Source organism: Vitis vinifera, chromosome 5 (genome assembly GCF_030704535.1).
Source record: "Vitis vinifera cultivar Pinot Noir 40024 chromosome 5, ASM3070453v1".
Classification (NCBI taxonomy): Eukaryota; Viridiplantae; Streptophyta; class Magnoliopsida; order Vitales; family Vitaceae; genus Vitis; species Vitis vinifera.
Genome location: NC_081809.1, coordinates 4,565,833 through 4,617,225, shown reverse-complemented (window position 1 = coordinate 4,617,225; position 51,393 = coordinate 4,565,833). Strand labels below are relative to the sequence as shown.

Here is a 51,393-nt window from a genome sequence, read left to right as displayed (position 1 = left end):
TCATTTAATTTAAGCTTATAATGTTAATACTCCACATCTGAATCCAATGAAAATACAAATTTAATTCTAAGTAAATCAAAATTTGAATTTTCAATTTTAATTATAAATTAACTATTTTTTTCTTTGAAAAAAAAATCATTTAAAAAATAGATTTTTTATCTAATTTGTTGTCATATAATTGCTAAACATATTTTTTATTTTTAAAACTAAAATAATAAATTATAATTATCAAACATATTTAATATTCAAAAAAATTAAAAACATAGTTAACAAATACTTAATTTTTTTACCTTAAAAGAATGATAAAATCCCAACCAAATGACATCCTTAGGTTTTTCATTTGGATTTCTACTATCTTTCTCGTTTCATTTCTAACCTTTGGATTTCCACTATCTTTCTCGTTTCATTTCTAACCTTATTGTTGATTCTAATTAAAAAAACTCAAAGAACGTTTTGAAACCATTTACCAAACAAACTTAATAACATAATTTAAGTCATTAAACATATATCTTATTCCATCTAATATGGTTGTTTTTAAAAATAAAATAAAATAAAATAATCAATTAATAAAAAAGGACAACTTAAGCTCGAATAAAATTATAAAATCCAAAGTGTTGTTCGAAATGACACTACATCTTTAGTAAATGTAATGATAATTTTCCAAATCCACATAAAACACACTAGACCAAAAAACAAAAAAAAAAAAAAAAACAAAAATTCCAGCTAAAGCTGCCTAGCAGGAGACTGATTTAGAAGGCCTAGGTCCACTTTGATATATGAAATTAAATGAACAAAATGAAAGAAAATTCAACCATCTATGAGAACCGTACACCCTTTCAGTAATTTTTCAAAAGAAAAGGCAGCAATTTCTAATTTGGCTAAAAGCTTGCTTAATTGAAAAAGATCATGTTAGTTAGCTTAGAAACTATGACATCCAACAAAAGCTTCTCATTAGAAAATCAAATTGCAAAAGTTTTCTCATTTTCTTTTCTTTCTTCTTGGTACTCATATTTCAATTCTTTTGAGAGATCCTTTTCAAAGAAAATGACATAAACAAAGGCTTCCTCTTAGAAAATTAGGTTATAAATATCTTCTCCTTTTCTTTTTATATGGTTAGATTTCAAATAGTCATCATTTATATATATTTAATTAATTAATTTTAACTTTTTGAATTTTTAATTTATTGACACATGATAGAAAGGGTGTTGGTAGGAGGTGTTCACCCAAGAGAAGGACAAGAAAAAAAAAAATAATTGAGTTTGATCTTGAAAAAAAAAATGGAAGTAGAAATTATTTAATAAGATTTCCCTTTTAGTAGGAATTTAATTGACTACTTTTAACTTTCTGAATTTTAGATTAACAATTGACAAATGACAAAGAGCCTTGTTTGGTTGTACCATGCCAGCCTGATCACATGGTACACTAGAGGTATTGGATACCTTCTCAACTATATTAAAAGCCCATTGGGTCCAATCAAGTGTTGATTTACTAGAAATTAGGGGGAGAAAGGTAGCCAAAACTAACCCTCAAATGAAGATAAATCAAGGTTTGCAATGGCCATTGGGCTCTTCTTTTACAAGCAAAATATTGATGTCTTCCTTAAAAGTCTAACCAGTGATGAAACCCTCATGGCTTTGTCCTTCTATCTTTTTTATTTCCCAGTCCCCACTTTGCTTGTAAAAGGAATGTGAATGTGACAAAGGGCCCAAACATAATGGCTTTCCTACCCTGGTTTAGGCAAAAGAGAGCATGGTCTACTTTAAGCAGAGGCTTGGATCAGAAGGGTGGTTGCTGGATCAGATGACCATTCAGCCCCCATTTATTGTTACTAATCTGCCTCATAGGTTAATTGGTAATCAGTGTTTCATTGGCTTAGCTACATTCCCAGCCAGCTCTGGCCAGCTAATATGTTTCTCAAACCTAGAATATAAATGGAAATGAAAAGTTAATTCAGGAAATATGCATTGATTTTGTATCAAAGTTGTTTCAAAAAGGGGTTTTTTTAAATAAATAAAAAAATCAAATAGGGTATAAATAGATTTGGGGTAGATGGTAGATGCCTTTTTGTGTGAATGGGACTCAAGAGGAAATGTGGGCAATTATGCAGTGGGTTTACCATGTATGTGCAAGGAATCACATGTGCAGAACATGGGTCCATGGGCAGTGATGGGTATATATGAGATTGAGGAGATCTTTCATTTATAACCATCTAACCCTCATTTATACTTACATGCATCTTCACATGGCCCCTGCACTTTGCCTTCCTCCCAACTCTAGATTTCTGCATTTATAGGCAAATTTTTGGTAAAGGATGAGGCAGAAAGTTTTGTTTACTTGGGAAACCTTTCCATTGGTTTTCTTTCTCTTTACTTTTATTTTCTTTCTCCTGCTGTATCCCATAATCACAAGAGTTATTTTCAATTTTATACACCCTTCAAACTTAGACCAAAAAATAGAAAAAATCTACCTTTGAAGAAAAACCTCCAAACTTTTTTATTTTCTTTTCTGTTGAAGAGGATTAGTAGTGGGTCTGTAACTTACAGACCTCAAATTCAAGAAAACCAATTATGCAGTAAATGCAAGAATTTTCAATTTTTCAAGTCTGGGATTGGATTTTACTACCAATTCTCCGCAAGCAAATGAAGCCAAAGCCTAAACCGGAAAGGAGTAGATGAAACTCCTTCCATATTTACTAAGTAGTGATTCCTTCCACCAAATCTTATTATTCATTCCAAGAATTCGACAGCCCCACACGCACCTAAACCAAATGCAACCAGACAAGCTAGATGAACCCAAATGAATAAATCTTTCTACTAATGATACCCACATCTTTCATCACCACTTGCTTAGCTTCTTCGCCAGTTTTCACGTAAGAGGCTAGAGTGCTTCAAGAGGCAAAACAGGGAGGCAAATGACCCGGTCACTTTAACAACCATACTAATATAAGAGCTATTAAGAATATAACTTTTAATGTAAGGGTGTGTACACTCAAGCATACATTTAAGAAGCTGTCACATCCTCAAGAATTGAATGGGGTGGTCCCAGGATTTGGCCATCCATTCAAGAAGCTGGGTTTATGTTGAAGCCCTGGTCAGAGCCATTAGTCTTCATCAGAACTGGGTTTTCTACTATAACTTCAACATTCAGCTTTTCTCCTAGAATTTTCAAAAATATGCAAGGAACAGAGTAATATGAAAATACCCTACATTTCAAATGGCAGCTCAATACCCTTTTTGCCTTCCATATGATCATGATACAACCACAATACACTAATTGATAGTGCAAATGAAGCTACAAAAAGATGCTGGAAATACCCAAAAATGACTTAGTCATCAACAGATCTCAAGAAACAATTTGCATACCCCAATTTGCAGAGGCCATGACTTTTTACAAGAGTCTGCATTAGTAAAAGTGGAGAGCAGTCCCACTCTTCCTTGAGAAGCTAGCTGCACAAAACTCCCAAATCTGATGTGGCATTATCTCTTCCATTTCACATCAACAAAGCTATATGTGGGTGGAAGTTCAAGAGATACGAAGAATGATTAGTATTATTGCAGTGCCTAGTATCCTTTTCTGTCAAGCAAAAAACCTCTCAAGGCCCCACTTACGCTTTCGAGATTCTTAATCTGTAAATCATAATGCTAACTTCTATAGCAAATATTCCCTTGCTTTTTTTTCTTTTTTCTGGATAGCAAATATTCTCTCTCAGCCACACTTTTTGGCTGCTAGCAGAACAAAGGAAAAAGGGCAATTCCTTAGAATGTTCATCCAGTCTACTAGCCTTCAAAGTTCTCTTTATTGCTTTTTGAATCTCCATACTCACTACTGGTTCTTCGTCCCCCTTTTAATAAATAAATATATACCCATTCTTCCTTCCCCAGGATGAAAAACTAGCTGAAATTTCAACCATGGACCCAGTCATACAAGAAAAGGCAGTGGAATGAAGAAAACTCAAACGCATTTCAGCATTTGCATAGATATCATGTCATCAATCAGTATTGACAGGTAGAGTTGTTTATAATAAAAGAAAGATTATTCAAAGAAACATGCAACCTCAACAACAAAGGGCTTCTTCAACCAATGATGCGTACACTTCAAACTTAATTTAAAAAGCCAGTCACTTTGCAGGAGCACTAAAAAATGAACCCAATCAAAGATTGTAGAAGACAATATACAGATTTGTACATAGGTGGGAATTATAAAGCTTTTGCCTTTTTTTGAACAAATAAAAAATAAAAATTCAAGTTCTTTCCTGGAAGAATGGATTTAACACAATCATCTTTACAGGGCACATCTTTGGGATTCAAAAGCTGAAAAGACGATTAACAATATACAAAGATTAGAATACATATATAAAACAGGCATAACAGGCCAACTCACATACGCAGAAAGAATACAGCTATCCTATCATATAAGAAAAGAATCTCTTACTGATCATTATCAATCTTAATCTCTATAAGTTCCTCTATGGGCTGACGGCATATGGGGCACTTATTCGACTGGAGCCTCAATTCTTTTGCACACTCGCTGCACATACACTGAAAATTGCAACATGTTCAACTTGAGAAAAAAGTAACCGACATTTAGCAGTGGAAAATAGAGCAGGTGAGGTATAGAAAGGACATTTCAGTTTGTTATTTGCATTCATTGTCACAAGTTTCTCCAATATGGTTAAAACATCTCAGTTATTGCCCTCCAGTATTCCAAACAATTCCCCCCTAAACACCCCACTAGAAGTCCACTATTTTCTGAGAATTGAAACAATTGCTAATAAATGACACTCTCAAAAAATAGTGGAAATCTTGTATATTAGCCTTTCTAGGGACAATAAATATCACATAAAAGCATTGCAAAAGGTTGATGCATGTAGGTAAGTCTGTGTGTATATGTATTTGTGTGTGTACGCGTGTGCGCATGAGCGTGTGTCCTCCAAATGCTAAATCTACATCATTTATAATGATTGAAAGAAAATCATACAGAAGGAAGATCCAAAATTCCAAGTCTAAAGTCAGAATGCCATCTAAATAACCTGACTTTCTTCACCAACCAGAAAACAACAATAGTATGACTGACTAGATGAAATCCTAGGTAGCGTCTAAGTAATAGCAAACAGATGAACAGATGAGACAAGCTCATGTGCGATCGACAACATGTCAAGAATACTGACGTAAAATCTACTCTTTCCTCTCTGATTTTCCTTTATGTAAATCATCAATATCAGACATGTGCTCCAGCATATTGGGCTTGAGCCCATCTCATATCACTTTTAACCATACAGCTCCTTATCCTATGAGTGCATAGGCAGTATATAGTTGCTAACCTAAAATTAAGTCTGAATTTCTTTCAATATAATATAGTGGAGACTTACCATATGTCGGCAAGGTAAAACAGCAGTATCCTTTGGTTCAGTCATGCAAATCACACATTCCTTCCCAGAGTCATTGTCATTAAAGCCTTCTGATGCTGAGCTTGCAATTCCATATATCTCACGCAGCTCATAGCGAACCTCATTGACCCACAATATCTGTCTGATTACTCTCACTTGGAAAGGGTCCCCATTGTGCTTCTCTAGGACAGCTTGAGTAATCTGCATGTGAGGGGATGTACGTGGCGTAGGATCACCACTATGTTCATCAGTTGGATGAAGGGGGAGAGATGTTTCAGCAGAGATGACAAGAGGAAATACATCTTCTCCAGGTGATGGTTTCGAGAGATCATCCAACTCAAAGAAGCCTAAGTCAATACCAGTTCCAGAAGGCTGACGAAATTTCTGGCCAGGTCCTTTCTGAAAAGGGATTCTCACTGGCATATAGGCTTCAGGAAATAGTGGAGAAAACCTACAGTTGGACTCTTCCTTGGCAAAGTAGTAAATGGTGATGCTGTCAATTAGAAAACACAATTAAGAACAACATTACATGTACAATTGAAACTCCTTTAAGATTCTAATTGCTCGGTAATAGTCAAAGCCAAAAGATTTATTTTAAATTATAAAGCATTTGATTCATCATAATTTTTCCAAATAACATTTAGAGTGCAATAAGATATGTTTCTGCAGTACTTCAAATATTTTAGTGCATTCTCCAACTCTAGCCCATAAATGTATAGGCTTGAATAAACAGTGAATAACATGGTCCAACAGGGAACAAAAAAGTAAAAATGTAATGAAAAAAGGCCACTTAAGCCCATGTATCAGAAGGACACTTTATCCTTCCACAGAAGCAAAGAAGGCTTCTTGTACTCCCACAGTGATACCTTGCTACAACCATAAGAAGCCTCTAGTAAGGAATTATCACACTTGGGCTAGATAAATTTGGGCCAATCAGCTTAAAATATTTTAGTGTAGGCTTATATCCACATAAAGTTAAAACTTCAAAGCCAGTTAAAAATAAATGCTGACAACTTGGGATTTGTAATCATTACCCCTTTCTCAGAATGTTCTTCATTTTCACTAAACCAACTCAAACAAGACAGGAAACAAGAAACTAGTGTTGGAATACATTGGGACATGATAAATGGTCTCATGTTCTATAATATTGAAGGCCAAAAGATTTATTTAAAATTAGAAAGCATTTGATTCATCATAATCTTTCCAAATAGCACAAAAGAATGCATTACACTCAGATTTGAGTCTGCAGTACTTCAAATATTTTTAGTGCATTCTCCAACCCTAGCCCTCAAAATTATAGCCATGAAAACAATGAACAACATATTCCAATGGGGAACAAAAATGAAAAAAAAAAAAGGCCACTCAAGCCCATGTAACAAAAGAGAACATCATATCCCTCTGCACAAACAAAAAGACCTCATGTCCCCACAATGGTAGGCTTGCATACTTTTTTATAACTGAAATAAGGTCACGAAAGCCATGATCAAACTTAAGCCACAATTTTTTTTTTTTGATAGACAACAAAAGCATGTATTAAGAAGGGCCAAAAAGAAGGGTGCACCTTATGTATATAGGCAGTATGCACAAAACATCACAAAACAAGCACCAAACATATACAAGGTTAGCCTACAAAAGCAAGCCAAGCTAACCACAAAGAAGAACATCTAAGAAATCCAAAATAGAGGGGTTCTCCATCTCCAATGAAGCATGAGACTACTCTAATAGCGATTTAATGAAGAACTCCTTCAATCTTTGGTATGAAAGCTCTCCATCATTGAAAGTCCTTCAGTTGCGCTCTTTCTAAATGCACCAAAATAGACAAATCAGAGCCATGCATCAAACTATTTCTTCTCTTCTTATCTAGCCCCTTAAATTTCCATTCAAGTAGGAGATTTCTCAATAAATAGGAAACACCCAATTCAAGTCACAAACTACTAACAGAAAAGTCCATAGCACTCTTGTCATATCACATGAATCAAGATGTGATTAGTTGATTATTCATTGCCTTTACGAAGGCTGCATTTGTTGACCATGGGTCATCCCCTCTTCATTAACTTATCTGCAGTTAATATCTTCCCGCAAACAGCTTCCCATGCATTTTTTTTTTTTAAAAAAAAAAAAAACACAGGGGAGTTAGGGATCCCCAAATCTCTTTGGCTGGGAATACTAAATTATTCTCATCACTTAGGATTTGTGGTACAGCCTAACACTGAAATTTCCCCTCCTATCATCTTTCTAAAGTAAAGTGTCCGCTCCTTTCTGCATATTCAAAGGGTAAATAAGCTCTAGAAATTGGGTCACCTCCTCTATTTCCCAATCTTGGAAAGATCTTCTAAATTGAACTTCCCAATTGTCATCTTCAACTCCTCCTCCACCTCATAAATCTGCAACCAGGGCATTTTTGGTGCAGGTTATTTTGAAAAGCATAAGGATTGTGTCTTTTAACTTAACCTCCCTCACCCATCTATCCTACCAAAATCTTGTATATTTATCATTTATGATTCAAATAATTAATTTAAGATTGAAATTTTCCTAACCATTTCTAATGTCTTTCCATAGGCTCATCCTAAAAGAATCCCTCACCCCTTTGGTAATCCATCCCCCTTCAATCTCCCTAAATTTTCTATGTATAATCTTCCTCCACAAGTTTTGCCTCTCAAAAGGAAACCTCCACAAGCATTTGCCTAGCAAGACTTGATTAAGGCCCTCCAATCTTCTTAAACCCAACCCTCCGTACTTCTTATCCTTACAAACATCTAATCAATTTATCAAATGGATCTTTCTTCTTTCTTTCGTATCTCCCCACAAAAAGTCCCTTTGAGTTCTCTCTAATCCAATTCTTGCTTTTCTAAGAATTGCAAAGAGGGACATAAAATAGATAGGGAGATTTGATAGAGTGCTCTTAGTAAGGACTAGTCTTCCTCCTTTGGACAGGTACTACTTTTTCCAAGCAATCAATTTCCTGTTAAACATCTTCTTTCGATTGAATCCCACCCACCACAAGACTTACTTTGCAACCAAGATAAGAAGTAGGAAGTCTCCCTACTTTGCAACCAAAAAAAGTACTCTATCCACATCCTCCACCTCCCTCACTAGAATAATTTCACTTTTTTTCATATTTATTTTCAAACCTGACACTATTTCAAAGCAAGTGACTATTAACATCCAATATTTCAATTGATCTACATTATCCCCACATAAAAGAAGAATATTGTCTACAAAAAATAGGTGTGAGACTTGAATCCCTTCTTCAAAAGCTTCGATCTATCTCTTAGTCAACTGAGTTATTTTGCAATTCAACAAAATATTGGACTTGGTTCTTGGTATCGTAATGATATTAGCTGAGGTAGATGACTTGGCAAAGTCATACCAGCCCCTGCTAAGATTTTGAACCCTATTTAAGTTGGCTACTTATGTGGTTTGAAACTATCTCGGGGTTAAAAATTAACCTTGAGAAAAGTGAATTGATCCCAATAGGGGGAGTGTTAATGTGGAGAAATTGACTTTAAAATTGGGATGCATGGTTAGGGAGCTTCCAAAGTAGCTTGGGGCTTCCTCTTAGAGCTCCATTCATAGTAAAGTCAATTTAGGATAACATGAAAGAAAGATTTCACATAAGACTATCATTATGGAAAAAACAATATATTTCAAAAAGGGAGAGGGTTACTCTAATTCAAAATACTTTGTCCAGTTTGCCTATTTATTTTGTCCTTACTGAGCATGCCCCCCAAAAAGTCAAATTGAGGCTTAAGAAAATTCCAAAAGCATTCCTTTGGGAAGCATGGCTTCAGAGAACAAAATGCATTTAGTGAAATGGTCAATTGATAGTAGGGAGATAAGCAAAGGGGACCTAGGAATCAGATCTCTTTCCTCGCTTAATAAGGCTCTCTTAGGAAAATGGTGTTGGAAATATTCTTTGGAAGGAGAAACCTTTTGGAAAAGGTCATTCGAGGAAAGTATGGAGAAGATGAGGGGGTTAGTATTCTTGCAAAGTGAGTGAAGGGTATGAGGTTTGGGTATGGAAAAATTACAGAAAAATATAGAATTTGATTGGCAAGAAACATCCTTTGAGGTGAGAAATGGGAAGAGGGTGAAGTTATATGTCGTGCGGTGATGAACCCTTATGTGGCTCTTTTCTACCCTTGTATACCTTAGCATTATCAAAAGAAGTTTGGAAGGTGGATCTTTCGGATGATCTAGGTGAGGGGGGCCACTTAGAATCCTCATGTTGTTAGACACTGGGATGATTGGAAGTTAGATAATGTAGAGGCTTTTTTCTCAAGGCTACAAGGAAGGTCCATGAATAGAGAAGAAAAAGATAAAAGTGGTATAAATGGATTCTAGGAATGGGGTATTCTTTGTCAAATCTTTATATTCCATTTTGGAGCTAGGGCATGCAACCCCTTTTCTCGATGGCCATTATTTCCATCAAAAGTGAGGTTTTTTTTTTTTTTTCATGGGAAGTTAGTTGGGGTAAGGTGTTAACTTTAGATCAACTTCAAAAGAAAGGGTGGTCATTGGCAAACAAATGTCTCATTTGTGCAAAAATAAAGGCATTATGACAATTTTTGTTTACCTTGATTGACATTATGTGGGTCCTTCCTTCTATAAGTCAAGGAGACTCTTTTAAGTTAGTGTGACTCCTTTGTGGGAAGAAAACGTAAGAAGGTTAAAAGAGCCACTCTCCTATACATTTTAGAAGAAAATGTAAGAGTGTTCAACAGTGAGAAACAATCAATTCAAGAACTAAAGTGTTTTTTCCTTAAGAATCTAGTGTTATGGGTTAGCATGTAAAGGCCTAATTTGTAGATTGGGCGGGATCTAGCTAAGGGAAGGAGTAGTTATTTTAATGTTCTCTCTCTTTTTGGTAATGTCTTTTAGTACCCATTGTATACATTCTATGTACCTTATATATATAATATTTTCTTGCTTACTGATAAAATAAAAAGAGAGAACTTTACCAAAGTTACTAGACATGTAAGGTATGGCTCCCTACAAGTGGGATATGATTGGGTATTGATTTTCCATTTTTTTTTTGGTAGGTAAAACAAAAAATGTATAAAAGCACCTAAAAGAAGGTGTCCTAACATATAAAAGACACCTTGTCTAGACAAGGACAAGATAAACAAAAAAACCTTCCCCTTACTTAAGCTCAACCAATCTACAAAGTCCATCATTGTCATTGAGTAATCCTCTATTTACATCCTAATCCAATTTACAAAAGCATACAGAAAGTTATATTTGATTGCTTGATCTGACTTCTCAATGTCATTAAAAGTCCTCTTGTTTCTTTCCCTTCAAAAGAGTCCAAAACAAGCACAAGGTGCAATCCTCCACGCTTTTTTTGTTTCTTCTCCATAAAAGAGTCATGTCATCCTAAAAGGTTCCTTCTATTGAAAAGTGTATCACCTAAAACAATTCAAAGAGAGAAAATAACAATTGTCATAACATACTTGCTTCAAAGCAATGGAAAAGCAAGTGATTCGTCAATTCCTCCTTACCTTTGCACAACTAACACCTATTCAGCAAAGTCCACCCTCTCCTTTTGAGTTGTTTCAGTGTTAAAATTCTGCCGTAAGTTACTTCCCAAGCAAAGAAGCCAGCCTTTGTTGGTGGTCATGTACTCCACACTACACTTGCTAGGAAGGGCTCTCTATTTTATTTTTTTTTATAACTGAGTAACCTTCCATAGCCAAGCCCTTAGAACTCTATGGAAACCCAAACCTCGAGGTGCTAACCGCCCCAGAACAACCAGCATCGGGTAAATTTAGGGTATCATCAATGGCAAGATTTGAACTCAAGATCATATGCCACTTTCTAGGACCACACTTCCTAGTGTTTGCCCATACCAACAAGGCTACACTTGCTAGAAAGGGCTCTTTATTTCCCCTAACCAAGGATGAATAAAAGGTTCTAGCTGAAAATTTGCCACTTTTGGCCTCATTCTATCTCAATTTTTCCTCCATTTTCCTTTTAATTGACAATGTTTTCAATTTCCATAGAAAACTCCAATTCCTTAAGCTCCCAATCATTGATATGCCTTGAAATGCAGGGGCTTCAACCTCCCGCTTCACCAACCTGCCCCCACGCCTTTACTACCCACCCATCTTTGTTAGATGCAATATAGAATAAGTTTAGGAAGACATTTTTTAAGGGTAAATCATTACACCAGAGATCTTTCTAGAATTCAACCCTTCTCTCATTCTCAATTGTAAAGCAAGATCTACTTTTTATTCCTTTCCACTCATTTCTTATGGCTTTGCACATCCCTACACTCCATATCCTTCTCTCACCCTTCTCAAACACCATCCCCTTCCTCCTCTTCGGACTTCCTTATAATGATATGTTTTCAAAAGGACTTCCATGTAGTAGCAAATCTTCAAATCTGCTTACCAAGCAAAGCCTTGTTTAAGGTTCAAAGATTACAGACACCAAGACCCCTAACTTTCTTTTCTAAGCAGACTATGGTCCAATTTATCGGATGAGGTTTTTTTCTCCAGCACACAACCTCCCCATAAAAAGTCTCTTTGGGTCTTCTAAAGTCTTGAACTAACCTTCTTTTTTTTTTTTTTGATAGATAAACAACAATATATATAGAAAGGGCCAAAAAGCCACAAGGACATGAAATATATTGAACTAACCTTCTTGGAATGATGAACAAGGACATGAAATAGATTGGAAGGCTCAATAAAGTGCCTTTGATTAGAGTGATTCTCCCTCCCTTAGAAAAGGGAGTAATGATTTTAAACAGTCATCCAATGTACTGAAACCTGATCAGCTCATAACAAGTATCAACAATGTTGCAGTAATTACCATATCGGAGATTTTCTAGCTTGACAATCAAGGCCACAGTTTATTGACAAGCAGTGAAACAAGATGGCATCGCATGGTTAGCTGCTATATCTCCTAATCCTACACAATTAGAGGTTTGTGGGGTTTCTTCATAAAAAAAAAACATCTTATGTGGTTGGTGTTACTGGACAATTCATGCATCCTTGTCAAGTAAACTATGAAGTACTAGCAACACAAATCCTTTTTCACCATTAAACTCCATCTAGAAAAGTATAAGATAATCAAATCCTCCTGGTGCCTTCAACTTGCACATCACTTCTTCATGCTAGTGTTGTCATGGATCTTTGTTTTCATAGTCAACCCATCTTAAAGAACTTTCCCTCATCCTTTCCTCATTTGTAGGGATGGCAACGGGGCAGGTTCGGGACGGTTCGCCCCCATCCAAACCCCGTCCCATTTATTCAAAACAATTCTCATCTCCGTCCCATTTAAAAATTTAAACAGGGCGGAGCGGGTATGATATATTCTCAAACCCACCCCGCCCCGCCCCGCCCCGTTTAACTTTTTTTTTTAATTTTAATTTTTTTTAAAAAATTACTTTTAAAAATTTTAATTACATTAAGATAAATATATTTTATAAATAATTAAATTATTATATTTTTTATAACTTATTTTATTAAAAATATTTTTTATTATCTATATATTAAAAATAGTAAAATAAAAATTAAATTAAATTATTTTTAAATTTTAAATTAAATTAATTTTATATATAATCGGGTTGGGGCAGGGCGGGGCAATACCCGAACCCGCCCTGGGTTTTAAAAAAAAATCCCAAACCCGTTTATTAAAATTCAACCCTATCCCATTAAAGGCAGGGCAAGTACCCGAAAAAACCCGCCCCATTGTCATCCCTACTCATTTGAGGTCACTACTACCATCATATTAGTATTGTCTTGGACTACAAGTGTTCATTTATCAAATGACATTCAAGAGACGCTTCTACCCCAAACACATCCTATGGTATGGGTGACATCCTCCTCAATCTTTCTCTCCATATGGACAATTGATCCAAGATAAGAACAACAGTAACTTTTAGTTATTCCATAACCACCAATCTTCACTATATTCCCACTCCACTTCTAGTGCATACATTGTTTTATTTCTACTTACCCACAACCTCTACATCCTAAAGTTTTTCACCATAATTAATAACACCTACTTTGGTTTGTAACCAAACCATATGAAGAACACACGGATGATAGAAAATCTTCATGAATATGCATACTAAATTCAACCATGAGTGAAAAAGAATTAATGATGATCCTAGATGTAAGCCTATTATGATTGAAACCTCAACACTCTTCATGCTTGTTACTACTCTATCCTACATATCATCAATGATATTAATAAATTTGATTAATATTCTATCGTCTTCAAAGCCCAAATATCCTTGTAATCCTATTATTTTATTACCAGTCAATGAGTATCATTCGGGCAAAGTTCTTTTTAAAATGTATATCAACCATTTAAGGAAGAAAATAACTTCCAAATACATTCATTGTTGAATACATCATAGACTCGAGATTGAGGAGTCATAGAGGAGTTGTTTGTAAGTTAGATAGAGAAAAAGCCTATGCTATGTAAATTGGAGCTTCCTTTTAGGGGTGATGCCAAAAATAGGCTTTAGGAAAAAATGGATTAAGCGGATTCAATTTAATATCCCAACAGCAATGTTTTCAGTTTTGGTAAATGGTGTGCCTCAGGGTTTTTTTAAAGTACATAGTTGAGAAAGGGGACCACCTTTCTCCTTATCTTTTTATATGGCTCTTAGCATTCTCTTGAGAAACGCATGGGAGGGTGGCTTCATTATGGGTTTCAAGGGGAGGTGGAGCAATGGAGATTTCTCACCTTCTATTCACTTATGACACCATTTTTCTTTGTGAACCTTATCTACCGCAATTGACCTATATGGCTTGGGTTCTATCTTGGTTTGAAGCTTTTTCAAAGCTAAAAATTAACTTAAATAAAAGAGAACTAATTCTGCTGGGAGAGTTCCCAATTGTGGAGGAGCAAGCATCAATATTGGGATACGGAGTGGGAAAGTTGTCTACCACTTAGGCTTACCCTTGGGTGCTCCCCTCAAGGCTTCAGCTAAATGAGATGTGGTATAAGAGAGGTTCTCCAAAAGACTAGCTCTATGGAAAAGGCACTTACCTCATAGTTGATGGCCGAGCTGGTCCCTTTTCCTTAACTAATTTTATCAAGTGGTTAAGCTCTAATTATTAGATCAGGGTTGTGGGTGCTCCCTTCAAGGCTTCAACTACTTGAGATGTGACAGAGAAGGGGCTCTCCAAAAGACTAGCTCTATGGAAAAGGCACTACCTCATAGTTGATGATCAAGTTAGTCCCCTTTCCTTGATTGATTTTATCAAATGGTTGAGCTTTGAGTATTAGATCGGGGTTGTAGCTTGCTTTTTTTGTTTTGTCACTTGTATACTTCCAAGATACTATGCTTGCTTTTTCTTCATTAGTGCCTTTAATATATTTCTATTCCTATTTGCCTATCAAAAAAAAAAAAAAAAAAGGAAAAGAAAAGGCAATACCTCTCAAAAGGGGAAAGACTCACTTTTTTAAAAGTACTCTTGGTAGCTTACTGATATTATTCATTGCCCTTTTTGTTATTCCCAAGTTAGTGACTATGAGACTAGGAAAAGTTCAAAAAGATTTCCTATGGGGAGGGACTCTCAAGAAAAAGCCTCATGTAGTGAAATAGTAAACAATTTGCAAAGATAAAAGGAAAAGGTTTAGGCAATAAGGAGTTGTCCATTCTCAATAAAACTTTATTAGGTAAATGATATTGGAGATTCACTTTGGAGAAGAATATGCTTTGGAGAAAGGTCATAGTGGGAAAGTTTAGGGGGGAAGAGCCAAGAAGATGGTGCCTTTGGCTAGGGAAAAAAAGGCTATAATGTTAGCTTATGGAAGTCGATAAGAAAACAATGGGAATTTTTTTAAATTAAAACAAGATTTGAGGTGGGTCATGAGAGAGAAGAATAAAAGTCCAGCATGATATATGGTTCAGCAATGTTCCATTAAAGGACTCTTTTTCCATCTTTATTCTATTTTGCAACTTCCAAGGAAGTTTAGGTGGATGATGTTTGAAAGGTAGAAAGTGAGATGGTCATGTGGAAGCTAGAGGGCTACAACACTTTTTGTTCTCCTTATTTGGCACTTCATGGGTTCTCCCATATTTGGTGAAGAACTTGCTAATGGATTGGAATGGGAACTTTGTACACAAAAAGAAAAGAAAGGCATGGAGACGGCTCTCAAGAAATGAAATCAAAGAACCTTCAAAGGGGTGCAATGCACTAATCAATCTCTCAAGAATTCCCTTATATCTAATCTATACATGTGGTGTCAAGGGTATCTTATAATTGATGGTCCAACTTGTCCACTATTCTTGATAGATTTTACTGAGTGGTTGAACTATAAGTACTAGATTGTGGTTGTGGTTGTAGTCTGCTTCTTTTTGTTTTCTCACAAGTATACTTTCAATATAATATGCTCGCCTCTTTTTTATTGGCACCTTTAATATATATTTATATTTATTTTTATTTGTTGATGTTGGTTATGGCGACCTAGTTAGTACTTTGGGATAAGTGGGCTCAAAGGACCTTGCCATGGTGAGGTTCCCTAGTTAACAAAGATATATATAAAAAAAAAATTAAAAAAATAGAGGTGCTCATCATCACCTTTTATCTCATCTTCCTTTGTTCAAAAATGGGTTAATAGACCAAAGATAATTAACATTTTATGCAAATTCTACATTTATGAAGTTTGAGATTCTTTAAATGAATGATTGGCAGGAGATCAAATGAATTATGAATTTCAAAACCAATCACCAATGTGTTTGTTGCCTAAACCTAGGAACAAATACCAACCATCCGTACCACTTATGACAAAATTCCAAGACATCAAAATCTCCCACCGATTATAGCATGATATGTTCTTTTTTTTTTCTTTTTTTTTAATAGGTAAGAGAGTATATATATATATAAAGGAAACACCAAAATATTGTCCTAAAGTATACAAGAAGTATACACCAACCACCCAAAGTGGGAGAGAAAGAAACAAAAAACACCATCTGCCCTCACTTAGAACCTAGCCAATCAATAAAGCTAACAAGAGAACTAGGGTCCATATCTACAAACACCTTAGACCAAGACCACAAATTATAAACAAAATTTTTTTTCATCCTTTGGACCAACAACTCCGCATTACCAAACACTAACATGTTCATTTCCTTCCACACCATTCAAAAGATACATAAAGGGGTCATCATCCAAGAGTTTTTACGAGTTTTACCCACAAAAAATCATGCCACCTAAGGAGCGCCTCCTTAACTGAAGAGGAAAGGACCCAAGATACACTAAAAAGAGAAAAAAGTAACTATCATAGAATCCACGTATTTGCACAGTGAAAAAGAATGTGATCAACAGCTTTTTCTTCAGAATAGCAAAGAAAACATTTGTTTGCCAAAGAAACCCCCCTCCTTTGAACCTAATCCAAAGTTAGTGATTTCCCTCGTGTTGCTTCCCATGTGAAAAAAGCCACCTTTGGTGGCGCACAAGATCTCCAAATGATACTCCACAAGAACAATAAAGGGTCACCGAGGTCGAAAATAAAATAAAAGGATTTTAACTAAAAAGTTTTCACACCTCGAAGCCGTCTAAATCATCCTATCTTCCTCATCCCTATACACCCTTTTTGCTTGAATCTTCAACCAAAAAGTGCTCCACTCTTTCCACTCCTTTTGCCTTCGAAGTTCCAAACATTCGCCCAACCATCCCTTCAATGATACTCCAATCATTAAACAACCTAAAGAAGCAAGGAGTCCAACCACCCCTTTTGCCTTTGAAGTTCCAAACATCCACCACCCATGCATCCTTAGAAATGATTAGGGCAAAAAAGGAAGGGAAGAAAACACAAAGTGGCTCATCTCCACACCACTTGTCCTTTCAGAATCTTACTCTCTAACCATCTCCCACAAAGAAAGAAATTATGCTGTTTAAAAAATCTGATTCCTTTCTTATGATTTTCCAAAGACCAACGCCATACCTACCTCCCACCTCATGGGATCGCCACCCCTCTTCATCCTCACCATACTTCTAACTAATGACTTGCTTCCAAAGTGCCCCTTTTTTATTAGCAAAGTGTCAACTCCACTTACAGAGGAAAGCTTCGTTCATCACTAAAAAACACCTCACACTTAAGCCCCTCCTTCCTTCTCTCTGAACAAATCATTTTCTATCTTACTAAATGGGGTTTCTGAACAAAAGCCCCACCACCCCAAAGAAAATTTCTTTAAATCTTCTCCAACTACAATCTAGCTTGCCTTGGCATGCAAAAAAGAGACATGAAATGGATAGGCATGCTAAAGAGAGTACTTCGAATTAGAGTAAGTCTCTCTCCTTCAAGATGTACTATCTTTTCAACATGGCTAACCTTTTGCGAAACCTTTCTTCCACCCCATCCCAAACTGTCACAAATTTGAAAAAGGCTCCCGAAGAAAGACCCAAGTAAGAAAAGGGAAGATCGCCGATTTTGCAACCCAAATCCAAAGCCAAATCATCTATGTTGTCCATCCTCCCCACAAGAATTAACTCACTTTTATCCAAGTTAATTCTCAACCCATAAATTGCCTCGAACCACATAAGTAACGAACTCAAATAAGTCATCTAATCTTGTGATGCCTCACAAAACACAAAAGTGTCATTAACAAATAATAAATGGGAAATCTGAATCTCATCCCCTCCTCTACCCCTCACCCACCACCTAGAAAGATAGCCACCATTCTCCACCTTCTTCAGAAGACAACTAAACGCCTCTCTAGCAATCACAAATAAATAAGGAGAGAGGGGTCCCTTTGTCTCAAACTCCTTGTGCTTTGAAACAAACCAGTTGGGATTCCATTGATAAGAATAGAAAATTTTGTTGTTGAGATGCGCCAATTTATCCATTCAATCCACTTCTCCCAAAGCCCATCTTTCTTAACACCAACAACAAGAAATTCCAATTTACATGATCATATACCTTCTCAATGTCAAGCTTACAAAGAACACCACATTCACTACATTTCAGCCTTGAATCTACAGCCTCATTAATGATCAAAGTTGCATCCAAAATCTGTCTACCCTTAACAAAAGCGATCACTTTACCCATTACCTTCTTAAGTTTATTGGCTAAAACCTTAGCTAATAGCTTATAAAGGCTGCCCACAAGGCTAATTAGCCTAAAATTTCTCAAGTCTTCGGCACCACCTTTCTTCGGAATTAGAACCAAAAGAGTAGCGTTCAAGGATTTGACAAATCTGCCCCCCTCATGGAAATTGCTAAAAAAGCTCATCACCTCTTCCTTCCCAAACTCCCAACTAAAAAGCCAAAAATGTCATAGTGTACCCATCCAAACATGGCACTTTCTCCTTGCCTAGGTCTGAAAGAGTAGTGAAAACTTCTTCTTCCGAGAATGGGAGCTCCAACTATGTAGCCTCACAGCCTCCTAGTCTCTCAAAAGTCAAGCCACCAATGTTAGGTCTCCACTCCCCTTCCTCAGTTAAAAGGTTTTGAAAAGACCCAGCCACACTATCTCTTATTTCATTCTCCTCAATGAGCCAGCAACCATTCACTTTAACCTTGGCCAACCAGTTTCTCCTTCTATGGGCATGCACCATCTTATGGAAAAAATTGGTGTCACTGTCGCCCTCCTTCTACCACACTTCCTTTGATTTCTGCTGCCATAAAATTTCCTCCCTAAGGACCCATTTTTTATACTCTTCCCTTGCCTCATTTATTGCTTCAACCTCTTCCAAAGATAGGGTTGTAACCCTCTCTTTATCATCCCAAAATGCCACTTGGTTGAGGGCCACTTCCTTTTTGGCTTCAATAAAGTCGAACACATCTTTATTCCAGGATTTCAAAACTACTTTTAAAGCTCTCAGTTTAGCAACCAAAACAAAACTATAGGAACCATTAACATTAAGACCCACGCACAAATTTTTCAACAAATCATTAAAACCCTCCTCCAACCACGTATTCTTGAATCTAGATCCTCTCCTCATGCCTCCCTCGTCTAGAAGAGTGGGAAAGTGGTCAAAAACTGATCTAGGTAAAACACATTGCAAGGCCCCTTTGAAGAGGTTATCCCAATCTTCAGACACCAAAAATCAATCAAGTCTAGACTAGGGCTGATTATTCAACCCAACAGTCCAAGTGAAAAGGCCTCCCTGCAAAGGGATATCTCTAAGCTCTAGATCCTCTGTAACCTCTAAAATCTACTCGGCTAAGGAAAGACCGTCTCCCTTACAACACTCCCCAAGAAACCTTATCATGTTGAAGTTGCCTCCGATACACCAAGGATCACTCCATAACCTCCTAATTGCCCCAAACTCATCCTAGAAACACTCTTAGTTCCTCCTACACATCAGGCCATATACCCCGGTAAAAATTCACAATCCACCATCCTCACAATTTTTAAACTGCATGAAATCAAGTAACTCCTCATTTCCACTCCAACTAACTCAAGCACCTTGTTATCTCAAAACACCAAAATTCCACCTACTACACCCCTAGAATTGACAACACTTCGCTGTAAATATCTGCCCACCCCAAGGCTATGTACAAGCCCACTAGACATCTCTTGAATTTTAGTTTCCTGCAAACAAACCACATCCATCCTTTGCGACTTGATCAAGGACTTTATAATCTTCCTTTTGTCACTATCCTTAGCCCCTTTCACATTCCAGGACAGGATTCTTATCTTTATTTGCATCCCGAAACAAAGGCCCCACCAGATTTGCCCAACCCACTACCAGTGCTTGAACCCTTATAATTCACTATCCATTCAAGTTTCTTGAGTTCCCTTTCAAACCTAGAAGACAAGGAATTCGCCCTCCTATTAGCCCCTACATGACCCTTTTGATCGATTCTCTCTTTCATCCTCTTGAGTAGGTATAGAATCTCCCCTTCAAACCTCCATCGACATGCCTAAGCATCAGCTAAACTTAGCAAGGCAACTGGAGGACCACCCTTCTGACAGCTCCCCCTCTTTCCCTCGAGAACCAACATTTACCTCCAACACCTTCATGGAATCCACCCTCATTGGGACAAGCACAAGCTCCTTTGAAAATGTGTTGTCTGCCAACCCAAGGGTTTGCTCCTCCATGCATTCATTACCCAAGGCACTATCATCAACAAGATTACTCTCAAGGGATCACAGTCGGCATCCCCTAGCAAACCCTCCAACCCACAAATAGCGTTGGACCACATTCCCCCACACATGCCCAAGATCCGATCGGACATCAAGAAAGGAGTAGAAGCAGAGAGATCCCATAGGCCCAAAGAAAGGAGAAGAAGAGAGTGAGGAACGGTGGAGAGTTTCCCTCCACTCCTCTCCAGAATAACCCCTCTTAGTTTCCTCCAACTAATTCGGTGGAGTGTTCAAAAGTCTTGGTCTCCACCGCAAACCAGCACCTTCCTCTCAAACCTCCTCTCAACTCAGCAGTCATCTTGTAAGCAAGGAAGATATATTGAGAACAAAAGTTGCAAGTACTTTTTTTTTATAGGCAATATAAAAATGTATTAAATGAAAAAAAAGGCACACACAATGTATACAAAGTAACCCAACTACGGAAAAACAGCACAAGGACACAGAAAACTGCAAGTGCGCTTTACACAGAGCCTAAGTCAACTAACGACATAGCCAGCCCCACTGTACAAGTTAACCCAATCCCAAAGAAGGTACAAAAAAGAATTTCTGATCAATTGATCCATAGTTTCACAATTATGAAAGGCTCTCCTATTTCTCTATATGCTCATCAAAATTCTATCACAAACAAGTTCCCTAATGATTCCTGATTTCGGAGTTGAATAATTACAAAAACCTAGCATTTAATCTTTACAAAAGGTTATTTCTTCGTCCCAAATTGAATCAACCCGTGAAGAAATTCATCTTAAAATCAAAACCCAACTCAATAGCTTACCCAAACGATCAAATCATTCATACCCACAAAACTATTCCACAGAATAGGGAACATAAACATTAATTAAAAGAAGTCATTGAAAACATTACCTTCCATCAAATAAGGCATCGAAAATAAAAGAAACCAAATAATGATCAGGGTTCTGCTCATCGACCTCGAGTCGCAACGTATCCTTATGCACATTCACATCATTCCTGACCTTCTTAGCATTCTGATGTTCAACATAGGGCGGCGGCTGCTGGGGCGGCGGTGCCGCCACTGGAGGCCGAATTGGAGGCCAGTAATTGCCGTGATTAGCGTAGTAAGGCTGGTAATTGGATCGAGCCATCATGGGGTTGGCATAATTGCAGGAATTGTAGGGACCAGAGCAGTAGTAGGAGGAAGAGTAGATTGGAGGGGGATGCGCAGGATAAAGGTTGTGGGGTGGGTATGGGGGTGGAGGATAAGGTGGATTGGAAGTAAAAGCATAGTTGTGCGGCTGAGGAAGCGAAGGATTTGAAGGAGGAGGAGGTGGAGGGAGAGAGGGTGGTTCCGAAGGGTAATAGTAAGAAGAAGAGAGGAGTTGAGGCGGCGGCGGTGGCGGTGGCGGCGGCGGCCGATTTTGTAGATAGTTGTTTCTCCTTCTGTTGCTCCATGAAATCCCCATGTTTTGGTGTTTGGACAACAGGAAAGCAGAGGCAAAGAAAACCAAGAAAGATATCGGAAGTTCAAGACGGGAAAATGTACAGCTGAAGAATAAGTTAACGGATCATTTTTCAACCCGAAAGCCGAAATTAAAAATTAGAAAGATTTGACTCACAAAGAGAAAATTGGTTTAGTCTCACTATTTCTATTCTATAGAATCTCGGTCATAACTCATAAGTGTGCGGAAATACCCATTATACCCCTCAAATTTTTAATTAGTAAAAGTATATGAATATTGTTAATAATTTTTTTTATAATATGTTTAAATATATTTTTACTTGTGATGTTCTTGTCATGTACACTTTTTACACAACTTCTTGTAAAGGATGTATTTTGTATTTAAAATACACAATCTTTTTCAAAGGTTGTATTTAGCGTCTTAAAACACAACCCTTTAAATAATGTGTCTAGTATTTTAAAAACATATATCTTCTAATGAGTTACCTTCAAATATAAAAATGGGACCCTCATGATATATTCATTCATTCATTCATTCATCCATCCTTCTACTTTTTCTTTTTTCTTGTCATTCAAGTTCTCCTTAACTTTTAGTCATTTTTTTTTCTATCAAATATTTAATATACAATAGAGTACAAATCATCAAGCAATTCATTGTGTTTTGTGATTTGATGAAGTATTACTATTACAATAAAGTGATAGTTGTATTATAAAAGACAATTGTCAATAAACTGTAAGCACATGAGCGAAACAAATTTGACTTAAGAACAAAGCCAAACACTAACCTCAATAAATTTTATTTGCGAGTTTCAGTTTTCTACTTATTTCATTTTATTTGTATATTTATCATACACACTTGTTATTTGTATATTTTCAATAATTTAGATGACAGTTAACAAGATAAAACGTATCATGAAAATAGATCCTTACAAAAGGGAATTGTGATATCTTACACGTGCTAAAAGAATAAGTATTATTATCATAAGAAAGTGATAGTTGTATTCTAAGAGACAATTTTCAATAAACCGTAAGCACCTGAGCGAAACAAATTTGGTTTAAGGACAAAGTCAAATACTAACCTTAATCAACCTTATTTGCGAGTTTCAATTTTCTACTTATTTCATTTTATTTGTATATTTATCATACACACTTGTTATCCGTATATTTTCAATGATTTAGATGGCAGTTAACAAGATAAAGCATATCATGAAAAATAGATCCTTATAAAAGGAAATTGTGATATCTTACACGTGTTAAAAGAAATAAGTTTTTATCATTATATATTAGTAGGTTTCTTTAACTATGAAAATAATATAATTAGGTTTGGTACAACCAAGTTATCATTTAACCTAATTAAGTTGTTTTAATCAAATCGACACGTTATTATTTTATATAGGAAGTATTTAATGTTACTAGAGCAAACTCCTCTTACCCTTTTTTTTTAATGTCTTGAAAAAATTAAATATCTTCATTTTACCTATTATCATTATATTATTAAAATATATATTCTCATTGAAACCTATTTAAGTAGAAGGATGGCAAATTTCCAAACTTACCCTCCAAAAGAGGGGAGAAAAATAATTAGTCTTTTAGGTAGGATAAAGAAAGAGTTGTTTGTATGGTGGGATGTGACCGAGTGATCCTCTGGTTGTTGCACACTAGCAACCAACCACACCAAGACATTGTTGGCATCAACTCCTTGAAAAAGCCTTCACCTTTCTAATAATTCAAATTGCCAACAAAATTATTTGGAGCAATAAATCACCTTCACACCCATCCTTTTCATCGTTTCCCATTCAGTGGGAAAAAAAATGTTGGGCACAATTTGCGGAGATGAAAGTAACGTGGGGATTATATTAAGAGTAGTTTGATGGTTTTTGTAAGAAGGGTTTTCATACTAAAAGTGTTTTTGAAAAAAAAATTAAATATTTGATCAAATTTAATAAACGCATTCAAAGATTTGAAAAATTACTTATCCTTATAATATTTTATCGAAAAATACTTGTAAGTTGTGATATTTCACATTGGATAGGAGAGTTCTTCTAACTTTATAAACGCATTTTAAAGCTGTGAGAGCTCCTTTAGATTTAATTTAGAGCATCGATCTTAATATGAGATTTTGTTTGTCCCCGTGAGAAGTGTCTATATATTTGACCCCATGATTTCATATACACAATAAAAATGATGTGTTAGCATAAATTCTTTTTAACCTTATAAACACGTTTTAAAGTTGTAAAACTCTTTTGAATACAAAATCAACAATATCTACACCATTGAGTGTTTTTGAATGCGAATTGTTATATAAATAATTCTCTTAAAAACGCTTTAAAAGAAAACATTCCCATTAAAAATATTTATGAGGAAAAACACTATAAAACATATTCTAAAATGTTTCTTCTAAAAATATTTCCACTAAAAAGAGGAAAAACAGTGCAAAACATAATCTAACAATGTTTTCCTAATGATTTTTAGGAAGATTATCAATCAAATATATCTACAGTGCTATTGCCATTGATTTTTCAACTTTCTAAAATTGATTTACAATCAGTAACTCAATATGATGTATTGGTGACGTATCAAATGGGGTTACAACCCATCTTCCACTGACTAAATTAACCGTGTTGAATTCATGGAGACTCCTATGGCAGCATCCCGTGTTGAATACGTCAAGCTTCTAAAGCGCTTGCTTGTTGCCTAAGCCTTGAATTGATTTGGAGGATCTTTCTTGGAACTTTCTTTCACTTCTTGTTCGATTCTCTCAACAAATATTACTTCTCCAGATTTTGGGAATAAATTCTATGGAAAACAGATAAAAACTGGATCCAACAACTGCACCAATTTGATTCTGTAAAATCCCTTGGTACATAGAGATTAACACTTACACCTCAAGCCTTGAATCACACAGTTTCCAAAAAAAAAAAAAAAAAGAAAGCATATGGATTACAAAGCAACATTATCCTGATCAATGCTTCTTCATATCATGTGGTCTAAACTTACAACGAAAGGGAGCAAAGAGAGATTCAGCAAAAGTCAGGCCTTGGTTTCTTGCGAACCGATATGCAGCCCCTCTGATGGTCTCTGAAAATTCTGATCTCGGAGCAATCTCTCAGGTCCTCCAGACTGATGTACTGCTGCTTGACCATCCGTGTGAAATCGCCCACGCTGTCGTGTATCCAAACGTAAGGGTGGCAAGTCTCGTCGTAGTAGTAAAGCAGGCTGTTCATTCCGCCATTGCTGCCACCCCTACCGGGCATGTGAGCCTTGTAAATGCTCTTGCATTTCAGTCTCTTTGAGGCACCTGGCTTCAGTATGTGACCCTTCTTCAATATTGATCCCACCCTTATCTGCAGCTCCAAGGGCCTGTCACTGAGGTTCCAGATCCTGGTGCCAAGTCCCGAGGCATGCGTATGGTCACGACATCCATAAAAGCAACTCCCAAGCGGAAATATCCCCAACCCCCCTGGCATTTCTTCTATGGTCTTGGAATGCCTCTGGTCACCTTAGGCGTGGGAATTCTCACGCCCATTGTGTTATAAAAAGATGGTTAATCCATGAATAGATATGCATGATCTTTTCCCCAGATATTGGTAGGGTCCTCAAGACCCAATTTTGAGAACAAGGCAGCGGGAAAGCTACTATATAGTACATGGAAAATGAATGGAATGGCAGGGACTGGTTTTTCTTTTGTGTGTTGAGCAAGGAAAAAGAAGAAAAAGAAGCCAAAGCACCCACCATGAATTCAAAGATTCATGATGAGGCCGCATATGATGTTGCTTCACCTTTCATCATTAGAATTTCATGCTTTTCATATACTCCTGTTCGGAGTCTCTGGAAGTTGGAACAAACTTTTTTACCCAGCAGGAATTTTAATATCCAGCATCTTGTATCCACAACTTTTGGTAAATCTCAACACCACCATCTTGTTGATGACTGTAACTGCAATATTCAATTGTGACAGGAGCCTGATTAGAAACATCCAAATAGCCAGGCGGGGAAGAGTGTTGGTTGGGGTTGGTGACGGTGGTTAAGCCACCCTTGAGGAAGCTGGGAAAAAGCCAAATGAATGGGACTGATCCACTCAGAAGCACCATCTGATCTGGCTATTTGGTCGTCTTAGAAGGGAATTTTCTCATAGATATCAAATGGCAAATGGATTAAGGATGGGGACTCACATTAATTCTCTTAGAATTTTCTCAGATGATCCAGAAAAATATCAACTTGAGTGCTCCTCATGGGGACTCACATTAATTTGCTACCATGAATCACCAATGATGTTACAAGTACTTCCCCACATTTCAATGTATGCATTTTAAAGTTAAGCAATTTACTTTACCTTAGTTTTCAGGCGGGCATACCCAATAAGACACTTTATTTTAATTAACACCATACAATTTTTAGGTGAGTATCCAAGGAGATGGTTTAACAACATACAGATTACAGGCTTAGGATAACAATTCCACACTTCTTTTCTAGTTTCCCAAGCAACAATACAAAAATTGATTAACAAAGGGAGGACCGGAGGAATGCAGCCAAGGAAGGGTAAAGACTTCTTAGAAGAGAAAAACAACGGTAAAAGAAAGCTCCCTGAAAGAACCAAAACACAATCATATCTGAAGCAAGATGGTTTCAAAAAACAACAATTTCATTAATTTTTTCAAATATTTTACTGATTTCCAATGGAACAAATACAATTAAAACACATTCTTACCCATATAATCTTACATTTCTGTCCAAAACAATTCGTAATGAGAGAAGATGAGACTAAATGGATAAAAATGGAAAGCACCAAGTGCTGCAGACAGTTGCTAAAGTAAAAAAAGAAAAAAGGGACAAGGAGTCTTTTGAAGAAGGTAGGGGAAGAATTTACAGGACGTGTATTTCATTTTTCTTGATTGTCTTGAGTGGGGTCTATCTTGACAACTAGAGGCTGCTGGAGATCCAATGATGGATTAGATACAATGGGTAACTGCGGGGCAGCTACAATGCCATCTATATCCTCGTTTTCAGCCAAAGCTTTTTCCAAAGCAGCCTTGGCAACTTTAGTAACACAAACCATTAGAATCACTGCAAACAAAGCCAAGAAAAGAAAACAAATTAGAAATCTGAATTACATCACTCAAATGCATGAACTACACAACTTTGGATCATTCTAATCTATTCCTTGCCTTCAAGTTTTGTGGTAGAGTCTATCAAACTTTATTCTGGTTAATATTCTGACTCATATTCCTCCATTACATCCATTATCTTCTTTGGTGATACTGGGATGTTACAAGGAGGTGATCATAAATTCCTTGAACCTGTGATACCCAGACTCTTTAACTTCACTCAAAATACCAGGTGTCTACACATGGGTGTGGGCGAGGTTTGCTTCCAATTTCCCTATTTTTAATTTTATTATTTTCTAAAGAATAAGGACAAAAGAGAAAAGAGAGAATTTTCTTAACAGGGATATGTTGATTTTTTGCTTCTCATAGACTTTTGAAGTTATTTTTCCCTTTTCTTATGTCATATCTAATTTTCATTCATGATCATTTTCAGCCAAAATTTGAAATGTGAAGAATTAGACACTTGGACACGCACCCACACTTGACACTCGTACCCAAACCCATGTAACATAGTTGAGAAGCATTATTTTCCCAAACCAAATTGCTCTAGAAGCAAATGTTGTGACCAATATTGAATTGATTCTTTTCTCTTTAAAATGTGAAATTAAGAGCCTATTTGGCAGAGTTTCAAAAAATGGTTTTTGAGAACAACTCTTAAAAACAGGTCTCACTTGTTTTCAGAAACAAATTTTTAACTCAATTCTGAAATGAAGGTATTGTGTATTTATATACAATGTAAACATTCCCAAAAATATTCCCCATATTTTCAATTGTTTCTCAACATACTCCACCAAAAAAACCTTGAAAACACAACAAATTTGTTCTAAAAAAACATGTTTTAAAAACAAATTCTCAAAAAATTATTTTCATTAAAAAATTTATCAAATCTATTTTTGAAGTTAGAAAACCGTTTTCAAGAACATTTCCCAAACAGAACCTAAGCTTCTGTAAACATAGGTATGATGTGATTATTAAGCCGATGAAGGTATATTCCTAAGCTTTTACCAAGCAGCCTTCCTAAGTTTTCATCTCTACTTGTCCGTGCATGTGCATGCGAATCATGCATACTAAATTGCAACTTACCAGATATCACAAGGCCCAACCCTATAAATATCTGCATCCACAATAAAGGACAAAGCAAATATCAGAATAGAAGATGAGAAGAAGATAAATGTGAGCATCCATAAATCCCTAGCTTAAATCAGCCAAAAAAACAACATATTCCTTCCTGAGGCCTTACACCCATCATGGAAAAATAAAACCATGATTCCAAGTTCATGCACCTTTAGAATAGAGGTGCTCAGAAACTGGGCCAAGGCAAGTGTCAAGCAACTTGCTGACATCAATAACAGAAAGATGAAACTGTTCAAATGTACCTTTAGAACAATGTAACAAGTTCAATTTTATCATATCAGGTCTTTGGGATTAGTTCAATAATTTAAAAAGATTTAGAAAATCTAAACAGGAAAAAAGAATTAGATTCTCTTACCCAACGAGAAGTTGAAAACTCATGCCATCCATGTGTCACATCAGAAAGATCCTTGAGAGTGGTTCCAATGTATACTAGAGCAAGTGTTATTGGCTGCAACGGTAACAGAGTGGGCACATCAACATACCATCAAAATTGGATCATTTAAACAACTCTTGGAGGATATGCATGCATAGCCTGGGAATTCAATTCAATAGGCACTCCAATAATAAAGACAACTAAACCAAACAAAGACAGATGATACTTGTAATACATTCCATTTTTGAAACCATACAAGGGCAGAAACTAATGTGCAATTGTGATGTTTGGTCCAGATATTTTCTTCTTTTTTCGTTTTTCTTTTTTTAAATATCAAGATATCAAGAGGAATTGCACTGGTCTGAAAGGGACAAACCCACAAAAGTACCTTCATGTTTACTGCCTGGTGCAAGCAGACATTTTCTAGATTTACTATTATAAGTGGAAGTGGTGGTATATGCTAAATTAATATGAAGCCTTGCAGCATATTTGCTGATCTATGCACACAGCTCTGGCCTTTTTTTTTTCTTTTGAGGCACTGTTGATGCCAAATTCAAGTAATAAAGCTAAAAAATGCCAACATTTTTGTGGCAAAATTATTCTAACCATGGAAAGTTTACTTTACTAGAGTAATTTACACCTAAAAGACTCAGATCAGTGGTTACATTGCAGGGTTCAGGGTGGGTTTTAGCAAAGAGCTCAATGGAAGGGAAGACCACCTTGCCACATGAGGTAAGTAAACTTGCATTGAAGCATGCACGTGAATTGAGTGTGTATTACCATGTGTTTCTGTGTGTCCATTGAAGTCTGTGAATGCGTGCATGCATTAACATGTGTTTATAGTGTCAACTTCTTATTCTTACAACCCTCGAAAACTTCTTCTTGGGTTCACACCACAAAGCATACCTTTGTATAAGATGTCCCCTTCATATTTGACAACGATCAAGTTGAATGGAGAATGGGAGCTATCTCATCCATATGGTACTGTTTCATTTATTATATAATGAAAAGAAAACTGGATTCGGGTGCTGCTAATATATAATAAAGGTGACATTCATTCATGAGATAAAAGTGTGAGGAATGATATCCAACAATAGGCAAAATAAGAAATCCAATTTCGGATGTAGTTCAAATCCAGGCTACTAATATCCTATTAATGTGGCATCATGTGCGCATGACATGCGAGGGAGTCTAATCCAACGATGGGTTTAAAAAAATAGGGTTATCAGCAAGGTCAATAAGTAATGTAAGAATACTAAGTTCAATTCCAAGTGTGAGTTGATCCACACACACACACACATTGAAAAAAAAATTAAGGAATAATGATAATCAAATCTATGTAACACCTAAGATTTATGATAATATGAAAAAGGATTAAATCATTGGCACAACATCACTAAGAATCTTCAGTTCAAGGGTGGAGAAGATACCATCATTCCCAACCAGGAAGCCAGCATGTACTCCCATACTGGAACTGGAGTCACAGACAGGAGGTAATTCAGCATGTTAAAAGGAAGTAAGGGAACAAGCCGAAGCAGCAAAACAATCTGTTGAATGAGACACAGATTTCTTAGAAGAGGGTGAGATAAAGCATAAATGTAGATAGCAACTAAAATAGCATGCCACTATAAGCTAGAGGTTCTTACATTAACAGCCCTTTCAAGCAAAAAGCATAATATTAATTGGTCTTTCAGCCAGTGTATAAGAATCTAAGGACAACAATTTATTGTCTTATTAGCCTTTTAACCAGAGAGTACAATGTTAATCCAGACCACCTGTGTGTGGATATATGGGTACCACTGGGTGAAAACAATCAGTTAGATATGATTCAGGCAGAGATGGTCAGGCACTCTATTGACTAGAGATCACTACAGAAAGTGACCACCGAGCTAAATAATAAATGGCCTAGCACATAGACAGCCTACCTGCAACCTAGGAAGGTACCCAGAAGAGAACATGAGAAACTCCTAAGCAGCTATGGATCATTTTGATACAAACTAAGATCTTCATAAAAATGCTCGATAGACAACACTACCTGATAGCAATTTGTCAGCTTGATCTTGCAAAATGGCTGATACTTCTACAGTCTCTTACATTTAAATGAGGTGAATTTTTCAAATATATATTGGTGCACAAAGTAAAGGATAATTTATGCATATACACACAACATTAGAGGAGTCTTCAGATGTGGATCCTATGTATTTGTTAGGCTCCGTAGATTGTTTGAATCCTCACTGAGTTTTTTGTGGGGTTGTGTTCAGCCCTGATAGGCCTTGTTTATGCCTCCAGTGTACCTAGGCTGTGCCCCCTTCTCTTCAGCCCCTTTTCAATTAAATTCCTTTGTGTGTGTATATATATTTATGTAGGTATACCTATCAAAATATATATAAATGTATGTAGGTATGGGTGTGTGTGTATATATATACCCCATGGAACTTGCAAATTTCAATAGATCGAGTGACACTCAATCCATAGTGCTACCTAACTTCGGTACACTATTAATATTAAATAGATTTGCGGTTGAACCAATAATTTCATTGTAATGAATCCCCATACTTGTTACCCAATTGGCCACTATGTTCTCAAAGGACTTAAAGCTGCATACTTTTCCATCTATGCAACATTTTGTTGCTCTTAGAAATAGTTCTATAATATAAGTAATCCACTGCCCACCCTCTTTAGGAAGTACACTCAGAGAGTCAGAATCCTCAAGCTTTTTATCAGTTTTGACACTATGAACCAGGACAAACTTTATCCTCTTTTGGATAAGATACAAAATGAAAATTGGAACAATCAGATCAAGTAGATGCACTGGTCAAGAACATAACTCAGTTTCTGCAGATCAGATATAAGTTATACAAACCTTAAAGCCAGATCTCTGAATTGCAATGGCAACTGCCCGGAATTGAGGATAATCCTTTAACTTGGAGATAACATATGACCTCCCAATCTACATAGAAATACCAGAATAAGACACATATACAGATATATACAAGATAGAAAAATTTAATAAAAGAACATTATAAAGGGTTTATAAGAAGAAAAATATCATCAAAGAAGTAATGATAAGAATATTAGAGAAACAATGAGCAGCAACAGAAGCTATGAATACTAGTGATTGGTCATGAAGGCATATACCGTATGATGCTGTATACAATTTGGCAAGATCCTATTTCTCAATCACTTCTCAAGTAGTGAAGACTGGAGGAGTGTTAACAGATAATAAGATATTAATAATATTGGGTTCTCTAGGGTTTAAGGATTTGTTAAAAGGCTGGTGGCAAGGATTCAATTATAATGGGTCCTACAGTTTTATCCTGACAGAAAAATTAAAGGCTTTAAAAATTAAGCTGAAGGAGTGGAATTCGGAAGTTTTCGACAGAATTGAAGTGAACAAGAGGCTGGCATTGGACAAGGTGTCTCATTGGGATATTCAGGAGCAGCTAAGAGTTTTAAATGACTGGGAGTTAGAAGCGAGAAAGGAGGCTAAGGAGGATTTCAAGAAATGGGTGCTTATGGAGGAGATTTCGTGGAGACAAAAGTCAAGACAGACTTGGCTGAAGGAAGGTGACAAGAACACGGGACTTTTTCACAAGATGGCAAATTCCAACAGAAGGAAGAATTGCCTGAAGAAAATTAAAGTCAATGGCAACTGGCTGTCTGAAGAGCAGGAGATTCAAAGGGGTGTGGTGAGGGCCTTTCAGTCTCTTTTATCGGATCCAGGTGGCTGGCGCCCTAGTGTGAACAATCTGGAGTTTGACAGCATTGGGGTAGAGGAGGCAGCTAGGCTGGAGCTAATGTTCACTGCGGAGGAGGTATTCCTGGCTCTTTCAGAGTTGAATGGGGACAAAGCCCCTGGCCCGGATGGGTTTACCCTAGCCTTCTGGCATTTCTGCTGGGACTTCGTCAAAGACGAAATTATGGGATTTTTCAAAGATTTTTTTGAAAGGGGAAAGTTTGTTCGAAGTCTGAACACCACCTTCCTTGTCTTAATCCCAAAAAAGGGCGGGGCTGAAGACTTGACCGATTTTAGACCCATCAGTTTGGTGGGAAGCCTCTACAAGCTGCTTGCAAAGGTCCTAGCCAATAGATTGAAAAAGGTTGTGGGAAAAGTGGTGTCTACTACCCAAAATGCATTTGTTGAAGGTAGGCAGATCCTAGATGCAGCGTTAATAGCCAATGAGGTTATAGACTCACTGATGAAAAGGAAGGAAAGTGGGGTTTTATGCAAATTGGATTTAGAGAAGGCCTACGATCGTATCAATTGGGATTTTTTGCTGTCAGTGATGAAAAAAATGGGCTTTGGGGAGAAATGGGCTGGGTGGATCAAATGGTGTTTATCCACTGCGTCGTTCTCTGTTCTGATCAACGGTTCTCCAACCGGTTTTTTCCGCAGCACTAGGGGGTTAAGGCAAGGGGACCCCCTTTCCCCTTACCTTTTTGTTTTAGGAATGGAGGCTTTGACTAGCCTCATTAATAGGGCTGTGAGAGGGGGTTACCTTTCAGGTTGCAGCATAAGGGGAAGGGAAGGAGCAGAAATTCGAGTCTCACACCTGCTGTTCGCTGATGACACGCTGGTCTTCTGCGAGGATTCCCAAGAGCAATTGGCCTTTTTAAGTTGACTGCTCTTGTGGTTTGAAGCCATCTCTGGATTGCGCATTAATCTGAACAAAAGTGAAATTTTGCCGGTGGGAAGAGTGGAGAACGCTGAACTTCTAGCGGCTGAACTGGGCTGCAAAGTGGGCTCTCTTCCTTCTACCTATTTGGGGCTCCCTTTGGGTGCTTCGCATAAGTCGGTGATGGTTTGGGACGGAATGGAAGAGAGGATGCGCAAGAGGCTAGCCTTATGGAAGAGGCAATTCATTTCCAAGGGTGGAAGAATCACCCTTATTCGGAGCACTTTGGCAAGCATACCAACCTACCTCATGTCCTTAATGCGTATGCCAAAAGTGGTTAAATTAAGCCTTGAGAAAATTCAAAGGGATTTCCTTTGGGGAGGGGGTGCGTTGGAGAAGAAGCCCCACCTAATAAAATGGGGTATTGTTTGTTCTCATAAAAAGAAGGGTGGGTTGGGGATTAGAGACCTCACTATTCTCAATAGGGCCCTTTTGTGCAAATGGAGTTGGCGGTTTGCGGTCGAAAGGGATTCCTATTGGAAGCTTATAATTGGAACGAAGTTTGGGGTTGGTAGTGGAGGTTGGTGCACTTGCGGGGGTAGGGAGGGCTATGGGGTGGGGCTTTGGAAAGAAATCAGCAAGGAAGGGTTGTTGTTGCTCAACAATGTTTCTTTTTCGGTGGGGGATGGTAAGAGGGTGAGGTTTTGGAAAGATAAATGGTGCGGGAACACCCCTCTTTGTGAGGCCTACCCCTCCTTGTTTGATTTAGCGGTTTCTAAAGACGCGAAGGTTGCGGACTGTTGGGACTCTATGGGGGAAGTGGGTGGGTGGAATCCCCGCTTCCTTAGACCTTTCAATGATTGGGAGGTGGAGGAGGTGGAGAGTTTCCTTCTGATCATTCAAGGAAAAAGGCTGAATGCTGATTTGGAGGATAGGATGGCGTGGAAGGAGACGAAGGATGGGAACTTCTCTGTAAAATCCTGTTTCAACTCTCTTGACCACAGCAGTGCAGTCCCGTTTCCTTGGAGAATTATTTGGAGTTCGTTTGTTCCTTCCAAGGTGGGCTTTTTTGCTTGGGAAGCCTCTTGGGGGAAGGTGCTCACCCAAGACCAACTAAAGAGGAGGGGCTGGAAATTAGCTAACAGGTGCCCCTTGTGTTGTGATGAAGAAGAGACGATAAATCACATCCTTATTCACTGTCCTAAGGCGAAGGTCTTGTGGGATCTCTTGTTCTCCTTATTTGGTGTTAATTGGGTTACCCCTTTTTCGGTTAGAGACACTCTTTTAGGTTGGCTTGCTCCTTTAAAGGATAAGAAGCGTAGCAAGGTTTGGAGGGCAGCTCCTCTTTGCTTATTTTGGACGGTTTGGAAGGAAAGAAATAGGATAGTTTTTGAAAATGAAGTCCTATCAATTCAAAGATTGAAAAATTCCTTCATGTGTAATCTCTTATCTTGGGCTAATTCTTCCATAGTTGAAGGCCCCTTTTCCTTGTTTAATTTTGTGGACTGGGTGGGTTCTTGTTGAGGGCTGGTAAGGGTTTGTCCTTTTTGTTTCTGGTTCTTTTTGTAGGTGATGCTTGTATACTCCCTGTATACTCTGGGTCGCCTTTATGCCCCTTTTTAATATATTTCCGTGTGTTTATCTATCAAAAAAAAATAATATTGGGTTCTCTATACTGTTGCATACACATTGCACAGAACAACAGAAAATACACTCCATCATACATTGTCAGAAACTTACCGTTCTGCCAAGAAGAAATGCAGCACCTGCACCAACAGTGGCACCAATTGAATCGGCAACAAAGCCCACAGGCAACCCAAAAAGATAGCCACCACCAAGCTGGAAGATAGAAAGCAGATACAACATTAATTGAAGCTTTAATTGGGAGGGCAGGATGCAATCTTCTCAGATAAAGCATTTCTCAGTAAGGGTCACATGTAAATTGCCACATCCAATATCAAACTATAATCAGGGAAGAATCAAAAAACTTGAGAAGGAAAAAATACTAAAAATAGAGGAAGATATCATTCATGGCTATTGTCAAGGATTGCTAAAGAAAGAGTTAAGAGTACACACAGTTGGAATATGGATGCTTCAGATCAATTCATAGAAAATGACAAACAAAAACTCATCTTATTGGTAACCAGTTGATTTGAGATATGGGAAGCTGGACATGCAGATGACTTCTTGTTTCCTTAGTACCATGCAGTCAAGCATCTTCAGTCGCAGACATAATAGAAGCTTAAAAAGATATGGTGCAAGAGGATTATGGATGGAGGTCAAAGAAGGCTAGTGGGGCGGCTGGAGTAGGGGTCTGGAAGGAGATTATGAAAGAATCTGAATGGTGCTGGGAAAATTTGGCTTTTCTAGTTGGGAAGGGTTCCAAAATCAAATTTTGGAAAGATAGTTGGTGCACTGACGCTCCGTTGTCCCAATGCTTCAATCATCTTTTTCTCCTCGCTGCACATAGGGACGCTACGATTGAGGAGATGTGGGACCAAGATTCGGGCCAAGGAGATTGGAATTTTGTTTTTGTGAGGGACTTCAATGATTAGGAGTTGGATATGGTTGGGGATTTGCTCCATACCTTGAGGGGACATAGGCCTTCCCTGGAGGATAATTCAATTATGTGGAGGCAGGGAAGAAATGGTCTTTTTAGGGTCAAGGAAGCTTACAAGCTGCTGGACAAGCCTAATGCCACAGTGTTTCCCGCAAGGAGAATATGGGTGGATAGGGTGCCAACTAAAGTTTGTTTTTTTGCTTGGGAGGCTACGTGGGGGAAGGTGCTCACTCTGGACAGACTCCAGATAAGAGGGGTGCAACTCCCAAATTGTTGCTTTTTGTGTGGTTGTGAAGAAGAGAATGTAAATTATATTCTTTTACACTGTATAGTGACTAGAACTCTATAGGATATTATTTTTAGGTTAATAGATGTTAAGTGGGTCCTCCCAGAAACTGTAAAGGAGGTTTTAATCTCCTGGAGGGGTTCATTTGTAGGGAAGAAAAGGAAAAAGATTTGGAAATCCATTTCGTTGTGTATTTTTTGGACGGTTTGGAAGGAGAGGAACAGGTTAGCCTTTAGGGGGGGTGCGTTGAATATTCAGAAATTAAAGATTTTTTTTGTCTGTAACTTATAGAATTGGGTCAAAGTGTATTTAGGTGAGGAGTCTTTCTCCCTTATAGGATTTTTAGAGTGGATAGCTTCCATTTAAGGGGAGGTAGTTCTTTTTTGTCCTTTTTTTTCTTTTTGAGGCTGTAGCCGTCTTGTATACTCCCTGTATGCTTTGTGGCGTTTAGCCTTTTCTAATGCATATCTTGTTTACTTATCAAAAAAAAAAAAAAAAGATATGGTCCAAAAGAACAAAATCTACCAAGCAAAACCTATGTAATAGTGTATCAAGAGAACGTTTGAATTCACTCATGTATGTATATTTCGCATTCCAGATATGCAATTTGCAACAATTCAGTAGCTTAAGGTTCTAGGCTAGTAAAGATGAGCACTTGCCAATGCACCACCTGCACTGTAGATATTTTAAGTTTTTGCTTTGTATTACTAATGGCTGAAACTTGCTCACAGTTTCTGCAGAATAGCATCAAGAAGAAGCATTTAGGTTCCTCTCTTACTATCTTGCTCGACTTTGATGGCATTGGTAGGCAGAAATATGCTTTAACACCATGATTTTCTTAGGTTATAATCTTCAATAAACAATATAAATTTCTGTAACATTTTTAAGCCATGTCGTAGTGATTAACTTGTGTTTTAAAAAAAAAAGTGCCAAGAATTGAGAACATGGACTTGATGTTTCAAAAGTGGAATAGTGGAGACCATTTAAACCAAGGAATGCAAAATGAATGTTGGAGCAGCTACAAACTAGAACTTTGCAAAATGAGCACTTATTTATGAAACAAAAAGCGGTAACCAGGATCTAAAAGCATTAGAAATGGATTTTTAATGCTTACAGTAAGTACTGAAGCTGGAACTGCCAGGACTGTCAGAGGAATGTAAGCAACAGCCCTGCAAAATTTCCAAAAGAAGTATATAATAAAGAATAAAAAGGTAATGCTAAAAATATTAAACAAGTGTGTAGATAACCAAGCTGCTGCCCAGAATCTATTGGCTATTGCCAAAATATTGGTATGATAGATATAAAGAAGTTCTTTAAACTTAGGAAAAATACAGCTCTGTAATAGTGTAAGACAGCAGCTCTTCTGCAATTTAATAAATGGCATGTAGTGTGGAAATAAAAATAGCTCTATTTTCCCAGAAAAAAGGGTATGCATGCATATGTGTGTGTGTGTGTGTGTGTGTGTGTGTTGGCACCCATATAAATGATGTATTAATAAGAAAGATATCATAACAGCCAGACTTATGCTACATGGACTCAAGAAGGTAGCATAACACTAATAGCAATAGTTTGATTGTCAAGGATCTTGATTTTCTTCTTCCCCATCATGGTGTGAAATGAAGTTTTTACACCAGCATCTAACATTGGTGCTCACTAGATTGGGAATATCAATGTCTAGTCAGGACCAAATCTAAAGGATACTTTTCTCTTTCCCTAAGTGCATTGGATGAGATGTTGCAATTACAACAGCGTTTGAAATCTAGTTCAGTCCAAAGGAATCTAGAGAACAGGTGTTTACAACCATCAAATGGATTTTTTGGAGCTTTTTATATATTGCTTTTCATTTGCCTATCAAAATAAATAAATAATCATCAAATGGTTTAGATATGACCATGGAGGTCCTTGGCAACACCTCTATATTTGAGGGGAACTTGTGCAGATTTCCTGCTTCTCCAAATGTTAAACTTGAAGAAAATATCCGTGCATAATTCAAGGTGACATTTGGAGATTTGATTTTCTTGGGTTGCACTTGCTCTTTGTTTTCCTTTTGAGCATTGATTTTTCCCCTTTTTTCCCCACCTTGTGCTTTGGGAAATCTCTGCCTCCCTGTTTGTTTTCCTCCCATATTTTTCCAAACAATTCATTTCCCATAAGGAAAATATGATGTAGGAAAGGAAAATGTGACATAGGACCACCTTAAGAAATATCCAGAGAAATACCTAACGCACTCAGACTATGTTACTCCCTCAGTGAGATGTGTCTATTGGATAAAAACCCCATAACAGACATCATCCAAGTATCTCATACTAATTTGGTTCAAATGTCTGACGCAGCAACTTCAGCACTCTAAGAGTCAAAGGATTAATTTTTCCAAGGATTCTTGTTTTGATCCTTCAACATTCCAAAGTGCACTCAGTTTTCTCTGATAACAATAGAGTTAAACGCACAATGTTATCCACATCTGAAGGAGATCCCATGATAAAGTGCAAATGTATAGATAACATTATTTAACTCATCTCCTCTTTAATTAAAGCAAAGATTTCTGAATGAGTTGGTGCTGTGTTTTTTGAATGTCCATTTTCTCATCAACTCAAAGAAGCCTAAAACTGCAACATCTGTGCAAAATACAAGTAAGATAGCCTTTTTACTAGATTATTAAAATTATTTTTTTCCCATATATTGTATTAAGAAATAAGGAGTACCCTAAAAAGGAGGTTGAAAAAAAAAAGAATCAGCCTTCAGGATTTACACAATAGTGTAAATGAAACACATTATAAGGCTGCCTTCATATTATGATCAGCAGATGCAAATGCAGGTGGTCAAACATCAAAATTCTCTAGACAGAGGAAGAGCATTATAGTTGTGCTCCATGCATTTCTTATATGGGATGGTAGTTATCCATGCATGCATGTGCTTCAAATGAACTTATCTTCGATAGTCATGTGTCATTAAAAAAGTAGAGAATTTAGAGTTTACAATTTAAAAGATGAAAATATCACTTTATCATTGCTTTCAATTTTTTTTAACACACGTATAGCTCCTATACACATCAGCTGTCCTCTTCAGTTCATCAAACCAGATTACAAAGAGTTTAAACTTGGATTACCATACCTATGTCAAATAAAGTCATACAAGGTGTGAAGTAAAAAGGAAAGGCTCATTCAGATGCCATCACATACTTTGACAAACTACCTTTTAACATGTTCCATCAATAAGAAGCAACTGCACTTAAACCATTCTCACAACAATGATGAAAAAAAAAAAAAAAACGAAACGAAACAAAACTTTCACAACATATAAAAGATGGGTTAAACACAAGGATTTGCTACAAGGTAAATTAGTGAACAAAAAAATACTGCAACTCACTTACAGCGCAAGCGGACCCCAAGGTCCAAGATCTTGCTCAATCCATAATAAGAAGTCCTTCAGAATCTGTAACAAGCAATTCTTTTCAGCAATGTATCACAATGAAGGTATAAAATTTTCAAAATTGAAATTCAGAAAAAAAAAACATAAACATCATTGTCAGCAATGATACTATGATTAATCCCAAAATATTCAATTTATCTACATGATTGGAAAAAAATATTCATGGAAAAAAAAAACAAAGAAAAAGAAAAAGAATCATAACAGAAGAAACTTCCCAATACATTCTTAAGTATCAATGTAAATGGTGATAGTCTGATGCAAAAGACATTGAGTTACACTAGGCTGTATTCGAAAAAAGAAAAATTAAAATTGGGACTTCAACAGAATCTTGATTGAGATACAAATATGCCCACAAATATCATTTCTTCCATGTGATTTCAAGGGCTTGTTTGCTACCCTTTTTTTATCCTAATAAATGCTGGAAGTTTACTTAAAAGGCTTTTGCAAAGTGAGTAAAATGGCAGAACACAAACCCCCTAAAAAGCTAACGATGCTAGTTGACTATGTTCCCCACCACCCAAGCAAACATCAAAGTTAAACTTACCACACTTGCTTGAAGGAGCTTGGTAAGCAAAACACAGCTTGCCCTCCAATCAATTTATAAAATGGGAATGATGAAACCCCAAAAGAATTATGAAACTAGCATATGCACTCACTTAAAAAGTTTGCTTATTCCCTATCTCCAAATAATCCATATGATAGCCACCACAGTGCTCTTCACAATCCAACTAACTCAATGAACCTTCAATACTGGAGAAAACGTAGCACAGGAAAAGCAAGTCCTCTCAAAGGTGCCTAACGAACGTCCAACAATTTGAGGAAGAATCATTCCCTCTGAATAAGAATCTCCAGTACAGAAAGAGATGCTCAAGCAATTCCCTTTGCCCTCTTACACATAAAGCATATATTAGGTGAAGGAGATTTAGATATATTTATTTTTTTTAACACATCTCCTATTCTTATCTTATGTCGAGCAGTCATCCAAGTGAAATTTTAAATTTGGTAGGTGCTAGAACAGGCCCATATGTATAGAAACGGATTCAAAGTTTGAAGGAACAAATAGATTTTGAACAGTAATTGCAAGAAAAAGAGGCATTACAATTAAAATCAAAACTCTATCAACATTCTATTAATGAAGGTTAAAAGGCAGACCTCATTAAAACAACAAGAAGCAGGATTGGTAGGATCGTCCTTAGTTTGTGGTTATATGGCATCCCCCATCAGAAGGAAAGAATAATTTGCAAAATATTACATTGTCAAACCTAGGTGAGATATCATTGAGATCGAGAAAAGAAGAAAGAAATGTCCCACTGCACCAAAGTTTTTTTAAAATGTAAAATTATAATACTAAGAAGAAAAAAAAAGAGAGAGAAGGTTAGCTGTCTTGAGGGGGAAAGGGAGAGGGAGAGGGGTAAAGAGAGAGAAGAGAGATTGAACATAAAACAAGTCAACATCAATCCACCCCTACAAACCCATTCTAAGAAAGCAACCAGATACCACAGGCTACCCAAGCAGGATAAAAGTACACTCTAAAGTTACCAGATTGAAGCTCCTCCATTAATGAAAAAGTTAACACACCTGTGAATCCTGGAGACCCAACACCTTCCCAGAGTTCACCAAGCCCATAATCTCATACATGAAGAGCATTTAAATATGCTCCCATGTAACCATCTATGCATAAGTTAAAATGGCCTTAATCTACCTCTATCAGTGGCTAGGTGAAACTAGGGGAAACACTACCTTAAGCCCTTTCAAGAGTGAAAACTACACCCTCAAAATTTTGGGGGAAAGAAGAATCTGCACATAACTACGTAAACTGTTTGCCAATCTGCTAGGCCTAAAAATCCAAGAGAAAGGAATAGAAAAGCATTTGAAAACGAGGAGCATTCCTCCCAAAGGCTAAAACACTCTTTTGTTTGTAATCTTTGATCTTGGACCAATATGCTTATAGATGATGGTCCTTTGTCTTCAATTAGCTTTGTTGATTGGTTGGGTTCTTATTGAGAACGGGCATTCCTTTTAGTAGCCCCCTTATTCTTATGGATGAGACTTTAGGTGACCGTTATATGCTTCCTGGGTATCTTGGGCACTCTATAAGCACTTCCTTTTTTATTTACACTTTTGTTTTACCTAAAAAAAAGAAGAAGAAATCCAAAAGAACGAGGATCTCATCGTTCTTAGGTTCCACATAGTAGAAGTGGAGTTTGCAATACTGTTATAATGAATTTCAACAAAACACTTTCAGAAGTTCAACTCTGATGAGAGAAGCGTGTGGGGAGAGGATGCTAATGGCATCCAACCCTGGAGCACTTCCCCTACTTGAATCAATTTTTGCATTTTTCTCTTTGCCTCTTACAACTCTAAAACTTGAAAAAGAGTTGCAACATAAAACAATCTTCTGAAATTATGTCTACATTGTCAAATTCATCCCCGGAAATTCTTGTCCTTCTCCAATTAGCCATCAACTGGAAGAATTTAGTATTATAATTGCATCTCCTACCCAGTGGCCCTCTTACCTCACATTCACATCAACTCTAGCCAGCACTTCCATTTAACGTCCTTTTAGACTAACACGAGACTCCCACATTTGAAGTCTTACGTCTGTTTCAATTCACTTTATAGTTTGTTTTTTATGATCTCATACCAAATGACCAAATGCCAATGCGATTTTACACACATAAGCGTAATATCTCTCACAAATTCAACAACCCGCCTCACAAGCCAACCTAACATTTGAAGAATCACCTACCAATGAATTCAATCAGCAAGAAGCAAGCACCAGTGACTCAAAATGCCAACCAAAATGGCACAACAAATTAAACAAACCACCGAATCGAAACCCAGACAACAAACCCACTTTTAAAAAGTACATCAAAACCCTAAAAAGGGAAAGAAAAAAAAAAGGACGCATTAAATGATGAAAAAATGAAAAGGAAATAGACCCAGAGGAGAAAACCGAACCTTTTCAACAGGGAGAGTGAAACAAGCGACGGCGATGGCGGCAATAAGGAGGAGGAGGAAGGTGATCCTGAGAAAAGAGAGCCATGAGAAGGCCATGGAAAGCCTGCGACGCCACGGCCTGCACTCCTCGTCGCCGTCTATGTAATCCGATGATGATTGCTTGAAGGACAGGCGAAACCTCAACCCCTCAAGGTTAGCCAGATTTCGATTTGGCCCTCGGTTTTGCTTCACGTTTTTGAACCCATCAACAATTTTCACCTAACCCTTTTCCTTTTCGCCAATTCCAAAACAATTGCTCTCTCTCCCCACCTCTATCGTCCCCCTCTATCCCCAATTGTTTTGAGTGGGTACGTCAACAGGATAAATCATAAAGGCAACCTTAGGCGCGTGCACCCACCGCTTGTTCTTCCTTCGTCTGCACTCTGGACTCGCTGTTAGAGGTATTCAGGCGCGTCAACCGCTTTTCTTTTCATACGTCCGGTTCGGGTTTGGACACTTGTAACAACTAACAAGTGCTTCTTTGCCCTTTGTGATTACCAGGTTCTTTTCCTTTTGATTCCTTTTTGAAAATAAATTTTTTTGGAGTGTCCAAAATGTAATTAATTGTAATCATAAATAATAATAATAATAAATTAGACACTTTTTTAATAATAATAATAATAATAATAATTTCTCCCGTCCATTAATATTGATAAGAAAGAGTTGTATCATTGATTTAGAAATCGTATTACATTTATATTTATGCATGTTTTGTTTATATGATTGCTTTGTAAAACTTAAGAGTTATTATTTAATAATTTAAATTGATTTTAAGTTAAATTATTTTTAAGTTATTAATTTAAAATTTATTCACTTTAAATATTAAAATTATTTAAATAAATAAACTTAAAATTTATTCTTATTTATCAAATTAATACATTTACCCTTTTTAATACTAACTAATATATTATTGTCATTTATTTTAATTCATATATTATCTTTATTAATTTTTTAACAATAAAATTATTTATGAATCATGATTATTAGTGTTATTGATATATCATATGATCGTAAAATATTTATTATAAAAAATAAATAATGGATATGAAATCATAATTTTAAAATATATTTTCGTTAATATGGACAAATGAAATAAAAAAATATTTTAGATTATAAATAAATTAAATATTTTAACTTAGTAATTTAAGTTAAAAACGATTTTAAGTTATAATCTTTGGTTATTTTACCAAACATACTTAATAACTTAAATAAGTCATTAAATCATATTAAGTTATTAAATTAATTTACTAAATACTCTATTGCTCATATTCTAATTTTATCATTTATAAGTCATCCAATAACTTAAATTTTTTTAAAGAGATTGTGAGATAATAGTTATTTTTATCATACTTAGTGAGTGTCTGATAAATCAACTTAATAACAATATGATTAAAATAAAAAATAAAATTTAAATAAAAAAATAAAAATAATTAACTTATTTTTAAATTCACATATTCATTTTATTCTTTTTTTTTTTAATCTCCATTTACTATAGTTACTTATACATAATCTTTTATTACTCTACCACTTTCATTGTTACTGAACTTTCTTTATCTTAATTATAATTTATGATGATAAATGTGAAAATTTGATAATTTATAATAAATTTTATCAAATAACTCTAATACTTAAAGTAATAATTAAGTAATAAGTTTTAAGTTAACAATTTAAATATATTTTAATTTAAAATAAACTTAAGTTATTAATTAATAAGTATTAAATTTTATCAAATACTTATCTTAATTTTTTTTTTATAAAAATTGAAAAGTAACACTAAAAATAAATAAATAAAAGCAAATGATTTTTTTTTTTTTTTAAAGAAAGGGTCCACCACATCCATCGAAAGATATACATGATGTTACATCAAAATTAACTTATGATACAAGTGGGGAGAGTATTCCTTATTACACCTTTGAAATTAAGATATCGATAAAAATATTTATCCAGATAACATATCTCATCACTATTTTGAAATTATCACTTCAAATAGCTTCACATACAAGTCATAATTCTATCACTTATTGATGTCTTGAAATTATCGGTTCCAAGCTAAAATCCAAAATAAAATAAAAAATTATTTATCATAGAAAAAAATAAAAAGAGAATAATAATAAATAAATAACATGTGATGGGGTCTGGGGTCAAACGGCAAACTTCGAGGAAAGCGAGTTTAATGTCTTCAACCTTAGGCGCCCAAATAGGTAAACCAAATCTCAGGGAGAGAAGTGTAATATCCTCTTTTCAAAATGGAAAAAATATAAAATTAATTAATTAATGGTTTCAGTCTTGTAGAAACATTTTAAAAGTGGGGTCATTTTTGGAACTTACCATAATATTGTTTCTATCCATAAAAAAATCGCAAATACTCGGATGGAAACATTTTTGAAATTTTCAAACACATTTTTATATCTTTTGAGTCAAAAAAATAGCTTTTAAAAAATGATTTATTATTAGGAAACGTTTCCGAAACAATTTGGGAAACATGTGATCAGATTTTACTTTTTAAATTTTAATTTTTTTTATTTTTAAAGAAAAAAAAAGTATCTTTCGTGCATAAGTTTTTCTATCAATAGCGAAAATAGCTTTTTAAAAATGATTTATTATTAGGAAACGTTTCCGGAACAATTTGGGAAACATGTGATCAGATTTTACTTATTTATTTATTTTTAAAGAAAAAAAAAAGTATCTTTCGTGCATAAGTTTTTCTATCAATAGCGTGTGACTTTGCTTAACTTGAATACGAAGGCTCACTATCCAATCGTAGCTCGGTCCAGCATTTAACCCAATTGTAATGTAAATTCGTTTTCTAGACTCCATTTAAATTTATTTAATAATAAAATAAAATAAAATAGTAATTTTTTTCCCTTTTTAATTCATTTAAGATTATGAAACTTACACTCTACCTGCTTTCAAAAATATTTCAGAAAAATAGTTCTTGAGAATTTTCAATAATTATTGAAAACTATTTTATAATATTTTGTAAAACAAAAATTTATTTGATAACGTAAAATATTTTTAAATATAATTTTTATATTTAGTGTTTTATTTTTAATAATTTTATTTGTTTATATAGCTATTTTTAAAAATAATTATAAAAAAATAAGTGAAAATAACATAAAAAAATATTATTTAAAAACACTTTATTTATATTATTAAAAATAAAAAACAAAAAACAGTTTTCTAGTTACCATACATGTTTCTTTGTTTTTTTTTTTTTTTTGAAAAACAAAAAACGATTTTGACAGACTAGAAAATTGTTTTTATTTTTATTCTTAAAAATATAAAATGAGATATTTTTTAAATAATAAATTTTAGTTATTTTTACTTATTTTTTGAGAAATTATTAAAAATAAAGTTCTGTACATAAAAATTATTTTTAAAAATTTTAAAAATAGGTTAAAAATATTTCAATCAAAAAACAGTTTAAAAAATTGTTTGTAAAAACTAATTTTTAGAATTGTTTTTCAAAAAATAGTTATCAAATTAAATCTAACTTCTCACGAAAAAACAAAAACATAAAAATTATTTTTAAAAAACTTAATTTATTATTATAGGGGCCTAGTTGATAGGTTTGAGTAGGTCATGTAATCGAGATAACTCATGTTTTGTTGAATTAAAAAAAATGTAATAAAAAAATTGACTATTAAACTATTAATCATTTTAAATCAATGTATTATCAACTTACATTGAATGACTAATGAATTAAAAACTTTATATAAAACAAAAATAAAAAATATGATTAGGCAAAATTATATGACACTTCCAAGCAATTTCCAAAGCAAGCATTAAAAAAATGTAGAAGGAAATCAAGTTGACTAAATTTGAATCCAAGTCCAACACTAATTTTGTTAGGATTGACACTTTTCTAAGGCAATCCAAACTGTAAAGGAAAGTTTCAAAGCCCGTCCAAGATGTGCTTCAAAAATTTTTAACATCTTCTTAAAAATGGAAAAATAATTTATGGACATAAATTTAAAGTTGCATTTATTTGATAAGTAAATATTTCATTTCAAAGTGTGAGATTATCAATGTTGGTTGTGTGCATGCTTCTTATTTAGTTTCTTATATGAATAAAAAATAGAAGAAAAGTAGGTAATTCTTTTTTATTCATCATTTATTTACATAATAGATCTAATTCTTATAAATGTTATTAGAGGATCGTTGATGTTTTTTCACTAATTCATAAATAATATTCCAAAGAAATGATGATTTATTTTTATTAAAGGGAGAATTTCACGGGAGTGCTTAAGTGGCTCTCGTGAGAGCTCAAACATTCAGGTAATTTTCGTACTTTTATTTATATTTTTTAGATTTTCATGTTTTAAAAATATGTTATGAAACCCAATTATATATGGTTCACTATATAAACCTAATAATGTTGAAAAATGCATATGTCTTAAATTGTTATTGTCATTATTCTTTCACATAACCTCGGACACTCTAAAAAGTCAGACTCATTTTTTGAGATAAAATTGTGGTCAACGACCATTCATTAAAGAGTGCAAGGTGTTGTATCAATGATGTAAAGATAAGTGTAGATATAGGACATTATAAGACCCTTGATGGAAGATAACATTTGATCCAAGTACATTTGTATGTTTGTTCATTTAAAATTAGTGAATTTTCTTTAAAATCTATTAGACCCACATTTTTTTATATATATATGGAGAGTTTTTAATAGACCCTATAGATGGTTTTGCATGTACATTGTGCATCATATGTATAATTGGATTTTTATTTTTATTCCTATATATCACAATATGATCAAAGTAATTCATATTTGATCGAAAATTAAATTTTAAGATTAAAAAAATCAATATACACCTATCCACCCCTTATTTTCTCTACGTGGAATCATAATTTTTTATTTTTTTTTCAAAGTGTAAAGTAAACAATTTTTAAATTGTGTTGTATTTGGATGAGGACCTCCATTAAAGTTAAATTGGACTAGAAGATCCATTGGTGAATGTAAGCTCAAATGAGGAGGCAATAAACTTAATAACGAAAACAATGAGGTAAACGTTATACTCTCTATAGCTTTTTAATAGTGCGAGTCCTAATGAAATCCACAAGACAATGATATATAAATGTGCGCTAAAAAAGCTTGAGATATATTATTTGTTACTCATGAGGGCACTTCTACTATAAAGTTCTCCATAATCCAAAATGTTGCCAACTAAGTTTGAAAATATCATAATACAAACAAAAACATTTAAAAAAAAGTAAAAAACTATGTCGAGTTACGTAATATTGCTAATACAAGTTTCAATCTAGATGAGAAGATTCCTAAATTTACGGTAGTTAGGGGAATCCTTAGATTTCTCTTTGAGAAATTTGGACCTAATGTAACTATGATAGAGGAAAATAAAAGATATTGACTTTATAAGAGTTGATGAACTTGTGAGATTCCTTTGAAGTTATGAAATATCCCTACCTAATTCTAGAAGTCTAAGGGTACGACGCTAAAGCTTTATTGGAGGAAGGTAATAATTATGAGGAATCAAATTAATAATGTTTAACTTTTTCTAAACCTTTTTTTTTTTTAATAAAAAGTTTAAGAAAACAATACAAGCTCACAAAAAATTATCACAAAATTAGGACTCGAAAAAAAAAACCACACTAGGCTAAGGGAAAAAGAGAAGGATTCATCTAAAAACAAAAGAATTGAATGTTTTAATTGTAAGGTAGCGAGAAAGTCAGGCAAGTGACTTGGAGTGGTAATGAGGTTGATGATCATGAGTTATATGACTCTTATGAAAGCAAAGACAAAAATAATTTGGTTGTATTTGCTGCATTTATTACTAATTCTAATTATGATCCTTCTAAGAAAATTAATCAAAATGATAAAAATAAGTTTGATTTTTTCCTTTTTCTTTTTTTATATAATATTCATGTTGCCTATAATGCAAGAAAGCCTAAAAATCAAAGATGGAAGTATTAAAATGAGTAGGAAGGCAATAAAAATTAAAGAATTTAATGATGCACTAAAAAATGAAAATGCTAATCCACTTAATGAGTAGACACCTTAATATATATATATATATAACATAATACGATAGTTGATAAAAATAATATTTTAACATTTGAATTGGAAAATATTGGGAAGGACATGACAAGTACTAATGAGAGATTTCATCCAACTCTAAAATCCTCAATGAAATCATTAAAAAATGGGAAATCAACCAAAAACAAATATGGCATTATTACTAAGGTGGATACTGCCACTAGTAGGTAAACAACCCTTATAAAAAGCCAATGAAGTAGCTCTTTTTTGTGGAAACACTCTCTATCACTAGGTCTTTTAATAAGTTTGGACATGACCAAAGTAGGTAATATAACAAGCTTTTCAATAGGTTTCAATTTTTTCTTTAGAACTATATCTTGAACACAAAGAAAAGTAATAAGTCTTCCACTTAAGTCTAGAAAGTAGGAAAAGTTAAGTAAAAAGGTCTTTGAATATTAGTCAGGTTTGAGTTAGGAAAGATCGACTTAGGTGTAATATAGTACTCACTACACTTAGGGTCAGAACACTTAGTAATTTGTATTTTGATAATGGGTGTTCTAAGCAACAATATGGGATAAGTCACTTTTACACTATATGTATTCTAGGGTATTGTTAGAAAAATTAGATCAATCTAACATATGGTAATCACCTTAAAAGGGAGGTGAATAGGGTGATGGTCTTTTTTTGCAAATTTAAACTATATGAATGTAGGAGACAATTATATGCAAGTATATAATAAATAATATAAAAACAATTGCATATAAATTAAAAGAGTACGGAAAAGGGAATGCAAACACAAGATTTTATAGTGGTTCAGCGCAATCTGACCTACATCCACTTTCCTCTAGCTTCAATCCTAAACTTGAGGTTCCACTACTTCAAGGCTTCCAAACCAAGCCTTCAAGCAATACAATTGGATTATGGTTCCAATCCATCCTTTTGGACTTTTGGTTCTAAGCACCCTTTACAATCCTCAAGAGATACTTCACTCTTGAATAACCTCTCAAGTGATACCCCACACTTGAAAATCTTCCTCTCAAAGATATACAAATAAATGATTTCACAAAATCGTAATACAAAAACTTTAAGCTTAAATGATACAAGAAAACTAGGATTGAATGGTGCACTAAGGATATGCAAGTTTTAGAACAATGGTACACTAAAAAACACTCTTCTAAGGTTCAAATATATTCAAGAAAAGTTTGGGAAGGTTTGGGAAGGTTGAGCTCATGAAACAATGAAGATTAGAGCCTTTTTATAGAAGAAAAAAGTCAAACTAGCGTTGGGGGTCCGACCGGTCGAGTTGGGGGTCCGACTGGTCGAGTTGGGGGTCGATCGGTTGACTAGCCGTTAGCATTTAATGCTTGGCAAGTGACCGTTGGACCTTGACCGGACCTCGATCAGTTAAGGTTCAACTTTGACCGGTTGAGCTGGGGGGTCGACTAGTTACTGTTCATACCCTTGACCGGTTGAGCTGGCGGTCGACCGATTTCTCATCCGGTTCAACTGATTGAACAATTTTTGGCTAAAAAAACTAGTTTTTTCAACTTAAAACCTTTAAAACAAGTTGGAAAGACATTTGACATAAGGTTTTAGTTGAAACATAAAATAATCCAATTTTTAAAATATTTAAAACAAAATAACTATTGGATGATTTTGGTGCATAAGTAAAGAATATAATGCATGAAAATCCTAGTGTACCAACAACCTTACAAAGAGATTTTTTAAAGTTTGGGTCTTGAAAAATACTTCTCTTTGAGGTGATCTTCTTCTTCATGATTTCTCATTGGCTTGAATTGTCTTTGTGATTGTCACTTTAGAAATCGTCTTGCCTAATCACACTTGAAATATAATCATTAATTCTAAATCTTTTTTTGTTATCATCAAAACTGAGATTAACCAAACCTTGGTTTCTCAGGTATCTTAAATTCAATTAAATTCTTATGATGAAGGCTTGAAATCTAGTCTAATTAGTGTTGGATTTGTGCTAGTAATCATGGTGTCAAGTTTTCTAAAATAAATGTAAGATCTTAGATGAAAATGAGGAGTGTTTACATTAGATATAGAAGTATAAATAATTGTTATGTAATTAATTTTGGTCCAAGTTCTCCCTTGGCTTGTATTGCTGCTAAAGTCGGACATGGTATATTGTATGATATAAGAAGTTAGGACAAATAAACTTTTAGGATTTAGTCAACATGGTCATTAGAAACTATTTTGAGGCGTCCCTAGGTTAAGTGCTCCTAATAACTCAATTTATGGCACATGAATGAATAAGCAAGTGAAAGGATCACATAATTGAAGACATTAGGACTTCTAGGGCACCTAATCTATTACATATGGGGCTTGTGGGTCTTATGTGTAGGATAACATATATAGTAAGAAGTATGTCTTTGTTATGGTAGATGATTATAGAAATACTTTTGTCCCATTCCTTAGAAAAAACTTCAAAACTATAAATCATATTAAGACTAATTCATTAGAGCACAAAAAGAGAAAGAGCTACCTATCACAAGGATTAGGAGTGATAGGGAAGAAAATTCAATAATGCTAAGATCGAGCTTTATTAAGAGTAATATCATAAAACACAAACTTTCAATTTATTTATCAAATATGCCTACAATTTTTTGTATTGTTTATACTATATATTTTTATATAATTTCCCTTAAAAAAAACAAATCATTTTAATTTAATTTCGATTTCTTATTGATTTAAATATGAACATTAATGCCCTTTGCTCTTTGTTTTTTGTTGGGCCTTACTTAAAAGGTGTCAGCATTTATTTTTCTTGTTTAATATAAAATATAAAAATAAATCCTTAAATATTGGCTTCCTAATTCAATATCCCTGTGCCAATGACTAGACACCATTACAAACAACCACAAAAATGTTTGAAAGGATACTCCTACTTGAGAAACCCCTATAGACAGGACACAGCCACGATTGGGGATCGGACGAGCCCAATAAGAATTTTAGGCCCCAACCGCAATAGAAACTGGGGCCCAACCCAACTCTATATGGGCTCAATC

The 51,393-nt window shown here is 35.3% G+C and overlaps 3 protein-coding genes across 4 annotated transcripts; all 3 read right to left on the bottom strand.

Annotated features, from left to right (window-relative positions):
• Positions 1-3,187: 3,187 nt before the first annotated feature.
• Positions 3,188-22,019, bottom strand: LOC100266660 (probable E3 ubiquitin-protein ligase LUL4). 2 transcript variants are annotated; one of them, XM_010651561.2, is made up of 4 exons: positions 21,305-22,019; positions 5,369-5,879; positions 4,432-4,538; positions 3,188-3,894 (listed from the first exon to the last, which is right to left on the bottom strand). In XM_010651561.2, exons 1-4 carry the CDS (start codon positions 21,859-21,861, stop codon positions 3,891-3,893), a joined length of 1,179 nt encoding a protein of 392 aa, XP_010649863.1. In that variant the 5' UTR covers positions 21,862-22,019; the 3' UTR covers positions 3,188-3,890. The 2 variants fall into 2 exon arrangements, with proteins under 2 accessions (XP_010649863.1, XP_010649862.1); XM_010651560.3 differs by lacking the exon at positions 3,188-3,894 and adding an exon at positions 4,234-4,310.
• A 2,655-nt stretch (positions 22,020-24,674) lies between these two features.
• LOC104879247 (uncharacterized) lies at positions 24,675-26,028 on the bottom strand. Its single transcript, XM_010651559.3, has one exon. The coding sequence runs from the start codon at positions 25,322-25,324 to the stop codon at positions 24,878-24,880; it is 447 nt and encodes a 148-aa protein (XP_010649861.1). The 5' UTR covers positions 25,325-26,028; the 3' UTR covers positions 24,675-24,877.
• Positions 26,029-26,481: 453 nt separating this feature from the next.
• LOC100242671 (uncharacterized) lies at positions 26,482-42,856 on the bottom strand. Its single transcript, XM_002280291.4, has 9 exons — positions 42,322-42,856; positions 39,302-39,363; positions 37,046-37,100; positions 34,826-34,924; positions 31,333-31,419; positions 29,900-30,016; positions 28,452-28,544; positions 28,046-28,076; positions 26,482-26,921 (listed from the first exon to the last, which is right to left on the bottom strand). The coding sequence occupies exons 1-9, from the start codon at positions 42,415-42,417 to the stop codon at positions 26,737-26,739; spliced, it is 825 nt and encodes a 274-aa protein (XP_002280327.1). The 5' UTR covers positions 42,418-42,856; the 3' UTR covers positions 26,482-26,736.
• Positions 42,857-51,393: the final 8,537 nt, after the last annotated feature.

Coding starts and splice junctions, on each gene's coding strand:
- LOC100266660 (XM_010651560.3), bottom strand. CDS start 21,861: ATGGGGATTTCATGGAGCAACAGAAGGAGAAACAACTATCTACAAAAT. Junction 5,880..21,304: donor GATGCCTTATTTGATGGAAG/GTAATGTTTTCA, acceptor TCTAATTGACAG/CATCACCATTTACTACTTTG. Junction 4,539..5,368: donor TTTTACCTTGCCGACATATG/GTAAGTCTCCAC, acceptor TGCAATTTTCAG/TGTATGTGCAGCGAGTGTGC.
- LOC104879247 (XM_010651559.3), bottom strand. CDS start 25,324: ATGCCAGGGGGGTTGGGGATATTTCCGCTTGGGAGTTGCTTTTATGGA.
- LOC100242671 (XM_002280291.4), bottom strand. CDS start 42,417: ATGGCCTTCTCATGGCTCTCTTTTCTCAGGATCACCTTCCTCCTCCTC. Junction 34,925..37,045: donor TTCCAGCTTCAGTACTTACT/GTAAGCATTAAA, acceptor TCTATCTTCCAG/CTTGGTGGTGGCTATCTTTT. Junction 28,077..28,451: donor AGTTTTCAACTTCTCGTTGG/GTAAGAGAATCT, acceptor TTGTGGATGCAG/ATATTTATAGGGTTGGGCCT.